This window comes from Raphanus sativus, chromosome 6 (assembly GCF_000801105.2).
Source record: "Raphanus sativus cultivar WK10039 chromosome 6, ASM80110v3, whole genome shotgun sequence".
NCBI lineage: Eukaryota > Viridiplantae > Streptophyta > Magnoliopsida > Brassicales > Brassicaceae > Raphanus > Raphanus sativus.
This window is the reverse complement of record NC_079516.1, coordinates 34,210,210-34,282,298: the sequence shown is the minus strand read 5'-3', so window position 1 is coordinate 34,282,298 and position 72,089 is coordinate 34,210,210. Positions and strand designations below refer to the sequence as shown.

The window sequence follows — 72,089 nt, the reverse complement described above, 5'->3', positions numbered from 1 at the left end:
TTCACGTCTTGCTCAACTACCGTGACCAGCCTCGGGTTCAAGCTTTTGACCATGTGGAGGAGCTCGTCGCGCTGGTTCACCGTCGTGACGCTCTCGTCAGGCATGTGGTGAAGCTGAAACGCGAAGTTGACGATCAAAGTCTCTCCCGGTTTGCAACCGAGTGTTGTGGATGGAGGAGAGACAATACAAGTCTTGGACGCTACTGCTTCGAACTCGAAGGAGACTCCATGATCTTTAGCGAGTTGCTCCAGTCTTAGGCCTATGATTCTCAGCCCTCCTACTGAGCGTTGGACTGATTCAGGGTCATCAATACCTGTTAACCTCAGGCGAGGGCCCTTACCGGGAAGCTCAGCAACGGTTCTGATCAGTGTCATGTATTGGTTCCCTTGGTTTATATCGAAATCTATTATGTGGACGTCGTCTTCGCCTCTGATTGCTTCCACTATTGCACCGTTAGCAGCTAAGAATCCGAATTTGAAACAAGGGCAGACCTCGAAGAGGACTTGCATGGCAGCCAGCCTCTCGTCAGAAGGAGGCTCTTTGCATTTCAATGCTTTGTAGAGGAACTTTCCTGAAGCAGCCATTCTCGCGGCTAGACCTTCAACCATGTAAGCTGCTATTCTCTGAGAAGGGTCTCCTTGGATTGAAACTATCTGTCTTACCTCGTTTAGTATTGACAATGCTTCCTCTGGTTTGCTTTCTGATAAGGCACGAGCACATGATATAAGCATTTGCTTCGGAGTTGCTTGTGATGACGACGACACCACTTCTTTGCTACTACTTGAATGAGAGTTGGAATCTGCAGATGAGGAGTTGTGATGCTGCTCGCTCTCGTTTTGGTAAGACCATTCGTTGTCAACCTCCATCAGCTGATCATCTTCATCGCTGAGAAGCGCTCTTTCAAGCTCTTGAATCTTTGATCTCATTTGTTCATCATCAAAACCATCCATGGAGCATCCAAGAACCGGTCTAGACTGATAAGGAAACGAGTCCAAAGATCCAAACGAGCTAGAGGTAACAGGATGTTGTTGTTGTACAAACTCATCTAGAAAGTACTTGTCATAACTTTGGCTTGGGTCAGTCAGACAAGTGTTCTTGGACCTGTCCGGAACAAAGACTTCAACAGAAGTATCACCACTGTTGTAAGCGTTCTCATTGAGGGAGTGAAGCTTCGGGTTCCTGTATGTTGCAGCGGATGGCTCAGCCGACCTCACTAATGACATGACTCTCGCAGTTTGTTTCACCATCCAAATTCAACTACAATTATCACACACACCAAGATATACATAATCATTCTTAAGGATTATGCTTAAAGCTACTAAGTACTAATCCATCATCATAGATAAACCAAACATGGAGAGCTTTATTCAATTCATGTAAAGTTTCTTCCTTTGATACGTTATACAATCCTCAATACCATGATTGATTAACCAAGCAATTAGAGTCACTAACCACTAGGATCTGTGTTTTAAACCACTTGCAGAACAAGTTTAGCGAGAATTTAAGGATATGTAAAGCAAAACCAAAAGGCAATTTACCTGGAGAGAGATTCAAGAGCAGAAAGGTATTCGATTCTTGAGATTTGAGAAAGATGAAAAAATCTGATACAAAAGCCCAAAGGGAGAAAGTAAAAGTCTCAAAGGTTTGACTTTTTTAGGGTCGTCTCTACACAGAAGAAGACAGAAATGATAACAAAGGAATCGCCTTGTTCTGCTTTTGTCTCTCTGTCTGTGCTCTTTGTTTTAAGATGTGTTTAAAGTTTGCAACGACTTTAAGTTAAAAGGAAATAGATATTTAAAAAATTTCATTGTTTTCTGATCAGTGATCAAGTTGATCACTAAACAGATTAAACGTCTTAAATATCTCACTGGAAAAGAATAAGATAATTAGCGGTTACGTGTCTGTTTTGGTTTGATTTATGCTGACCAAATTTACTGTCCCTCGGTTTGTTTGTTTTTGGTAATATTGGATTTTATGATCTTTTTGTTCTGTAAATGAGACCAAAAAATCTGACCCTTGGATATGGATGAAAACTATGACGAAGGTGCCTACCACTTTTCTTTTATGAAAAAATAAGTGGCCTACCAGAGTTTCCACTTCCCACTAATTGACATTTGATTAAAAAACTATTCACGATTTCATGCTGTTGTTAGTGCTGTTTTAGCGTGTTGATTTTGTTGAAACTATTCAAACGCTCTTTTTTCTTTGTCAAACTTTGATATAAGTACTTTTGTAACTTAGTGCTACCAGAAACTATATTGATTCAAATTCCAAAAGCTAGTAGAACATTGTGTATTTGTGTTATATGTATAATAATAGGTTTATGTTATTTGTGAAATCTCTTTTCTCTTTTCTTTTTGGAATAGAGACTATTGAGCCACTGCTCTGTTTCAGTTGTCAAACAACCCCTCTGTGGTTGGAAACTCTATGTTTTAAGTTGTTTATGTTTTAATGAAAAGGTTTGATCAAAAAAGAGACTATTGAGCCACTATTTACAGAAACAAATTTATACTAGTAGTCTACAAGTAGCCTAACTGTTTAACGCATACAAGTAATGATCGTTAATCGATGTGTAAAGAATCTAATCTCTGTTAATTCATTTTTTCACAACAGGAATAATTGTTTATTTCTAAATGTGGTGAAACAACAGGAATAAATCAATGTGTAAACGAATTTACTTCGCTAATTTCACACTCAAACGTGTATATTTCACCAAATGTCTCAATCACTTAACATTTTTGGCAAAGAGTCTTTATCAACCTTATCCTAGCAATACTCGCGCTGTTAAATTTGATTCGATTCATTATATGTTGCTATTCAATCCGAAAATTCCGAACATTCGTAAGCTTTCGAAACAAAGTAAATACTAAAATTTAATATCCGTTAAAATCGAAATAAATCACAAATATTAAAATTCTGGGAAACAAATATCTGATCCGATCCATCAATATATAAATACATGTATATTTTGATTATATTTAAAGTTTTAAATGTATAAAATTATATAATTATTATTCTAACATATTATTTGACAGATTCTATTCACATTATTACTTATATAAAAATATAACATAAAAGGAAAAGAAAACATTTATAACAATTCTAATTTTTTTCTTAAGTTTTGTGTTATTATAATTGTTTACTAAGTTTAAAAATTTACAACATATGTAGATTACCTACTTCTTTTAATTTTTATCTTTTATATTATGCAAAAAAATATTTTACAAAACAAATTTGTATCAAATTTTAAGATTATTTGTATTAATTAAAACAAATAAGATATCCGTAAGTATTCACAAGTATATTTATTTTCTGGATATCTATTTTTCCGATTATCCGTATTTTTTTGATGCAAAGCAAATCAGAAAATTAAATATTCATAATATTCGAAGTAAATCACAAATACCTTCAAAAATCCGGATATCCGATCTGTGTCCAGCCTATCCGTGCTACGAAGTCTTTCTCTCTTAAACCCACTCTTATCCACAATCCACTACGCAGCTTTTTATTTGATAACAAAACGGCTTACTTTCAAAAAAAAAAATATTGAACCTTGACTTTCAATTTTATTTAAAAAAGTATATACATGTGTTGATCATCTCAAGACGCTATTATACATTCACCAACTATATACAATTGAAATTCATATATGAAGTTATACATCCAATTGAGTAAAGGAGATTTCTTGTGCTAAATGTTACCATTAGAAATCAAATGGAAGTTTCTTTAAGCAAATGATGTTTACTAGCTAGTTGGCTGATGAACGAGTTTTTCTTTTGACAAAATATTCACTGTGGATGGAATAATTTTCCTCATTTATTAATGGTTTTAATTACACTCGTCATCCAAGTTTAAAGAGCTTGTTTTTTCTGGATTCAAAATCCTCAAGAAAGGGGAACCACCAAAGATCATTTGGAAAAGATGATCCCCATAAATGCTCTGGGGACAACGAAACCATGAGATAGTGACACTCTAGCTACAATGGAACCTGAGCTCTTAGGCTAATGACTCAGAAGGTGTTTGTATTATATCAACAATATTATTGTGTTTTTTCCTTCTTGTAAAGCATATTCAATAAGGCTAATGACAAGTTATTCTAAGACCTACATAAAAGTCTTGACATTTAAAAACTCATAAAGCTCTGATCTAGCAGGAGGGCTTGTTCATGCTTCTCCGACAAACCAGAGAACTAATTTCACTAGCAACATTCTGAGCATCTCTTGAACCACCAGCCAAGCCTTGTCTCGCATTCAGGCATCCCATTCTCGTCCTGATCGAGTCACAGCAGAGCCATTAAAAGAAGTGTTTTGATCTCTGTTTACTGGGGTTGGATAAGACATTTGTCTTACAAGAACATACGGTCTGTTGGATTAAGCGATAACTTGAGAAACAAAGAAAAGGCCTAATCCTACCGAGTTATGGTTTTGAAAGGATTAGGAAAATAGAGAAAAATGGAAATCTATATATATATAAAAAAATGTTCATTCTCTCCCATGAAAATACGTCATTGCCAGCCTGGAAAGTCGACTTCTACAGTGCCGACACGCGTCCAAACGCAGAAAATCTCGCGTTTCATTTAGTATATTACGTCTTGGGCTTACATTGTGTCATCAGTTTTGGGCTTACATTGTGTATTGTTAATATTAAGTCTTGGGCTTACATTGTGTTGTCTGGTACTTGGGATTACATAGTGTTGTAATGCAAAGAAAGAGTGACATCTGTCTTTTTTTTTTCCTTCTCGATGCTAAAATTTGTTTGTGACATTGGGCTTCTAATATTATTACCAAAACCTCCAACTATTAGCTTCATCTTCAAAGACCGTCGTTGTCGGCCGCCCAACCGTCAATGAACGTTCTATTGTGTTCCGAACATCGATTTTTTTCGATCAAATCTGCTGGGAGACGACTTCTCTGTAACCGCTTCAAGCTCTATTGACTGGCTATCGAAATTCAACACCGTTACGGATCTCGACTGCATTCAATCGTCGTCATTAACGCTCATTAACATCATCTAGCGATTCCTCACATGATTTTTTATTCAATACACCCCCTCAATTCATCTGTTCTGTGAATCTAAAGCTATAAATATGTGAGTTTCTTCATGTGAAATCACAAGTTTTATCCTCTCAATCATTCCCAAACTATTAGAGATTAGAATGTCAAACTTCTTCTAATGCTCTCTAGCTTGAAAGCCGTCGTTGTAGCGCCACCTTCGAGATTTCTCTCTCTCTCTCTCTCTCTCTCTCTCTCTCTCTCTCTCTCTCTCTCTCTCTCTCTCTCTCTCTCTCTCTCTCTCTCTCTCTCTCTCTCTCTCTCTCTCTCTGTAGTATGCGTTTTTTGGGTTTCTTCTTTCTCTCGCTTTAAAGTTTGAATTTTTGTTGTTGAGTTCAACATTGAACTTGCTGAGACGAAGAATCATGTGCTTTGAAAGAATATATTACTTTTTTTGACAGATATCAAAGATTATGTCACAGGATTTGAGGATCTTGAACAGATGAACTTGCACAAGTCAAATCTGTGTTAGAATCAGTACACAAGCTGTTTATGTATAAGTTTATTAAGTTACTACTTCTTCAATGACTTTTACAGCGTGGTCGCAGCATTAGGATCTATATTTGTGTTCTCTCTGGTGAGCCAAGTCTTGCAAAGACAACCTCTCAATGGAATTACTACAGCTGCTGGTTTTGATGTCTTCCAAATAATATTTTTCACAGCGAGTTATTATTCTTTACTTGCTTACCTGTAGGTACATATATCATATCGAAGGTTTCATTTGTGTTGGAACTAAGTTGTTTTGAGTGAGTCTTCAAAAGTTCATGTTTTAGTGACTTGATCACTTTCATATAATTAAGCACAACAAAGGACAAATATCTTTGAGTTATATCAACCATCACACACAATAAAATTGCCTTACTTTAGTGTGTCATGCTGCCATTGTATATAAAGTCGTTCAATAGAAATATTTGGGCTATGGTTCGTTTATTTCTATAGATTATTTAGGCCAATTTTTGCTGTATATTGTGTCTGTAAACGATAGTTTAAAAGAAGCAGAGAAATTTAATGGATTCATGCGAAAGCTTAATTTTTTTTGGGGTTGGGGGGGGGGGGGGGAGGGCGGCAAGTAAAAGCTCCATATTTAGCCCATAAGCCCAAATGATATTGCCTCGATCTGTCTCAAACGTTGAGACTCTTCCTCTTTTTTCTTCGTCTCCTCCTTCTTCGATCTCCTCTTAGTTTTGACGTTTCTTCTTCTTGAAACGATCATCGATCAATCAAGCATAACTCCATCTTCTACAATCAATCCTTCTAAGATCTCATTTATGGTTTCGTTTGGCCTTTCTCCATCTAAGTGTATTTATACCTTCTAAGAATATTTTGTAGACATATTTTCCTAAATCTTTATACAATTCATTTTTCACAAGTGATGATAAAGAAAACGTGTGTCGATTTGTAATGAAAGACACATCTATCTAAAACTCACTCATTTTACTATATATAATTCAATTATGCACGAAGTTTAGAGGTCTTACAAATGTTATCAAAGTATGTTTAATTTTATTAAATTTAGTTGAAATTATGTTCTTATAATTAAAAGTATAATTTATCAAATTTCTGTTTGATAAACTTATCATATCACAAAAATTGTAATTGAATTATAACGCAATTGTTGGTAGTTTAAATATACACGTAACACATACTAAAATATAAAATATATGATTACCTAAAATCAAGATAACATAAAACAATTCGATTTTTTTTCCAGAAAAGTCCTTAGTTATTCTATACACAATAAGAAATAAATTTTTATCTCAAATGACTAAATCAAATATAGATGAAAGAATAAGCCACTTTTACCCTGAAAATGAGAAATCCGTATAATGCACAAAAACACCACCGTTAAAAATATAAGATAGGTTTTCATTTCACTAGAGTCTATTTTTGTTTTAGAGAAACTAATCATACCAACCTATATACATATATACATACTTAAATAATTAATCAAATCTAATAAAAACAATCTCATGAAAACTCCAATTATAGTATAGAGTTTTATTCCAACAGAAAGTCACTATGATTATTTCAAGTGTTTTTACTCACTTATAAATGTATAGATACGATAAATACCAGTTACTTGATCTTAAAGATATTGCTATAATTTCTTTTTCTTTTGAAAAAGCTATAACAATATCTATCAAAACAAAGAAAGTTTTATCTTTTAAAAATCCCCAGTAATAGGTCTATGCAAAATAATTGTGAAAATTTAGAAGAGATAATCCGTGCGTAGCGCGGAAAAAGAATCTAGTTTCTCTTCAAATTCCAGAACACATAAGCACCGACGAAGGAAATCAATATAATTGCTTCAAATAGGTTAACCTCTCTGCGATGAGTAGAATATGGATGACTAGCATATCTGGAAGCTTCAAGAGCTTCTTTTTGGTTGAGCTGAGACACTGTTTCTCCGCTCTGTTTTTCTCCATGACATGAAAGAGACGAGGGATGTGATTTAGGGTTGTGTATTGATATCTGGAGATAAATGAATATTGCATATTTCTTTCTTTTCCATTTTATTTGATTTTTTTTATAAATTAATTAACAAAAACGAAAATGGGTTTAGATTAAGGGTTTAATGGGGTTATCACAAAAAAAATATACTATATTGACAACTTCTAGTTAAGTTTATGGTATAGGGACAATGTATTTATTTTTTTGTTCTATATTTACAATTTTCCCAAAAAAAATTCACATAATGTGTATATTAATAATTAAACAATAAGCTATACAATTTTTTGTATGTGAGTACTAAGGACAACCTTGTACAAGTTCATTGTCAATGAAAATTCTTTGATTTGTTTAGGAATATTTATGTAGAGAATATAGTTTTGAGAATCAATGTTTCTACATTTCGCATTTTCTTAATCTATTATAATCTGATATATGTCATTTGACTGTTTTTTTTTTGAGAAAATCATTTGACTGCTAAGAACCTTATAGTTCAAGACGTCGATTTTGCTTTTATCCTCGTTTTCATGACTTTTATTTTATCATTATATTGCTAAGAATTTGTATTGTCATTTGGTTTCACTTTCTTCCTCTAAATGTATTGTGAATGTGTTTTCAGTCAGCATGAAATCTTCCACGTTTAAGAAAAAGTTAAACATCATTTATTTGTTAATTCTGGAAAGTTCAAAGAAGCGACACACTATTATGTAGAATCTTATGTAACAGTTAAAAAGAAAAGTTTTTTTATTTTCTCTATGTGTCGAGCTATTTTTAGCCGACACTACTTTTGTCATTTCCAAAGGAATAAAAGATCTATCCATGTATTTTATTTATTCCTTTTCCATAATTTTTGTTATCCTTTTTGTTTAATTACATATTTGACTAAACTCAAATCAGGCTTGAAGTGACAGTGAATGTTGATGAAGTTAAAACACTAGCTCCTAAGCATGATAATAACCAAACTTAGACGTGAAGTTGCATTAGATTACTTATGGTTGATCTAGTTGAAGGAACTAGAGGAATTCAAGCTAAACTATTAGATCCATATGGTTATATATGGGCTCTTTCTCATACAAAGTCAAACAACAATTGTAAACTGGTAAGTATTAAATTATTTTGTATTTAAGTTTATAATTTTGATAAATCAACAAAATAATTCATTACAAGAATTGAACGTTTCAACTAAATTCGAAGAGGGTATAGTGTCAGTTTGAACTAACCTTGATTGATATTACTGATGCATTGTCAATATCTCTTTTTTTATCCTCATAAATACAAAAGGTTCATTAAAACATGTAATGACTATGTCGATAACTGAATTCAAGATTTCAAGACCGTTATGTTTCCATACCATGGTTTTACTTCTCTTATGCGGTATATGACTAATGTAAGTTTTTTTTGCTTGTGTATTTAAAGTGTGTACATGCTTGATTCTGTTTTAATTTCACTTAGGTTTTTGTGTTATTAGGTGTATCGTTACATGGTTGTAATCCGTTGGACTAGTTTGATAATTTGATGCCAGACGAAAGATATTGAAAGAGAGTTTGTTGATGCTTATGAGAGGTTGGATAAAGTCCTTTTAAAGGTTCATTCAAGACTTAAATGTATTAATCTTGATCTTGACAATAGTCCTCTTGACCATTGGAAACTCGGATTAGAAAGTGTTGTGAAATTGCTTCGGACAATCCTTGTCAAAATAGGATATAAGGAAGGGATGAACGATTCCATCAACACATAACTCGTTTATTGGATCGATTTATCAGGGTGACATTGCTTAGGTTAGTTAGCCGGTGGTTTGTTTGGGTTTTATGGTTTGATAATTGTATTTAATACATTAAATATTCACCTTCTTATGAGAACAATAGGTTTATTGTTTATCTATTATGATTTTAACTTGTTGATTTTTAGGTGTTCTGTTGGAGATCTAACTAATTTTGATTTAGATTCGGTATTACATTTGTGGGCCAGATTCAATTCAGTTTTTCGGATTAAAACTTTACATTTTGTTTCTAGTGGTTCCATGATATCCACCAGTATTTGTATCAAAAAAATTTGTTTCAACTTTCGATGAATACTATCCATTTGGGGAAAAAAACTATTCAAGATTTTTTTTGTTGTCAATTATACTTCTATAAACTACTAAAAACATCTATCTATATTAATAAAGTTGAATTTTTTATCTCCTTGGGGGAAAAAAATGTCATGTGGCATTCTCCTTTTAATAATTAAAATATTTTTTCAATTTTATTTAATGTATTTTGGTGTTAATTGTGATTGGGTATTAGTTTATTTTGTTATTGACAATTTATTACAATGATGTTTTAATTTTGGATTGGAAGTTTAATTTATTATGAATTTTATGTTTATTATGAATTTTATGTCTATACTAATAAAGTTGAGTTTTTTTATCTTCCTGGGAGAAAAATGCCACGTGGCATTCTCCTTTTAATAATTAAAATATTTTCTCAATTTTTATTTAATGTGTTTTGGTGTTAATTGTGATTAGGTGTTAGTTTATTTTTGTTATTGACAATTTATTACAATGATGTTTTAATTTTGGATTGGAAGTTTAATTTATTATGAATTTTATGTCTTGATTTTTTTAGATTTCATAACTCTTATATTACATATTTTTTTAAATACTTTCAACTATTTCTTAATATTTTGTATGTCAAATAAAAATATAAAAAAGGAAACTAAAGTTAAGTATTTTCAAAAAAAAATTCAACATAAAATAGATACATATCCAAACTATTACTTTATGTTTGAAAACATTTAAAATATTAATTTTAGTTTTTATATATTTATTTTCATAGCTAATATATTATTATATAATAAAATTAATTCATTTACTAAACTGCAATCGACGTAACCATCATATAATCAATCTAGAAATTCCACTCATCCCACTCTAATAATGTTTAGTAATTGATGGCGATTCAAGTCCAAAGACTAATATTTGGTCTATTGGTATTGACACATAAACTCTATGGTATCTTCCCATGTTACACTGTGCAAGGAAACCAATACTTCCCTGATGCATGCTATTCGTATTTATATTTTAAAAACCGTGAACATGATTAATATACTCTTAAAACTTAACTAATAAAAAGAATTATTACATCAAATCTAAGAGAAATTTAAAAACATTGCATGGTTGCTAAAGTTATTTAAAATTGATGTAAACCACACACCACTCTCATCATTAATCCTTTGCACCACACTAACCATTTATTGTCAAAACCATTACTAAATGCAATAAGTCTGCAAGTCCGAATGTCACAGATAGTTAGAAATTGTTTTTCTCATGATCGTTATAGATGCTAACATCTCATTTACTAATTAACAAATTGACTTTTACTAGGAAGATTTGGTGAAATTGTTTCATTCCGGTTAAAATAGAAGTTGGCAATTAAATAGAGGAGTTTAGGAACCATTTATAGTTTTTAGATAAAAAACATATTTAGATTCATATTAAGATTCGTTGATATGTCTAAATATAGGTGGACAAACAAGAATTTCGTTATAAACACACACATAATCTTCCATTATAACAAAACTAATATAGAAAATTATTTTATGTTTCTTATTTTAAGATACATCTTTTTGAAAGACCTTGAAAGTAAAGTAACACATACAACTCGCACCTCTATATTTTAAAAGTCAACATGATAATTTTCAAAATATATATTAGATACTCACCAATTATTTTACCAAAAATTGATACTTCACCCTTATTTTTTTAATAAATTTTATAAAATTTGAAACGTATTTCATCTTTCTATTATTTGAACTAAATATATTAGTAAAAGTTTTATAGTTCATATATAGTTATTTTTAATAATTAATAATATAAGTATGTTCTCTATATAAAACATCAACTTTGTTTTATGTTTAAATTTCAACTAAATTAATTTTGTTATGACTATCGGCTTTTTATTATACTTTTATTAAATCAATTAGTAACAACCACTTATGCTATTACACTTTAAACTAAACAACTTCAAATAAGGTACTGAACTACGGTCACTAACCAGAAAATATCATTTTTAATATATTTTTATTTTCATATTTAACATATTTTATTTGTTAAGACCATATAATAATTTATAAATTTATGTAAAAGTATAACATACGAACCCGGCGCGTAGCACCGGAAATCACTAGTTAAATAGATAATATTACAACCAATAATTCTATGTGATTTTTGAGGATTCACATCATCACCTTGAACCGTCCATTAAGATCTATTCATGCGGTATTCTTTCGGCCATGTTAAAATTTTCCTAGTAAGCATTTTCTTCGATAACTCTGCAACCATTCAAAATGTTTAGCACTAAAAAATCAATTGTCTTGTAAAGAAGAGTGTTCAGACGAGCATAATGGGCCTTTAATAAATATTGTACAAAAACTCGGCCTTTTAAGCGGCCGTGGTCCACGATCGCCACTGATTCTTACAGGCCTCAGTGAACGAAAGCTTTTAAGTGAGTTGTGACTTTACCAAAATAGCCCTAATACGACCTTCATTTCCCGAGGGTAAATATGTAACTATATAACGAAGACAGTGACGGAGAGAAGAAAACCTCAAAGTCTAGAGCTTGGCGCCATCAGGGAAATCGAAAAGAGTGAAAGGAGGCGCTGATCTAGAGTTCCCGAAAGCAATCTCCGGTGAAGATGACTGGGATAACAACATCGGCGATGGACATCGACGTAGAAGAGAATCATCCTCGTAAGCCGCCGAGTAACAACAAGGGCAAAGACATCGCCGTGGGCGATACGAGTAATTGAGCTTACCCATTCTCTCGAGTAATTAAGTCGACATTGGCTTAAAAATTGGGTCTTTTGAAATGGGTTTGCCTCTCATTATGCCTCAGGGGCTTTGTATTAGCAACTTACATTATTTTGCAGATCTCTGCATGGATGATCACAGATGGAAAACGAAAAAGCACGTGCGTATCTTCTGGGGTATCATATTTTTCCATGATTCCATCAAATAGCTTGTGTAAAATGTGGTGAGAAAAGTCCTGGTAATAAAAGCATTGGTGTCCTGGCAGAAAACAAAGGCAAATGATCAGAAAGAAAACCAATCAAGTGCACCATAAACTCATCAAACTAATCCAACTTTCTGAACATAGATATCTAGTACAAGAGACCAAAAGAAGCAATTACAAGTCAGACAGCCCTCACTGCCACTAAATGGTTAACTAGACTAGTAACATCCCTTTTTTCTGGAACAAATCACCATAATAAACCCAAGCCAATTCCACTAGAGCAACTTTTGCATATGTCTCATATGCAAAGGTAGATACTCTCATAAGTTAAGATATGCAGGATCCATTACGTGGTCACTGTAAAAGTCAATTCATGGCTTGCCATCACTTAAAAAAATCTTGAAAGAATAAGCTAGGATAATATTCAAAAATCCTTTTAAAATTGTTTGGTTGTGCAGGATGGAAATCAGCTTTAGCAGCAGCCAGTCTAACATTAGCTCCCGACCTCCCGTGCCATCGCTACAAATCTTAAGAGCAAGTAAGGACCTTAGATCATATGAGAAGTCAACAAGGACCAGGAATTTGCCAAAAGAACATACCTAATTTGATGCCATCAAATCCATGTGATCTTAGTGTTTTCTTCAAAACGTTTAACAAGTCATCGATTTTCCTTACGACTTCACCATGGCGAGCGAGGCAAGAAACTTTTCACAAGTGTTTTTAGCCCATATATCTGCGAAAGACAACATGTCAAAACTGAACATGCGTGATCATCGTAAGCCAATTTTGAGAACTTTCGTTGAACTTATCCCACATTAAAAATCTTAAAATCTCAAGGCTTATACTTCTTTGTCTAGCTAATAAACATTTTAACGATAATGTTATGCACATGCGGCGGCAGCACTATTCCTAAAAATTCTGCAATAAAGCATAAAACGCTGAACTTCTTGCTAAGTAATCATATAACCAGGACATGTTGAGCAGAAGCATTACCAGCGGCCTACTTGTTTCAGGTTGTAATTGCATGTTAAAGACTTAAACTTTCTAAGAACAAAAAGGAAAGTAAAAGTGTTTCTTTTTCCAGCACTTACCTTTACTAGACATTATTAGTGTACATTAAGCATGACATGTTTAACCAAGCACAAAATGAGTCTCGCCAAATAAGTCTAAGACATTTCATTTTTGAGATAGCATACCTCAATTCCCATAGGTATTTTGAACTTAAATCATTTTTTAAAAATTAACTGTGCATGTGTTAAGCATATCTAAAGTAATATCTAGAATAACAAATATTTTTAGTATATAATATTCAAATTCATTAACAAAATAAATTTAATATAATAAATATTTTAAAAATATATAAATTGTAAAAAAATATATATTATATGATGTAAACAAAAAAAAGTGAAGCGAATTTAATAGGAACTAGGTGTTTCCTGCACCATGTGCAGTAAAACAATTTTAAAATATTTTTTAAAAGATAAATATAAATTATATTTATTTTTTTATTAATATTATAAATTTCTTTTTTCTTATCAATATTTTAATATAAATTTGATTTAACTGAAAATTAAAATTAAGATAAAAACAATTTTGTTTATCTTGAATTATATTTAAGAATGTACATGTATATATTTAAAACTATAATCTTAGGTAAATTTTTCTATCTATTTATTTTAATTAAATATATTAAATAAATATGTAAAATTGCATAATTGTCAAAAATTAAAATTAAACAATATTTATAAAATCTGTAGATATATATAAGAAACTAATGATTTTATGATTTAATTTGATTTTATGATTTATTTTTGTAATTTTCTAAAAATATGTATATATTTTGAAATGTTTTTAATTTAAATGATATTTTGAAATTTGAAATACCATAATTGAATATATTTATTTTGATGATGATTTATGAGTTATTACCATATTTTTTAAAAGTCCAAAAATATAAATCGACAATAAATATAATATATGAGTTATTACCATATTTTAAAAAGTTTACCAAAAATATAAATTAACATTAAATATAATTTTTCATGTCATATTAATCTATAAGACATGTCATCAATTTTAGTAGTCATGTCACAATTATTAATTTAGGTGTTTTCCTGCACCATGTATTGTGATGAATTTTTTAAAAGTTAAATTTCATATTTTAAAATGTAATTTACTAATATTATATATTTTATTATTTTGACAAATAATTAATATAAATATCATTAATTAAGCATAAAATTAAGAGAATATTTTTTAAAATTATATTTAAGAATATATATGTATATATAAAGTTAAAATCTTAGATACAAAAAATTATTTATTTCATTTGGTTAAATATATTAAATCAACTTGTAAAAAATTACTAAAAATCATATAAAATTGTATAGTTATCAAAAATTAAAACTAAATAGTATTTATATAATTTGTAGATATCTAAAAGAAACTAATGATATTACGATTTAATTTTTAAAAAAAAAATCAGAAAATTTTAGATAATAAAATTTTTATAATTATAAAAGTAAAATTATATAATATTTCGAAATTCAAAATGTCATATTTGAATATATTAATTTTAGTGATGATTTATGAGTTATTACCATATTCTACAAAGTTTACCAAAAATATAAATCAATATTAAATATAACATATGAGTTATTGTCATATTCTAAAAAGATTTCCAAAAATATATAGTAGCATTAAAAGTAATTGTCCATGTCATATTTAACCATATGACATGTCATCAATCTTAATAGCCACGTCACAATTTTTTTTGTAAAAACAATTGTAGAGAAGACATGTGGCAAATCACTTCTCAAATATAGAGTGGGGATAGAGTCTGGGCTGGGTTGGGTCAGACCTCCATCACTAGAGGATCTAGACCGACCAAATTTTTATTAATATAATGATATTAAAAAACTGATAAAGATAATAAGCTAAATCCAAATAAACAACGGAAAAATCTGTTGTCTATCTATTAGCATTTTTCAAGTACTGAATATGAAAAAAGCAACGATAAATTATTTAGTAGAGGGTCTCGCTGTTGAAAGAACCAGGTTCAGGTGCTTGTATACTTCTGATAGCTATGAACTTCTTCAAAGCTTTAGAACATAGTAAGAACAATAAAACTTCACTTTTGGACAATTAAGATTGCCTCTTTTTTGGCTTTTTCATTCAATTAAATAGAGAAGATACAGAAACAAAGTGGAGTCATAACTCCTTTGAACATGGGAATTAAGAGAAAGTGGAGGAGATGGTTTCCTATCTAGAAGGAAGACCTATTCTCTTCTTATTATCAACCGAAACAAAATGCAGAAAAGAAACAATTGCGTAGTGTATTTCGGTTTGGAAATTTGGTTTGGTTTGAGACGTGTCCGTTCGGTTCTGTAACTCTATCAACTTCGAATGCTGAAATCAAGTTCCGGCCAGCCTTTCGAAGACAATCTGAGTTTCTCTACCATTGATTGTGGTTTTTGCTTTGATTTGGTCCTTGGAGACTACCTGACCCCAAAAGTTATAACCTTCCCATCCGGCAGCACCCTTGCGGCTGGACAATTCAAACCCCGTGGGTGTGCCGGCTTTCAATTTAATACGACCATACGTGGCTTCAGGTCTATTCTTGTTTCCATTCCAGTCTGTAGTCCATTTCCACGAGAAGGTGACTCGTGCCCCGTCGTACAATCCGCGCGGAATATCAAACCGGATCTCCTCGCCGTTCGGGGCATATCTGGAGTCAGTGAGCGTACCAATGAACACAGCCCCGTGAAAGTGGTGCAGACCCTTGGCTTTGCCTCCGAAGACTTCACTCTCGAACTTGCCTTGTGAGGACTCGGCGATGAGTACATGTCCGCTTCGTTTATCCAGGTTTTTGGTGATTTCGATCTCAGGCTTTTTGGGGTCGTGATGGTAGAGCTCAAGCATTTTGTCGGTGAACGACTCGGCCATGGTGTGTAAAAGGACGACTGGGATGGGTTCGGCGATCTCGCTTAAGAGAATGACATCGCGGGCGGAGCTTTCGAGAAAGTTGCCGACGGACTGCCAATATCGCTTCCAATCCTCCGTGGTATATGCGATAATGGCTCGCTTTAGAGAGTACACGGTGCCGACTAGTGGGATATATTCCACTATGGAGTACAAGACGTCTTCGAGTTCGGTGAACCACCCAGACATGGTGGCTTATATCTGTGTAAATGGATGATGTGTGAAAACTTCTACGTATGGGGATATCCTTTTAAAGACCAAGAAGGTGATGAGCTAGCTGGTGAAGGCTTTTGCAATATATTTTTCTATAACAAATATAAATAAAATAAAAGGAATAACGTTACATTTCTGATCCCATGTTCGAAAATGCTGTCAACGCCGCAGATTCCGCAGGCGTAGATGCGGTCGGCAGCTTCCGCGGCTTGTAAGCACGTTACATTTCCATGTTCGAAAAAACTCCGATCGTTTGGAAAATGAGATCATCTTTTCTTTCACTTTTATGTAATTTCACAAGTTATTCGATGAATTTATCGATAAAATTAGAAGAAAGTGATGAAAACAAATGAAAACAGAGTAAAAAGGTCATGATGCTCAGAAAAGTATTAGGTCAGAGAAGAGAGAAGAAGAAGACGACGATGGCGAAATATATATGTTCCAACGATCCTTCATTAAAGACAAAAAAAAATTAAAACTAAGAAAAATGTTGTGCCAGATTATGTAAAATAAAAATAATTATATTTTCTAAGATGAAAATAAATATTTGTAAATAATTTGAAATCATAAAATTTCTGCCCGCTTAGATATTTATAAATTTTGGTTCGGATTCAGTTTGGTCTTTGTGGATTCAGTTCAGATTCGGATAATCTGTTTAAATTATTTTAAAATTTTAAAATTTATATAAATTTTAAATTCTGAACATCTAAATATGAAATAACATATAAATTTGATTAACGTGTGTCAAAATACCTAATTTTAACATAAAATCGGTTTAACTTAAATATTTGAATAGGAAATCAATAGATATTTCAAATACTTATGGTATTTTGAGTTTTGTTTAGGTATTCTATACATTCAATTTTGGCTATTTGTATATATTTTTAGTTATTTTGGACAATTTCAAAATATCTTATATGCTTTGAATATTTTTTTTGTTTTGAATATTATACCTAAAAGTAATTAATATATTTAAAGAATAAGAATCTGATTCAGATATATTCGGATACCCAAAATATTTTAATTCAGGTAGCATTTGGTTCTGATACCAAAATTTTGAACCTGTTCGGAGGTCTAATCAATCTACTATATTAATTTAGGGTCCTAAAATTTATCTACCATTTAGAAGTTGTCATTTAAATTTGGACCTTCTCTAGAATAGTAGGTGTTTGGCTACTTAAATCTGTTTGGTACTTTGAATATATCAACATGACTAACAACTTAATTTAAGCCAACATAAATACACATTATAAATGGTTTAACTAATGGGCTTTGGAAAATTATTAAAATTGTGTTGCTTTACAAATAAATGGCCATACAATTATGTAAACCAATTTACATTAGGCCTTATAAATATTGAGTTTTAACCAACTAACATTGTATTTGAAACTTAAAAATAAAAGACTATATAATATATCCACAAACAATATTATAATAAAAATACATTATTTTTTGTGGAATTAAAGTTTATTTGATTTTTTTTTTCGTTTTCTCAGTAACAATTAAAAGCACTAAATATTTTACCTATAAATTTTGAATCTCACACATATTAACGTTTATATACAGTATAAACTCTTTGAATTAATACTCTATAAATTAATATACACTATTTTTTATAAATATTATAATTTTATAGTCCCAACATTGAATTTTCGGTTCAATTATCGATAAATTAATAGCTTCTATAAATTTTTTTTTTTATAGTTTCGGTGTAGTCCCAACATTATTAATTTATAGAGGATTCACTGTACAAATTTTAATTTTAAAAATGTGTATATTTTATAACCAAAAACAATATTATTCAAAAACTATATATATAAAAAAACTATTGTTTTTTATAATTTGTATATTTTAATCTCGGTAACAATTAGAAATGTTTGTTTAAATAATTTTCGCCCTTGAAAAGGACGGGTCAGTATCTAGTTTCAATTAAGATTCGATACTACATTTTTGGATTGAATTTAGCCCGATTTTTCAGATTCATGTTTTTGTCCAGCTTTACCATTAAGTGTGGACGGTTAAAGCGTTACATTTTGTTTCTAGAAATTCCATAATATCTACCTGCAGTTTTATCAAAACTTGTGTTCCATTTTTTTTTTTTGAATAAATACTATTAGTTTAGGTGAAAAGAAAACTATTCAAGGTTTTTTTGTCAATTATGGTATTACGAACTATAAAAAATATTTTATATACAAAATTATAATCGACAATTTTATATGTCTTATGAGAATTCACGTCTGACTATATCATTTTGTACCGCCGTGTGAGATTCATTCATGGAGTGATTTTTGTGCCATGTTAAAGAGTTCTTGTAATCACTTTCTTCGATATTGCTATTCAAAAGCTTTAGGATCAAGTAATCCATTGTCTTGTAAAGAAGACTGTTCGGACGAGCATATTAGACCTTTTATATTGTACAAACACTCGGCCGGTCTTTTAATCGGCCATGGTTCGCGATCGCCCCTGATCTTACAGGCCTTAGTGAACGTTGCGAGCTGAACATGCATTTATGTGAAAATAAAGGGGAAATAAAAAATAGACGGAAGCTTTTAAGAGTTTTTAACATAAATGATCACTTTCCTACTTTTTATTACACTCAAGATCAGATTATGCTACCAACACACTTTTCAGTGGTTAAATACTTATTTCTCCATGGAAAAGCAAAACAAAGGATGGGCATTTAAGTAAAATGATATTTGTTTCTAGTTAGGCTGGTTAGGTAAATTAAAGTAATATTTATTTCTGGTTAAGTTAATTGAAATAAAATATACTAAACTTCTTCTACCATCTTCAGTTTCTTCTCCACCATATATGCCGCGGTGACTACGCCGTCGTGGTCTCTTGTAGGTCACCTGGTCGGATTCTCTTTGCGGCGTCGTCACCTGAACACAAGCAACTCAGATTCAAGCTGCTCTTGCAACATCTCTTCCTTCTTTGCTGCAGCTCTTCCATGTCCACCTCGGTATGTGCTCTGCAATTTGTCACTGTCGTCCCCGCGACCTGAGCTCTCGCCGCCGAGACATCCCCTCTTCTCCCGAGAAAGTTTGACATTTGCTCTTTGTTTTTTTTAGATGAATGAGGATTTTAGGACTTCTCTGTCTCAGATATATCTTAGTTCTTTACAATAAAAATGTTGTTAATTCTCTGTCTCATATACTTACAAAGTGGCACATCATACATGTTGCTTGTATTGTGTACAATATTGTACTTGTGTACACATTAAAAATTCGTACACATGGATACAAACGGACTGTGTACATTTTATTCATGTTTCTTTTTGCAGTTATCAAGAGGGAAAACTGTTTTAAGAAGTGGAAATGAGAAGGAGAATAAGGAGTGAGTGGTGCACTTGTATATAAAAGGCATGAGCATGTAGTAGAAGGCCCTGAAACTTGCTTGTGAACAGTTGTTTAGTTGTTATATATTGTTTTGGGATGTTATCTGTGATGGTGTTGGTCGATGGGAGATTATAATTGTGGTGTTATTTTTAGGAGTAATTGCACTAACTCTAAGTTTGAAGTCAGACTTGTATGTATTCTCGAGTGTGTACATAAAGTCATTGTACACGTGTACATTAGACGTATACATACATGGAAGACCGGTTGGAAAAATAAAAGTGGGGTGCATGAACAATCAAGACTTAAAACCCGAGCTGAGAAGATAGCTGGAAGCGAAAGAGTTATGTACATGGAGAAGATAATAGCTTGGTTAAAACTAATGTGAAAACATACTTACAAAAATTACAACAAAATAGCATCCATGCGCAAAAGGTGTACAGATGGACAGTGTGAAGCGTCAGCGTACATGTGGGCTGAGAGTCTATAATTCTCCAAAACAAGAGCATTCGTGACCAAATAAAAATAACAAACATGCATCATATAATCTAATATATTAAAACTGAAGTACAAATTAAGAGTAACCCTTAAACTTGCACAATATTTACAGGTCTGTGCCACTGAATTAATTAATAAATCTAATATTAAGTATTTATTGTATTTTCCTTATTTAATTAAAATTAAAACTACTACTTCCTATAATCTAGGTAACCAATAAATTTACTATATTTTGATACTCTATACAATCAATTAAATATAAATTTTCCTTAACACAATCATTAACAAACAACCATTCACAAATAATATGACAATCCAAAGAAACTGTTTCGCATGATGAAAATCGAGAATTGAGATCCTAACGTCTTCGATTTGATTTTCCTTCGGCTAAGCTAGAAACAAAGTTAATGCTACTTGAATATAAATTTGTAAATATATGATTTTATTTATATTTCATATAAATAATATCCCAATGAAAATCGAATATGTTAAATGTTGAAGAATATAAATTAAGTATATAGCACCAAATTTTAAATAGTATATATAACATTTTATCATACATTTAAATTTTGGTCCATGAAAAAATATATAAAGTATATTTGTGCGATTGGGCATGTCATATTTTAAAAATCTTAATGAAATGGTTGACGATTCAAAACTAAAATAAAATTACTCAATATAAATTATAAAAATATTGTATTTAAAATTTTCATAATAAAAATATTTAATAAATTTAAATTAGAAAATATATACTAACATTTATATAAAATCAATATTTATTTATAAATATGTGAAAAAACACATGACGTTTAAACTAAAACGCCTCAATACCACTAAAATAGTAGTTTTACTCTTTTTAATTATTCAGGTAAATATAAAAATATACAGTTAGCAATATGGTTTTTTGGATACCCGTTCAAATATGAATCATTTTTCAGGTACTATATTTTTGTGTTTTGAAATTAGGCTTCGTTCGAGTATTATAAATTTTTTTGGTGACTTTTGAATTGGATCCTTCTGGTCCAAGTGAATTCAATTCTGATGTATTGGAACCTAAAAATATCCAAATAACTAATATATGTAAAGTTTCAAATATTTTTACCAAAAATAATTATATTACCTAATTCGATTCAGGTATTTTTTATTTAAACTAAAGTAACCTAAAAATTATTAAATGACCAAAAGTAATCATATTATCCGTTTTGGTTCGAATTCGATTATGATGTATAAAAACCTAAAATATTCAAATATCCAATATACATTCAGTTATATAATGACACATCTAAAATATATGATATTAATTATTAAAAACAAACATCAGTTTTTAAAAAATCGAAATTAAAACCCGCACGGGTGTGCGGGTGAAGCTCTAGTTACTGTTAAACTTGAAGTCTGGGGATCAGTTAGAGGGATGTATCTGCACATTAGAGAGTTTGGGACAAAATAAATTAACCTAAATACTCGAGGACCAAACTAGAAAATAGGGGAGATTTGACCATTGTTGCTTGAGCTTTCTCTCCGTGATTGTTGATGATGACGACGAGTGTAGCGGCTCAGGCAAAGAAGCTCGCCGTGGTTAGGGCCACCTGCATTCAAAATCGTGACTATCACATTCGCGACGGAGAGTTTTGCCGTTGTTGACGGCGGAGCCACGGAGGTGGAGATAACGAAGAAGATGTTCGACGGCGGAGTTAGAACGGTTAGCGTTAGAAGTTTACAGTGACTTAATAATCTCTGAATCTATCTTCGTCACTTTACAAGTTGATGGCAAGTTTAGTTAGGTGAATGTTTTACAAGTTGATGGCAAATTTAGTTAGGTGAATGTTTTAAATGACGTAACTAGATTAGTTAGAAAAGAAGTAACTAGATTAGTTAGAAAAAAAGGAAAAGGTAAGAGAAAGTTTCCTTGTAGTAAAAAGTGTCTTAGAGTGAAATTATAAAGATGAAATGTGATCCACAATGTAATTCTTTCAGCTTTTAAGTGAGTTGTAACTTTACAAAAATAGCCTTAACACTACCTTCACTTTCCGAGGGTAAAAATGTAATTACAAAACAAAGACCAGAAGTAGACAACGGCGGAGAGAAGAAAACCTCAAAAGTTTAGATCTTTGGCGCCAATCGGCGAAACCGAAAGGAGGCGCTGATCCGAGAGTTTCCGAAAGCAATCTCCGGCGAAGATGACTGAGATAACAACATTGGCGATGGACGTTGACGTAGACGTTGACGTTGATGGATTTCACTGATCTGTTAGTATTTAAAATTGGCCCATTACAATTTAGCCCATAAGCCCAAATGATATTGCCTCGATCTGTCTCAAACGTTGAGACTCTTCCTCTTTTTTCTTCGTCTCCTCTTTCTTCGATCTCCTCTTAGTTTTGACGTTTCTTCTTCTTGAAACGATCATCGATCAATCAAGCATAACTCCATCTTCTACAATCAATCCTTCTAAGATCTCATTTATGGTTTCGTTTGGCCTTTCTCCATCTAAATGTATTTATACCTTTTTTGTTTACCCCATATTCTTAATCGTCTTTTTTTCCTGCTCAAAATTATCTCAAACGATGAATTCCAGCAGCAATTCCAGAGATCTGATGTCCAAAAAACCAGATGGCAATAATGGTGCTTCCCTTGCCGTACCAATCAAACAGACCGGCCGTACCGGTGACTCTTCCGCCGAAGCTGTCTCCGGCTTGCCTGGCAAAGCCGGTGCTTCCTCTGCCGTAATCATCAAGCAGAGCGGCCGAGCCGGTGACTCTTTCGCCAAAACTGTCTCCGGCTTTCCATCGTTGACCAAAGCAAACGGCAAGGCCGTAGTGTGCTCCGACGTGCCCATCAGGCGTATGATAGAAGACTAATCAAGGTATGCCTTTAAACTATTCCGGTTATAGAATTGAGCTATCTATATTGTTTGTGCTTGAGATAACAGTTTTAAAATTATTATTCTACACTGTCACAGTTTCATACATTTTAGTTGAGTGCTGTTTTCTTATTGTTTGTTTGATATATCTTCAGAACCAATTTCGAAGAGGAAAAGAAGGGTAAGTTATCACGTCTCTGTTGCACAGTTTTATTCTTCTTTGGAATTTTATGCCAGCAATGGTTAAGTTTCCCACTCATTAAATCATCTACTTTTACTTTAGTCACTAAAGCTTTCTCTAGATTTGATTACCACTAAGAAATATGCTTACAATTGTGTCATTCCTTTCATAATATTTTGCTTTATTGTTGATCTTATAAGCTATGCAAGCTGCACACTCATCTCTGGATTGGCATCTTTATTGGGCATTGGTTTGAAATAATGGTCTAACCTAGCACAATTTTGCAGGAGCATTGGCTAATTGTATGTGAACTTCTTAAGGACATTCTATACGAATTCAACAAATTCAACAGAGAATCAGGTGGTGACGTTTATTACACAATGCCAATATTGCAGGTTAGTCCGATTCCTAATCTCTTTTGCACGTTTTGTACAGTCAATTACTATTCAGTGCCTTGAAGCACTTTTACATGGCCTTGGACTTATAAACTGTGATTTGAAGCCTCGGAACATATTGGTCAAAATCTACAGCAGATGTGAATTGGTTGCAGCTGTTTCGAGACAGATTACATATTCTCCTGTCCAGTTGAGGTCATATAGAGCACCAGAAGTAATTTTTGGGACTGGAACTCTTCGATGGCTTTGTTATCTCTCATCAATAACTATTTTTCTCATTTCCTTTCCTCAGTATATCAATGTTTTTGCTTTCATTTTTGACTTAAGCATGCATTTGTGGTGGTCGGGTACTCCTTTGGTGCGTTCATAATAATTTAGTCCTTTCCATCATATTTTAAGATATTTTTGATGTATCTTTTCAGGTACACAGTTTATAAGAGTTTTGAAGACGGGTTGGATGTTTGTGTGTCATGTTTATATGAGTATAAGCAAGGTATGCGTGTGATTCTGGTGATTTTCCAGTTTGTGTGAGCTTAGCATAGGAGTGAGCTTTGGAGAGGTGATGCTCTGCGACGGTAACACATGGCAGGAGAAGTTGACGAGGGTTTGTTCAAATGGCTCCTCCGAGTTGGGTCAGAGCAGTCGCACTAGAGACGTTTGGGGCTATGTCGGTCATCCACATCCTCTTCCCAACTCATATCTTCGTCCCTGATTGCACAAATCTATAATCTTTTTTGACATTGAAAACTGCGTCCCTTTGTTCATGGCCATAAAGTAAGCATATACACTCATACATGTACGTGTTATCTATTGTTTTTATATGTGAATTATTTGATGAAACATTTTTTATGCAAACCAAAGAACTGGTGAGTGGACCAATCATCATTACAAACAAAGGTCAATGTACTTTTTTTTCCCTCTATATACATACAAGTTTTATGTCTAAATTTAAAAGAATCTAAGAGATCGATCAAGAGTTGCACCTCTGCCATCAATGGGCACATAGTGCAGCCATATACTGAAATGGCTAATCAAATAGAGAAATAGACGGATGAAAAGAAGACTGTAAAAGTTCAAAAAGAAAAAAAAAAAAGAAGACTGTACAGCAGAAGTGTCTGAAGCTCCAAGGATCCAATTAACACATACAAAAACAATGCACATAAAGTGTCTTTCTCAATCACATGTGCCATTGAGAATAGTGTTGTCTTTTGCGTATATTTTGCAAATGTGTGTGGTGAACACCTAGCCTCTCCATGTCAACTTTTACTGATAAAACACTTGGCCATCTTCTGATTCTCTTTTTTTTCGGGTTGCAAATACAAACTGCAACAGCCTAAAAATAATATTTTCCCGGTAGAGATCCAAAGCTCTCTTATTTTCACATGTTTAAAAAAAACTGTAATCTACATTGATAATCAATCACTCAATAGAGGAAAGGAATAATAAACAGTGATATCGTAACACCAAACATTAAGTGAAACTTTACTAATAAACACTTCCATCGTATAATAAATATTCAACAATATGCAAGTATAACTAAACGAATGACAATTTTTTATATCAACAGAACTACATGGGGGGGAGTCTATATAATTTAGAACCTGAAGAGAATTTTTTTTCTTTTTGAGAAATGATTTTGGAAGATTTAAGAAATAGTCTGATCTAAGTTTAAACTAAAAACTTCACTAAAAAACACTTAACAATGACTGAAAACTGTTACAAATCACAACTTTAAAATATTTCAAAACGGTTAAATACTTTATAAAATAAAAATCCAATAATTGAATACGAAATCGTAGAACCTACAATTTTGAACATTGCTACCGTGGGGTAGATGATACAAATATACTAAAGATTCATAATGGTCTTACAATGTTCATAATCTGGTTACAGGACCAAGTTCAAAATATTTATCGAAATATACTAAAGAGTATGTGGTGTTTGAGGCTTTAACTCATTAGTAGATTCTGGTTTCTAACGAGAGGTAAAAACTTATTTAGTTATTTTTTGGTTTAAGCAAAAGAGGAGTTTCGTTGAGTTGTTTTTATTGTATGTTTCAAGCCAAAACAAATATTCCTAGATTATTCAAGAGATAGAGATTCAGTGTACGAATTATTTGGATGATCATTGTTTTAGTCACATCTATTATCATATGTATAAGTTTCATTTATGATTTTCTGTTTTATCATATTTGTTTTCTGTATAAAGTAAAAAAAATTGATTTTAATTAAAAATTTAATATTATTAAATATTATCAAAAAATTTAGAAGTGATAAAAAACAATGATGTATTACATTTTAAATATAAAACAAATAAAACAATGTTTTATTTCTACTTATATGAATAGTATGTATATAAATTAATGATTCATGAAAATAAAACTATATGTTTAAAAAATCATAAATGAAACACTGTATTATCAATACAATACTAAAAGGAGAATAATTTCAACTCTTAGCCTGTCCATGTCCTCAATTTAAATCATCCAATAGAAAAAGAGAGATTCGCCACGTCAGATTCGTCACTTAAGTTATTTGGGCTTCGAAATCACAGGCCCGGATCGTCCAAATTCGATAAGCCCCTGAAGCCCATTTCACGGCTGAGACCCCTTTCTCCTTTCCGCGAAGAACAGACCTTAATTTTGAAAAATCAATTGTCTGATTGGTTTCCTCTTCCTCTTCTTCGTTTCCTCCGTTTACCAATCTCTTCCCTCCTCACTCCTTTAGACCTGCATAAAGATTTAGTCTGTCTGAGGTCCTTTAGAAATCGTTTGGATTATAACCTTTCACTTTCTTACCCACGATGGAAAATCAAAAGCTTAACTTTTATTCATAAAACCCCACAAGAGTAAATCCCGTTTCAGTTGAAATTAGCAAACGAATTCACTAATCTCTTCAGATTCCCTCGAAGATTCCAAAAACCTGTGGGGTGAAGCAACCATATATCTCTTCTTCGTTTCTATGTTTCTGACCAGGGCGAGTTTAACTGAGAAATTGATTCTTACTTCCTCCTTCCCGAACTCTCTTATGCAAGGTAAATTGTCGGATTTCTTCTCTCTTTACAACACACTTTCAATCTCTGAAGGAAAAACAATTTACAAGCTTTAGTCAGTAATTTTCTCTTTTTAGCTTCCATTTAATCAGATATTGTAATCGAGAATCAGGAGAACACAATCAACGAAATCAAGCCTAAGAAGAGAAGAAACATGGTATTTCAAACAATACCCTTTATCTGGCATGCTATATTTTTGAATGCTTATCTTCATCCCTCGAAAGTGTTCATAAGTATTACTACTAGCTTATTCATGTGTTTTCTCTTCTTTTTTTTTTGTTTCCATGTCCTCCTGTCTTTTTACTTGATGTTTCCGCTGTTTTAATCAGGTTAGACTGGAGTGTGTCTGGCCAAACTGCACTAGCGGGAGAACAAGTTGAATTTCAACAGAAGTTACATGATCAGGATGAAATTCATCGCTTTCTCCTTTTCAAGCATTAGGAAACGGATTAGATGCAAAGCGAATCTTGGTCTGTGTAAGTCTCTGGTCAAAAAGCCATTTACTTACATAATTTTATTACTACTTGAATGGCTTTAATGTATTGTTGAAATCATGCAGAAGCATCTGTTCTTACCGAGTCCTTGATTTTTAATGAGGATTGTGGAAGCGTTTTGTAGTTGTTTAACCCTCTCCCTTACTCTTTCGTGCTGCTCTCTTCTTTGACCAGTAAGTGTTGTGGTTTTTGTTTCTGATCGTAAGCTTTCTTTCAAACTTGTCTTATGATCTCAAGCTGTGAAGCATGTTGGTAAAGTTTAAGACTATGCTTTTTAAGTTAGCTTTTGCCTGAAAAGTGACTCGAGTCTGTTGCTTGATAGCTGATTAGTTCAATGTTGGGTTTTACTTTTATGATTGAGATGCAGAAGTAAATTTCATAACCTTTTTTTGCTCTGATCAGTTGATTTTATTACAGCAGTTTCATGGATACCAAAATGGACTTCAAAGGCCATGCATGATGACGCTGAGCCTCCTTATAAGGAGAATATCAATGAGTTGATCGAGAATGCATGGCACTATCAAGGAAAGGTGAATTCTTTTCCCTTTCCTGTTTTTACTGGACTTTTTATAAACCACACTCTGATTTGTGGTTACATGTACAACATATGCTTTCTGAGTGACAGATGACGACAACGACGGGATACAGCGTGAAATACATAATGCTGAAGTTGCTCATTCCAAAGCTGTAGCCAAATGTTTTGAAAACCCATTGTTCTCTCATCGATCACAGCCAACTGAGTTTCTCAGTACTAGCAAGGTGATCAGGATTCAAACTGATAATGGATGGTGTTATATTTCATGCTAAAAATGTTCGAAGAAGCTATAGTGATGGGCATGTGATGATTCCAACGGTGTCGTCAGGTTACAAACATATTACCGAACTTCTTCTCAAATTACTTAGTTATTAAATTCACCAAAAGTGAAGTAGATGAGAGTAAACTTAATTTATTCTTTTCTTTCCAGGTTTCTACTAATCAAAGAGAGAGATTTGCAATGTTCGTGGAGAGGCTTGATCAGTCTAGCGGCAAAATCAGAGTAGAAGAACCATGATGGAGACGGAAGATCTTGGTGTCTCAGTTCTTCAAGATCTTGGTGTCTCAGTTCTTCAAGATCTGATAATGATCCCGCTGACAAATACCATCTCTTTCGATTGTATGACTTATTCTTTCGGGTAAGTGGAGGTGGATTGTCTTTATTACTTCTGATCATCTCTTAAGATGTTTCTAGAAGCTGTTGTATAGAAATTTTTTGTTGACGAGATTCAGTGTAGAATGTGTAACCTGGGACTGCGTCTTGATGCTTCTAATGCAATTAATTTAAGGGGGGTGTATTCAACCGAGAGTTTCAGGTGATTTGTATTAAAATGGCAAATCCACTGTTATTCAAACATGAATTTTAAAAACTCATTTAAAATCCACTGTTATTAAACTTGACATTTCGTAAAGTACTCTGAAATCCACTGTTATTGAAAATATTTTAAGTTGTGAGATTTTAAAGTTTTGAGGTGATTTTAGAGTGTTTGGGTGGAGTTTCTTAGTTAAAAAAAATAAAACTCAAATCCCATTGTTTTAGGTGATATTCTAGAGTAGTTTAACAAAAATCACCTAAATCTCTGCAACTTATTAAAATCATCTGAAACTCCATTAAAAATCAAATCACATCAAATGCTAAATTGAATACATCCCCCTAAAATCTTTGTTTTGTTGGAGCACCTTTTAATAGTATTAGAACTTATCAAGGCAAACTTATATGAGTTCCAAAAGTTTAATAGAGAATCAGGTGGAGAGGTTTATTTTACAATGCCAAGATTGCCGGTTAGCCAAAATTAATTACCACTCCCAAGGTTCACTTAAATAATGCTTTAGCAAGCCCTTTAGTTATAGAACTCAAATTTTGTGTTCTGGTGTCTATATTAATTACTAATATATTAAGCATATGACGATTTTGTTATCGTCGTCACCAATTGTTCAGTAAAATTGAATGAGAAGAAGTTGTTTGCACATGCCAACTATAACTTAACCCGATAAGTTGTATATGCTTCTACACAGTACAGTTATTCCCAAAGAAACAAGACCCATGTCAAAGTGAAACATTGAAATGCTGCATATCGGCAGTATACCAACTTTACAGCAATTCCAATAATATTAGGCAACTGCGATTGTGCCGTAGAGTTAAAAAGGAAAATCATGTACCACTTTCTAACTTCGACCCACCCTTACATGCAATAGCGTTGTGATTAAGGACCTGTGAAATACTTGCTCATATGCAGAGTTTGGTCTCACTCCTTCTGCTTTGATTGACGTATACGTAACAATACAATTTCTCACAGTAAGCCGTTGTTACTCCATAGCACCATTACTTTTCACTTCTATTTGCTATCAAAAGTACTAATAAAAATAAATTTATTGTTTAAATTTATGATTTGGGGTATAAAGTCTAGGTTTAGAGTGTAAGAGTCTGAATATAATATCTGGAGTTCAGCTTAATTTTTTTAAATATCAAAATAGAGAAAAACCAATAACAAATGCGGGGATGTCGTTATGAGGAAACTTACCACTATAATTAAACTATACTCTTTGAAAATGTATTTTTGAATATCGACATGATACATGATACATGATACATGATACATATAAAGGACAAGTCACTCAATCGACCGCTTAAGACATATGTTGATTTTTTTTGTTAGTATTAATATGTAAATATAATTATAATTATTTTTAATAATATATTTGTAAAGTTTTACTTTATTTTACAGAACTCTTACAAATAATATATTGAATAAGTATATTTTTAAATAATAATTATTTAAAATATGAATTTTTATTAATTAATAATGAAGTGTTTATGATAATAAATATTAATATTGATATATATATATATTAACTTGACTAAATTATGTTTACCAATCAGTAATGGACTGAATTAGTTTATAAAGTTTTTGTGTAATTTATATAATATATATGATATATGATATCAGATAAAATATAAAAATACATATTGTTGTATTAGATAAACCGGTTTCTGTTTTCAAATTGTCCGGTTTGGATGAACCGGGTTGTTGTTTGACATTTTTTTTTAATTTTATTTATTTTCGAGTATGAGCAACTTATTCAAACAACAGGGGATTTACATTATTAATCAATATATCTTATACATCAGTCAACATTTTTTCATCGACTTTTTACTTATGTTTTAAGTTCAATTATATTTACGGAACTAACAGTTATTTATTCTACTTTATTACATTAATCTATAAAAACTATTTATGCTATTCTTCTTTCACCTAAACAACTACAAAACAAAATAAAACACTACTATCATTAGCCATTGTCAAAACTACTATCATTAGTCATTGTCAAATGAATAAAAAAACATTTTGAATTTATTATAAAACAAAACATGTGAACCCGGATAAGTGTTGAAATTGTTAAGTTTAAATAATAGTATATATACTTTTATTGCTTATTTTGTTGAAGGAAGATGAATTCAAATTTATCAAATTCGATAAATATACCAACTTGTATTATGCAATGATAATCAACAAAAGCCAAGGTTAAAGTTTAAAAGAGGTTATCTTATATCTGCCTAAACCTATGTTCTCTCATGGTCAACTTTGTGTCGCTCTTTCACGTGTCACAAGCAAAGCAGGATTAACGATCATTAAAGACAAAGACTCACACCAGCTCAAGGTAAAAAACATTGTCTACAAAGAGATCTTCAAAGGTCTTCTCTCCCCCCTCCTCCCCCCACACACACATGTATTGTAATTTAAATTATAATGCCTCGATCCCAACAATTTTAAAATATCTTCTCATAAAAAAAGAAAACTCCAACAGATTTATAAAACACAATAGGGCATTCACTTGAAGACTTACAAATAGTTCTTATTCATCTATATCAAGCATGTATCTTTAACCTCTTATAACCATTGTTTCGTATCTACTTAAATAAATTTAACTAATTTACTTTTTATCCATTTCAGGCTACTTTTATTATAGACCATCACAGACTTTATTCTTCAGAATAATTAAACTCTTTCTTACATTATTTACGTTACTATAAGTAACCTTTTTACTCTTTTTTTATTGGTTACATACACTTAATAACTATCAGATTTCAAATAATTGTGTGAAATAGAATACTCCAATCCGAGACAAAATCCAAAACTTATGATCTTAAACTTAACAATTTCAACACTTATCCGCGCGTAGCGCGGAGATCGAATCTAGTTACACTAAAAAATCATAAATTTAGTAAAACCAAAGTTCAAAGTTTAAATCTGCCAAAAACGGAAAATAGCCGAAAATTAAAAATATGTTGGAGGGAGAGTTCGTACCCTGGCCCAGGCACCTGCATGACGGATACCCCTATGTCGAATGAGACATCAGGTAAAAAAATTAGAGATTTGAAAGTATCTTCGGCCACATGTATGTAAACATCTAACTATGTAAATAAGTGTGTTCTATTTAACAAATACAGATGATTCAGGTTTTGGAAGAACAAAATATTTAAATAATCATTATAAAAAACTGAGTAAACCACATATATTCGGAATATTCTGGATAGTGCGGTTTCTTAAAAATCACATCTATTCGGTATATTATTGATTACTAAATTAAAACCACTTTTTAATCTCGGCTAAGTTCAATTATAATTGGTTTGTTTTTACTGGATTGAGCACTCTTAAATAATTCACCGACTTTCTCATTGCTTTGAGAAATACAACACTCTCATTCCAAATACAAACATTGAAACATATGATCGGGAAATAAACTATCAACATACTTTTCCGCGCGTAGCGCGGAGAAAGAATCTAGTATATATAATGAGGGACTTTCCTCTCTTCTCAGTGTGTCCAACTCAGCATATTTTTAATGATTTGTGGGCCCCATATTTTTCTCGGTTTGGTTAGGACATTTGTTCTCCAGTTTGATTTCGGTTTTCCTCTTTGGTTCAGTCAATGATTTGTGGGCCCCATATTTTTCTCGGTTTGGTTAGGACATTTGTTCTCCCGTTTGATTTCGGTTTTCCTCTTTGGTTCAGTCATTTGGTACGTTCGGTTATGCATATGAGTTTGGTTAATGAACTGAACTCTGCGTTTTGTGATTGATACAGTATTAGGGTTTCAATGTTATCGTCTTTTGTCTCTTCAACTTCACATTCTCCTCAGATCTTAGACTGCAAAGACAATGAATTCTTCTATCATCTCTTAGCCTCTCCTAGGTTCAACGTATTTCTCTTAATCTCGCCAATAAATGTTATTATCATTAAGCTGGTGACCTCTCCGTTGCCTTCACGTCGAATCACTAAAATGGAGAGGGTTGAGAGTTGGGATAAACACCCACAACCACTCTCTGTTAATCTTCTTCATCAAGCGTTGCAAGATTCTTCGATAATGTCTTCTTCCGGTGCTGTGACTGTGACTCTTTTGCTCACCATGGAAGTCCAAACATGCTGTGTTATTACGAATACTTCATAACTCCCACTCGAGCCGTTTCGACCGGTGGTTACATTTACTTTATACATAACGACTTTCCAGCGATGAATTCCACCTATAACTCCTTCATCATCTATTGTTTTCTCCATTTCCTCTGTTCTTTCACTTTCGAAATAACTGAACTTATGGCAAAGATCTTATTGATATTCTCTCCTCTGTCAGGTAAATTTTTGGTAGTGACATTTCTTTTAAAATTATTGAGATTTGATGTCTTTTTATCCTCTTTAAAATGAAACGCTTCTGATTTATTGGAATTAAAGCTGTGATTTTGTAGGATCCATGATCCACCAAAGAGATATGCAAGGCTCTGCGAACGAACATGGTCTTGAAGGAAAAAAAGAAAAGCAAAGATAAACTGAAAGTTATCGTATAGGTCTCTCCCACCACTTCTCCAAACTATCTGATTGCTGTGAAGAATGCTTAATGTTCTCTCTTTGACTCATCGCTTGAAGAATACATTGCTTCTTCTGTGTCTTCTCCCTTCGCAAAGGTTTTTCTTCTCTTAGATCATAATCATGTCAAATACATATTACTATATTAGGGTCTCGCAATATCTATTAACTCAGAGAAACTTACAAGCTTAATAAGGTCTTAAGCTCCGCTTTCATTGACATTTATTTTCTTCCCTCGACATCGGGTTTGATGTTATATTTGGACATGCCGTTGATAAATATCCTGGAGACACTGATCTGAGACGCCACTTTGTGTTCTTCTTCGTACAGGTTGTAAGATATATGGTTGCATTGATTTCTGAGAAGAGACTTTGCAAAGGTACTAAAAATATTGAGCAGATTCAAATATCAAAAGGATCAAGAAAGACAATAAATTATAATCAAGTCGTCGAGGCAAAGATCTTAGACGCATCTTTAAGGTAAGGGAGATAGAAAAAAGGACCACCGCCGATCCAAAAATCTTCATTGTAATAAGACTTTATACCTTCCGTGGAAGGCAAGCAAAGAGACATCTTTGTAGGAAGCTTGTACATGGAGACAAGCTGCGAGGGAACAGATAAGTAAGTGGTTGTTAGCGAGACCAATGGATCCACCGAAATCCTTGGGGGTAGGTTTCAACGCAGTAGCATCGTCAGTGCACGTCAAAGTAACGTAGAGATCTTTTCGCCGTCCATGGAGTATATTCCATTAGGTGTGTATAGTAAGCCAATGATGTCTTGAAGGAGCCTGGTATTGACTGGTCGATCTTGTCTGATGGAGTGGTAAGAAGTGGATTTGGCGGCGGTGGAGCAGTTTAGTAATAGAGGCGTGGCTCTGTTGAGGTCAATAAGGAAGCTTTGGCTGCGGAGGTTCGGGCCGATGGTCAAAGGCATGCAAGGAGTAGAGATTTGTGGTCTTGTCTTTGTAAATAAGGGTGCAGAAAATTGAACCTTTGGTTTGTAGTAAGACTGAGATGTACTTGCTTCATGGATAATTAATGATGAGTGAAAGCACTGAGAAGATCACAGGATGAACAAATTCTTAATGGACATTACTTCGTGGATAATGATTATATTTATAAAATGACATAGACATTGACCTTCTTCATTTCTTTTTCCAATTTAGATTTAATATATCCGGTAGCTTTTGACATTTGAATATGAATATATCTGTGGAGAAACATCTTTACCAAGAAACAAGTTCAAAATGTAAAAGATAAATATTCATGAATCTCGACAGTCAGTAACTTGTGAAATCAGACTACCCACTGCTCCTCCTTTCTACTACACTGCCATCTATGCAGCAAACACCTATCAAGAGAGAACAGATCTCTGGGTGGAGCTTACTGATATTTGTGCTACCTTCTCTCTGGATTCCTCTCCTTGGATGATAGCTGGTGACTTCAATGAGATTATCCACCATAGGGAGCACTCTAATCTGGCTGTCGACTCTTTCACTTCGCCAATGACTGAGTTTGGACATTGCCTTCATCAACTAGGTGTCTTTGATCTCCGTTATAGTGGACCTCTTTATACCTGGACCAACTCTTGCCCATCCTCTCCTATAGCCAAAAAACTTGACCGTCTACTTGTAAATAGCCTTTTCATTGCCTCCTTCCCTAATGCATTTGCCTCTTTCCTCCCGCCGCTCCCATCCGACCATTCCCCCTGCTTATCAAACCTCGCTTTTCAGCTACCTACTGCAGGCACCCAACCTTTCCGTTTCCTAAACTACCTCACTAAACATCTGACCTTTCACCAAGTGGTATCACTAGCGTGGGCTGAAGCCGGAAGCACTGCTGCAAATCTCACAAACCTGTGTTGGAAGCTAAAAAGCATTAAAAAAGATTTGAGAGCACTAAATAAGCAAAATTATTCAAATATTCAGAAAAGAGTGTTAGAAACTAACAGTTTGTTACAACTTGCGCAGGTAGACTCATTGCAAAACCCTTCTCAGCAAACGTTTCAAACAGAAAGAGACCTCCACGCAAAATGGTCTTTCCTTCGAGTGATAGAAGAGTGCTACTTCAGACAGAAGTCAAGGATTAATTGGCTGGCAGAGGGAGACTTAAACACTACTTACTTCTTCAGGATCTGCCAAACAAGAGCGAGCTATAATGCGATACGATCATTCATTCTGATTTCGGGTATTGTCATTACTGATCCTCTGGAGATGAGTGCCCATGCTGTAAACCATTTCCAATCAATCCTAGGCCAGAGGGCGTCACCAGTAAACTATCTTCACTCCCCGGTGGAATGGTTCTGTTCATTAACGAGTTTCAGATGTCAATCAGCACTCTCACAGAAGATGACAAGTGTTCCTACAACAGAAGATGTCAGGAAACTATTCTTCAAACTAAATGCTAATAAAACCCCAGGGCCTGACGGACTTACTTCGGGGTTTTATAAAGCTTCTTGGGATATTGTGGGAGAAGAAGTATCAGCCTCCATTATCCACTTCTTCACAAACTGCTTCCTGCCTGCATCGACAAATTCAACTATCCTTGCCTTGGTCCCCAAGTTTCCTGGAGCTTCGAAGATTACTGATTTTAGACCCATCTCTCTGCTCAACACGCTATACAAAGTCATATCTCGCCTTCTGGTGGTGCGTTTGAAGCCAATCCTTGTAGACCTTATTGTGCCTAATCAAACTGCCTTCGTCAAAGATCGTTTGCTTGTCGAGAACACCACGCTAGCTGCAGAGTTAGTAAATGGTTATCACAGGAACAAAGGAGTAAAAAAGATCACTATCAAAGTAGACATCTCTAAGGCTTTTGACACTCTATCCTGGGACTTCCTCCTCAACTGCCTACAAGCAATAGAGCTCCCTCAACCACTACTAACTTGGCTCTGGACTTGCATCTGTACCCCCTCTTACATGGTTGGCTATAATGGTTGCGTCAGTGGGTACTTTAAAGGTAAACGGGGGCTGCGCCAGGGTGATCCCTTATCTCCCTATTTGTTTGTTATTGCTATGAACTTCCTGTCCCTAATGCTCAATAAAGAGGCGGCAGTCGGTTCTTTCAACTATCATCATCAGTGTGTAAAAACCAAACTGACGCACCTCTGCTTTGCGGATGATCTACTGATTTTCCTAGATGGTTCACTAACTTCTCTACAGAGAGTACTTCAAGTGCTAAAAGAGTTTGAGTTGCGTTCAGGCCTAGCGGTTAGTATGCAAAAATCTTGTTTCTTTTCTTCTGGCCTATCGGTTCAAGAGGTGGAGGCTATCCAAGTTTCTACAGGGATGCCAAGCGGAACTCTACCTATCCGCTATTTAGGGGTCCCTCTCTGTACTAAAAAGCTAACTCTGCAAAATTGTGAACCTCTAATACACCAGGTGAAAAGGCGGTTTACCTCTTGGAGCGCAAAGACTCTATCTTTCGCAGGACGGCTGATGTTGATTAAGACTGTTGTTGCGGGAATCACTACATTCTGGTCTGCAGCTTTTATTCTTCCAAAGGCCTGCATCTCTAGAATCAATTCTTTATGCGGGTGTTTTCTCTGGAAGGGTAACCTGGAAAGTCACCACTCAGCAAGGGTGGCCTGGTCTGAAGTAACAAAAACTAAAGAAGAAGGAGGGCTAGGAATACGAGACCTGAAACGTTGGAATAAAGCTTCTTGCATGAAGTTCATTTGGCTCTTGTTTTTCCGACATGGCTCTCTATGGGTTGCTTGGTTTAAAAGGGAGATATTGAAGGATGACATCAGTAACTTCTGGACGGTGAAGCCGAATCAATCTATGTCCTGGATGGCTAGGAAGCTGTTGAAGATGAGGAACACAATATTCCCGTGGATTACAGTCCGAGTAGGCAACGGCTTGAACACACGGTTTTGGTCTGATAACTGGACACCTTTTGGGGACCTTGCTAACTACTTATCAGCTACTAAAACGTCGCACCTCGGTATCCCTTGGAAAGCTTCATTGGCTTCTCGATATGTGGACGGCGCTTGGAATTTCCCCCCTGCAAGATCGGAAAATCAGGTCAATTTGGCTACTTACTTAACTACACTTGAACTGCAGGATCAAGAGGATGAATATGAATGGCGGGTTGGCAACAATTCATCAGGCAACTACTCTACAAGATTAGTGTATGAAGAACTAATGGGGTCTCTTCCAAAGAAGGACTGGTTTACAGCGGTATGGATTAAGAGAGGAATCCCTAGGCAGAGTTTTCTCACCTGGTTGTTTGTTCTCAACCGATGCCCAACGAGAGATCGCCTGATAAGTTGGGGACTTCAGACTCCGCCAAACTGTCTTCTCTGCAATTCTGGAATGGAATCGCGTGATCATTTGCTCTTTAACTGCTCTTACAGCTTCGCTGTGTGGAAGGAAGCTGCTGCCCGATGTTCCTACGCGGCAACTTCAGATTGGAACTTAACACTAAGCCACATGCAGAACCTCCCTCCTAGGCGCCACTCTACGCAGCTCCTTCTCTGGTCCTGGCAGGCTTCAATATACCATCTCTGGACTGAGAGAAATTCCAGGCTCCACCGTAATAGCTTTCGATCACAGGACTCGGTGATCAATCAAATTGATCTCCAGATCAGAAACAAAATCTCCTCACTAAGATCAGCTCAACCGATACTCTCCTCTACACTCCTTCAGCTTTGGTTCTCTACAGCTTAATTATTTCCAGCGTACTACGGGTTGTTCTGATCATCATCATCACTGCTTTGTTTTCTCCGAATTCAGAGTCGAGAGAAGTCGAATGGGTTCTTACTATATGGGTCTCTTTGGGTTAGATTAATTGGGCTGGGCCCTTTTGTAACTATAAGCTTCAAGCTGTAAACCTTTTATTTCCCCTTTTCTGCATTTATATAAGAAAGCCTTTCTTCAAAAAAAAAAAAATGTAAAAGATAACGTATTGATAACACTGTTGCTGATGTTTCTGATATGTTTCTGGTGACTACGAAACTTTCTCACAACTTTTCTTGGTTCCACAATCTGATTTTTGTTTTATAATCTTGGCTTTCGCTTCTGATTTGTTTCTTGTATCAAAACTTCACTTTAATATATCAATTAAAACCTCTTCAACTAAACCAAAAAATCACCCAAATCCACCACCTTTTACATTTTTTTTAAGTATTAGAAAACTTTTATTGTCAACTTGTTATATACATGTTACTAGGTGTTTTGCCCGCATATGCGGGCATAAATTTTTTATAAATACTTATTAGTTTATGTCTTACTAATCTAAAACCAGCATAATAAATTATTATTTATGTTTTTAACCAATTAAATCAAACATCAGAATATTTATATATGTCAAATATCTTTTATCAAAATATATATGTCAAATATTAGTGTGTTAAGTTTTTTTAAAACACTCATATCTTAGAGATAGTTTAGAAAATATATTTATATTTTTTTGGTTGACTAATATTTAATTATAAATTGTTTTGTATCTTAATTTTTTTAACTTTATAATAAAAATATTGTTTTCAGATAGGCACACAATATATATATATATATATATAAGAGTTATCTTATTTTATTTTTTTAAAAATTCTATAATATTATTTTGTAATCAATTATTTAATATAGCATATTATATATAAACTTTATATCATTAAAATAAAATTCGTTTTTATTTATATATAAATTCAGTAAGGGTATTATTTAAGTTAATAAAATAGTGAATAGTTAGAAACTAATAATAAACCAATAAACTATCTAAAAGTCTAAAACCTAATAAAAATATGACAAATAAGAAAAGCTAATATAACATATAAATTTATGACTAATAGAAATAAAATTCGTTTTTATTTATACAAGATTCATCAAAGCTATTTTTGAAATTAATAAATTAGTGACTCAGCTAAAAACAAATAATAAATCAATGATAATTTAGTTTAAATTTAATAAAACATGACAAATAAACAAAATTAGCTAAAATTATGGAGAACATGACAAGTAAGCAAAATCACTTCATAAATAATAGTATAGATAGATACTATACGTATACACTAATAATTCATACAACAAACAACCAAATACTGAAAACTAAAACCACCTACTTTGTGTTAAAACAAAAAAAAACACAACTGATCTATCCCCACTTATTGATCCATCGCAGCACACCAAATACAAAATCCCTCTAAAATGGGTATCAATATTTTTTTTTTCCAAAATGGGCATCACTATCCACACGGCATACATGTTTCATACTAAGTGTAATTTCACCTTTTTTTACTGCAAGCCAACATTGCATGCAAATCTTTGACTTTACATACAAGGAAGGATTCTCTCAACCTAGCTCAGCCTCTGATTGATTGGTAGGAATCACATGTATCATTGTCAATAACCCCGCGCTTGCGCGGGGCACCGCCCCTAGTATATTTAAAAGATCAAGCTTTGTTCTCAGAAATGACATACACATAGCCTAAATAATAACTGCCGACCATGATAATCAAACTTTATCATGATCTAAAGTATACTATCATATTTTCAGCTTCATCCTCCTCCATGGTTCCTCAATCGCTCAGCCACAACATTCTGACTTTTCCCACAACCCCAATCCTTTTTTTTTCATCCCCTTCTCCACAAGCTCTTCCTTCTGTAAGGTAATAGGCTTGATGATTATATTACTGTGACAATGTTACATATATATATTACATCAGAATGCTCAAGGCATTTAATCCAATATATTTGCAGTATCTACTTTCTATATCTACACGCCCCCGCAAGATGGAGGTAGTTGACGAACGCCAATCTTGGAACTGAGCTCCTGGAAGCGAGCCCGAGCAAGTGGTTTGGTAAGAGCGTCGGCGAGCTGATCCTTCATTGAAACATGAGAGACACGAAGAGCGCCGGATTGAACATTGTCACGAATAAAATGGTAATCCAAAGCAACATGTTTCATTCGACTGTGAAACACTGGATTAGCACACAAGTACGTAGCCCCGACATTGTCGCAGTAGATCACCGGTGTAGAGGTGAATGGAATGGCGAGTTCTGTCATGAGAGAGCATATCCATCTGAGTTCAGAAGCTGTGTTTGCAACTGCTCGATACTCAGCCTCGGTGGATGATCTCGCAACACCTGTTTGTTTCTTAGCCGACCATGAGATAGGTGTAGTACCCATGTAAACGATGTAGGCGTTAGTAGAGACGTAATCATCTGGATCACCTGCCTAATCTGCGTCAGAGTAAGCGTGGAGTGTGGGAGGAGAGTCACGACGGATCCAGATGCCATGTTTAGACGTGCCGGCAAGATATCGAAGAACCCGTTTAGCTGCTTGCCAATGATCTTCTGTAGGTTGATGCATAAACTGTGATAGCTTGTTCACAGCATAAGCAATATCGGGTCTTGTAAAGGCTAAATATTGGAGACTTCCCACAACTTGCCTGAAGTCCGTTGGGTTCGCAAGAGGCGTACCAGATTGCAGGGTCAGCTTCGGATGAGTAGCAAGAGGCATCGAAACCGGTTTCGCGTTCTGCATATTCATCTTGGCGAGTAAATCTTGTATATATTTGTTCTGCATTAGGTGAAGCCCCTGCTCTGTCCGTGTAGCTTCAATGCCCAGAAAATACGAAATGTGTCCGAGATCCTTGATTGACAAACGTGTGGCCAGCGTCTTGATAAACTGGTTCACCATAGACAGACTGCTCCTGTGATCACAATATCGTCCACATATACAAGAATATAGACGATATGAGTGCCGTCACAGTAGGTAAAGAGTAAAGTGTCTGCGACAGAATTGCGGAAGCCTGCAGCTAACAGAGTGCGCTTGAGTTCTTCATACCACGCCCTGGGTGCTTGTTTGAGCCCGTAGAGAGCTTTACGGAGACGACAGACATGATGAGGCCTGTCCTTATCAACGAAACCAGGTGGCTGGGAGACGTAGACTTCATCTTGAAGTGTACCCGGAAGGAAGGCATTGTTCACGTCAAGTTGCCGGATCGTCCAATCATTACGAACTGCATGCTCCAGTACCAAGCGAACGGTGGTAGACTTAATAACCAGACTAAACGTCTCTGCGAAGTCGATGCCGTACCTCTGATTAAAGCCACGAGCCACAATTCGGGATTTATACCTGTCAATTTCACCATTTGGAAGATACTTTAGAGTAAAAATCCACTTAGTATCAATAACATTTTGGTTTGGTGCGGGTGGCACCAGATCATAAGTGTGATTTCTGGTGATAGCATAGAACTCAAGAGACATAGAGTTGCGCCACTTTCGATGTCGCAAAGCTTGGTTAACTATGGTTGGGATAATGGGACGGGTTTGGACATTTAGTGAGTATTTGTTTATGGGTTTGGTTATATTGTTTTTGGAACGGGTTCTCATAGAGTGTTGGTTAGGAGGAGCTGGAGGAGGAATATTTTGGTGTTGGGTTTCTGTTTGGGGAATGGTAGCAGGTTGAGAGATGATATTTGGGCTCGGATTTGTGGTTGCTTGCTGCGGTGGTAAAGGGTTAGAAGACATACCTGTTGTTCTTTCCGAGTCCATCTGGTCTCCACGAGGTGAAGCAGAGCTCGGGATAGACGGACTCATATTGTCAGATGAGGCAGAGGAGTTCATCGGTGACAATAGCGGCTGCACATTCTGGTGAAGAACTGGGCTAGGTGGCGCGTTAGAACGAGTCTGACTGAGTGGTACCACAATAGTTTCAGATGGGGAGTAGGAAGGCTGTTCTGGTTCAGGAGTTGGCTTTGGGTGAGGTTGAGATATATCTGTTCGGAAAGGATATACATCTTCGAGAAACTGAACATGCCGAGAGGAGTAAAGCCGCTGTGTCTTGCGATCCAAGCAAAGGTAGGAGCTCTGCGTCAAGGAGTAACCAAGAAACACGCATGGAGTGGAGCGTGCATCGAGTTTGTTCTGAGCATACGGTCGTAACCAAGGAAAACAGAGAGAGCAGAAGACACGTAGCTTCGTATAGTTCGGCTGTTGACCGAATAGCTTGGCATACGAAGAGACATCTTGCGTGACAGGAGAGGGCATCCTATTGATAAGATACACAGCAGTAGCAAACGCAAAGGTCCAGTAGGATTTAGGAACTGCCGATTTGCCAAGAAGAGTCAATCCAGTTTCCACAATATGGCGATGCTTCCGCTCAGAGATGCCGTTGTGCTCAGGCGTATGTGGCGGTGAGGTCAGGTGCGAGATCCCATGTTCAGCAAGGAAGGACCGCAGACCGAGATATTCCCCGCCATTATCAGAGTAAAGCGTCATAATCTTGGTTTTGAATCGGTTTTCAACTAAGGCTTTGAAGGCAATGGAGGTTTCTCGGACTTGGGATTTTCGTTTAAGGGGATATAGCCAGGTGTATCGGGTAAAATGATCAACAAAAATCACGTAATATTTGTAATGATCAGTGGACAGAACTGGAGATGTCCAGACGTCACTATAAAGATATTGGAGTGGTTTATCAGATTGGATTGTGTTTGTAGAGAAGGGTAGTTTGTGGGATTTGTTGGTAAGGCAATCAACACAAGAAAATTGTTTTATTGAATCAGAAACTGGTAATGAAAATTGAGAGACAACGGTTTTTAAAATAGGTAAAGATGGATGCCCAAGTCTCGAGTGCCACGAAGAGAGAGATGTTTTCGGTGAGGGGGAGGCTAGGTAGGTAGTGATTTTGGTGGATGGAAGTGGCCACTCGTAGAGCTCGTTCTTAGTTTTGCCTTGGAGCAATCGCGCCCCCGTGCTGAGATCCTTCACCTGAAAATGAGCCGGAAAGAATTCAACGGATACTTGGTTAGTATTACATAACCGATAAACAGAAAATAGGTTTTTATGAAGGTTGGGAACATAAAGCACATCACGTAAAGGAAGAAAATGAGAAGGGGTAGGAAGTAAAGCAGAACCAGTGTGCGAAATCGAAAGTCCGGTGCCGTCAGCTATGGTGACTTCTTCTCCACCATTGTAGGGCTGGTGTAGAGACAGATTGTTGAGATCCGTAGTCAAGTGATGAGTCGCCCCACTGTCAAGAATCCAGCTGTTAGGATTGTACTGAGATGAAGCCGCAAGGTTTGCTCGTGGATTCCATGAGTTGGAATTGTAAGGCTGGCCAAGATTAGAGCCAAAACTCTGAAGCTGCGAGCACCTCTGCGCACTGTGACCAAACACGCCACACAGCTGACACTTGCCGTGGTAGCCACGGCTCTGGCGGTTGTCTGGTCGCGGAGAGAAGCTCTGCTGTTGTTGCCAGTTCATGTTGCGGTTGTTGTTGTACCTGTTGGAGCCTCCACGCATCGGGTTGCGAGTGGTGTTACTCTGCCGATTGTTGTTGTAGGTGACCGCATTCGCCGAGACCGGAGCCTGCGATGCCACAACAGCCGTCTGGAGTTTAACCTCATGGTTAAGGAGACGTTCATGGACTTCAGTGAGAGTAGGAGGCACATCGCGACCTTCAATCTGATCGACGATCACTTTGTATTCCTCCGGAAAACCTTCAATCACAAACTCAATTTGATCTTCAAGATCCAGAGGTTTACCAAGCAAAGCAATCTGATCAAAACGAGTAGTAAGTCCAAGGAGATAATCATCGATAGACTTAGCTTCTTTCTTCCAGTGTTTAAGTTGCTGGCGCAGCTGCTTGAAGTGGGCTCGGCTAGGCTTCGCGTAGGTAGAGACAGAGTAGTCCAGATATCATTCGCGGTTTGTGCAACAGAGAGGAGAGGCTGGAGAGATGTTGAGATCGCACCAAGGAGCGCCGAGTAAATGAGGCGATCCTGACGTTTCCAGAGGAGACTCCGGATTAGGAGAGAGCGTGCCTTCGTGGTCAACGGTAGGTGGAGTAATGACCATGGATCCGTCGAGATAACCCGCCAGATCGTACCCGTCGAACAGAGCATGAACCTGTTGACTCCACATGATGTAGTTTGTGGAGTTCAACTTGGTTACATTTGCCATATTGACATTAGTGATAGTTTTTGAGTCGGAGACATTGATAGTCTCACTCTGTGTGGCCGGAGAAGCAGACATGGTGATGATAGGGAGGAGAGGTGATCGGAGAAGAAGATGACTATGGCGGCCAAAAAAAAAAATTTAAAAGAAAAGGAATAGGGTTTTCCTTAGCTCTGATACCATGTAAGGTAATAGGCTTGATGATTATATTACTGTGACAATGTTACATATATATATTACATCAGAATGCTCAAGGCATTTAATCCAATATATTTGCAGTATCTACTTTCTATATCTACACCTTCAACCGTGGATGCCGTAACGCCATATATATATATACATGTCGTAAGAACATATTTAAGGGATCTTAAAATAAATAGTTAAAAGTGTTCAAATTGTAATACTGAGACATTTCTTATGTAAAAGAAGTGGTTTCCAATATGAACACTGCAGTCATTTAATGTGATAAAATCTATAATGATAGATTGAAGAGTTCTTATCTATCTGATCGCAATAATCATATTTGGAAATTTAGTTAACCCCAACAAAATTGAAGTTAAGTATTTTAATGGAACAAACTTAAATATATTTTATCAAATGTAATAAAAAAAATAAATATATATCCTAACATATTATTTATAAATATTAAACTGTAACAATTACTATCATATTTTAATGCTACATGTTTTTTTCTCCAAAAAATAATAAATTGGATTTTTCGAGTTTTTTTAAATTATAAAATTTAAGAATAAATGTATTAAAAAATTTATCAAATTAAATAAAAGAAAATATTGTGAACAAAGAAAAATAATTATGTTCTTATGAATTTTTTAGTAAAGTAAAAATATATATAATTTCTAAAATAGGAAATGGTAAATTTGTAGTAAAACAGTGAACATTATAATTAAAAATTTTATTAAAATTTAAGATATATTTATATTATTTCATTCATTTGCTTACCCGCCCGTAGGACGGGCCGACCCTAGTAGAAAATATGTTAAGGTTAGGAGTTATCTAGTCTTATATAAGGAGATGCAAGGTTGTTGCATAAGTTATGAGTTTTGTGATTGAGAGATTGAGAGTTTGAGGTTTTGAGTTATTTTTCTCAAGAGATTAATAAGAGAGTTATTCTTATTATTAAGATCTTATTCATTGAATTAATCAAATCGAAATTCTATACGGTCCTGAAGCCATTTTGAAACGTTGCTCTTGAAAGACAAAAGAGTCAACGTGATGTAGCATCGGATACATCTTTGACGCCAACATCGTCCGTTTGAATACTTCCTTAGCTTTGTCGATTTAGGTTTTATTTAACTTATTTTATTTTATTATTAAGTTCCTTTTTAGATAGAGTTTATAGAATCCTTATCCTATTAGGATATGTCTAAAGGAAGGATTATATAAACAAGGTTTCGGCTTTGTTGTTTGATACACTTGATAATTATAATATAGAGCTTTTGCTTTTAATACCTTGTTCGATTCGATTCAGTTCATCTAACAGGAGGTTGGTCTCAAAGAGCTATCGCAAGAAACCTTTGATCGATCCAAGAACAGGTCTCAAAGAACTCTAAAGTTCCTAGATCGACCGTTCACCCATTCGTACGCTGCGCCAGGTTGGTATCAGAGCTTTGCTACGCTCCGAAACTTTCTCAACCACTACGATGGTTCGTAAGACACGTTCTCAACACCACGCCGACGACGACGCACCCGCAACTCAACAATCCATCACCGAGCTTCAGGCACAAATATCGGACCTTGTTGCTGCTGTTGCCACATTAACAACTCAACAAGCCAACACTTCACAACGCACCCGTCGTAACGACCAAGTCTCTGTCCACAACGAATCCGACGAAGACACCAGCAATCCTTTTGCCGCACTCAGCCGGAACACACGCAACCGCCGGAACAACGACACCGACTCCGATTCTGATAACGACGACGATCAACCTAAGTGGAAATCATGTTTCAAAATTGAGATACCAGAATTTAAGGGTTCCACAGTTGCAGAGGAATTACTCGACTGGTTCGTAACTGTTGAAGAAATACTGGAATTCAAACAGGTTCCACTTGATCAATGTGCTTCCCTAGTAGCAATCAAGTTTCGTGATCGGGCTGCTGCTTGGTGGTAACAAAGCAAGACTACTCGAGCTCGTACCGGGAAAACAAAGATCACCTCTTGGGATAAATTAAAACGGGAGATGCAAAAGAACTTTTTGCCATATAATCACGAGCAGTTGATGTTCCAAAAACTTCAGAATTTACGACAGGGAAATCGTTCCGTAGAAGACTATGCTACTGAATTCTTCAAGATGATCAACCGTGTTGAAATCAAGGACTCTGAACAGCAATTAGTCATGAGATTTGTGGGCGGTCTTCGCCAGCAGATTCAAGGCACATTGAACTTGTTTCGTCCACAGACTATTTCAGAAGCACATTAGCAGGCTTTGACTGTGGAAACACAGACTCACAGCGGTTATGCTCCTTGGGGTACTAACCGACCAAACCGAACTTCATCACCAGCAACTGCGTCTTCATCAACTGACACCCCGACACCAAAAACAGAGCCAAGCGTGAGTCCCACGGAGCCACAGCGACAGAATCGTCCAGGAGGTCTACGGTATTTCTCTTGTGGCGAACTCGGCCATAGGCAGTCTGCTTGTCCCTCACGTAACCGTCGTGGATTACTCCTCGATGTCACAGGACGGGACGTTGAAGTAATCAAAGCAGACAGTCCTGACGAGCCCGTGGAGGAACTAGAAGCCGATGAGGGTACTCTTTTGGTGGTTCGTCGTACTTGCCTGACTCCAAAGATCAAAGATGACTTCCCACAGCGAAAAAAATTATTTTCTTCTCGCTGTACGATCAATGGAAAGGTGTGCACGTTTATTATAGATTCTGGAAGTACGGAGAATGTCATCGCTGAATCCATAGTTCCCAAGCTTGATTTAGTCATTGAGCCACACCCATCTCCCTATAAGCTTGGTTGGTTACACCAAGGTAACGAACTTACCGTTACTCATCGAACTTTGGTTCACTTTTCGGTGGGAGGAACTTACAAAGATCAAATATATTGTGATCTCGTACCAATGGATGCTTGTCATCTCTTGCTCGAAAGGCCTGGGAATTTGACCGACGAGTGATACATGATGGATACCTTAACACATATACTTTCAAATTCAACAACCGCACCTTCACTCTCAAGCCAGCGATTCAACCAGTTCGTGAAGAGCCACCGACACAGCCCCAAACTCCTATTCTTCTTCTACAACGTGCGCCGTTTGAAAACACGTTTCGTGAAGAAGGTCTTGTCTTAATCTTCATCACCAAACCCACATCGCCTGATCGTTTTGTAGCTGTTCCACCGGCCTTGACTGATCTTGTGCAAGAGTTTGCGGATGTTTTCCCAGAGGACCTTCCCAACGGTTTACCTCCCCTACGCGATATTCAGCATCGCATTGATTTCATTCCTGACTCGTCTTTACCAAACAGATCGCACTACAGGATGAGCCCAAGCGAGCATGAGGAGTTGCGTCGTCAGGTAGAAGACCTCGTCAGTAAGGGCTTCTTGCGTGAGAGCCTCAGCCCTTGCGCCGTCCCTGCATTACTTATCCCTAAGAAAGACGGTTCTTGGCGTATGTGTGTGGATAGCAGAGCTATAAATAAAATCATCGTTCGTTATCGTTTTCCTATTCCTCGATTGGATGACTTACTTGATCAGATAGGCACGGCAACAATTTTTTCCAAGCTCGATCTGAAAAGTGGTTATCATCAAATTCGTATCAATCCAGGAGATGAATGGAAGACGGCTTTCAAGACTAGAGAGGGTCTGTTCGAGTGGCTTGTCATGCCATTCGGTTTGTCCAATGCGCCCAGCACATTCATGAGAGTAATGAATCAAGCACTTCGTCCGTTCATAGGCAAGTTTGTGGTGGTTTATTTCGACGATATTCTTATTTTCAGTTCTTCTTTGGCGGATCATCTCCAGCACCTGCGGGAAGTTCTTCTTGTTTTACGTCGTGATCAGTTATATGCGACACTTAAAAAATGTGAGTTTGGTTCCTCGGAAGTGCAATTTTTGGGATATATCGTTTCAGATAAAGGTCTCTCCGTGGATCCCGCGAAAATCTCTGCCATTAAAACGTGGCCGACTCCAACCACAGTAACAGATGTCCGTAGCTTTCACGGCTTGGTGTCTTTCTACCGTCGCTTTGTGTCCCAATTCAGTGGCCTCATGGCGCCATTTACAGATACTGTGCGTGCGGGTCGTTTGCAGTGGACGTCGGAAGCAGCAGAAGCGTTCGCCACGATCAAAAACAAGCTTTGTTCCGCTCCTGTTCTCGCCCTTCCCGACTTTTCATTAGTTTTTGAGTTGCATTGCGACACTTCTAAAGCAGGAATTGGCGCAGTGCTCAGCCAAAAGGGTCGCCCTATCGCCTTTTTTAGTGAAAAATTATCTGGCGCCAGAGTTCGTTATAGCACGTATGATATTGAATTTTATGCTATAGTACAGGCAGTGAAGCGTTGGAGGCACTATCTTTTCCATAAAGACTTCGTTCTTTACACCGATCATGACGCTCTTAAACACCTTAGCACTCAAGGCAAGGTATCTTCTCGGCACGCTTCGTGGATCGCGTACCTCCAGCAATTCACGTTTGTCATCAAACATACATCAGGAACGTCTAACTGTGTTGCGGATGCTTTGAGCCGTCGCCATTCTATTCTCGCGGTCCTGCAGTCTACGGTTACAAGTCTCAGTTCCTTTATTGACCTCTATCCGACTGACCCTTTCTTCGGTCCTATTTTTGAGGCAGCATCTTGCGGTTCTTCTTCAGAGTATACCATCCATGACGGCTTTCTTTTTCTGGGAACTCGGCTGTGCATACCGGAGTGTAGTCTGCGTCTGTTATTACTCACGGAGCTCCATCAGGAAGGCCACATTGGTAGGGATCGCACTCTCCACTTGGTTTCTTCCTCCTACTTTTGGCCTACCTTGCGCAGAGATGTCGAACGGTTTGTTGAAAGATGCGTTGTCTGCCAGAAATCAAAGGGCCACGCAACCAATGCCGGGTTATATATGCCTTTACCAGTCCCTACACAACCATGGACAGATATCAGTATGGACTTTGTGGTTGGACTTCCTCGCACTCAACGTGGCTTCGACTCTATCTTCGTCGTTGTTGATCGTTTTTCTAAAATGGTACACTTTGTGCCTTGCAAGAAAACAACGGATGCAATGCAGGTTGCTACATTGTTTTTTCGCGATATTTATCGCCTTCATGGTCTTCCTCTTTCCATTGTTTCTGATCGGGATTCAAGGTTTCTTGGTCACTTTTGGCGTTCCCTTTGGAAACAACTCGGAACTTCTTTAGATATGAGTTCGGCTTATCATCCCCAGACAGATGGACAGACTGAAGTCACCAATAGATCTTTAGGAAATTTGCTACGCTGCCTCGTCGGAGATGCTATTCGGACGTGGGACTTCAAGTTGCCTCAGGCGAAATTTGCCCACAATCACTCTCTGAACCGAAGCCTTGGGTTTTGTCCCTTTCAAGTCGTCTATAGCTTCATTCCCTGTGGTCCCGTTGACTTGTCTACTCTTCCGGATCGTTCTCGTTTACATGGTGATGCGTCTACGTTTGTTGATGCCATTACGGATGTCCACGCTCAGGCAGTGTCAAATCTGGAGTCTTCTTCGTCCAAATATAAGAAAGCTGCAGATGTCCATCGTCGTCGTGTGGTTTTCGAAGTGGGTGACTTTGTGTGGGCTTATTTAACACGTGAGAGAATGCCTTCTCGAGATTATAATAAGTTGAAGTCTAAGAAGATTGGTCCTCTTGAGGTACTTGAGCGAATAAATGAAAATGCGTATCGCTTGAGGATGCCATCGGGGGTGAACACATCTGATGTCTTTAACGTCAAGTATCTGTCTCGTTACTTCTCTACTGAGGATGTTGCGCCTGCAACTGGTCAAGATTTGGGGTCGAATCCTTCTCAGCCGGGGAGACCTGATGTAGCATCGGATACATCTTTGCCGCCAACATCGTCCGTTTGAATACTTCCTTAGCTTTGTCGATTTAGGTTTTATTTAACTTATTTTCTTTTATTATTAAGTTCCTTTTTAGATAGAGTTTATAGAATCCTTATCCTATTAGGATATGTCTAAAGGAAGGATTATATAAACAAGGTTTCAGCTTTGTTGTTTGATACACTTGATAATTATAATATAGAGCTTTTGCTTTTAATACCTTGTTCGATTCGATTCAGTTCATCTAACAGGAGGTTGGTCTCAAAGAGCTATCGCAAGAAACCTTTGATCGATCCAAAAACAGGTCTCAAAGAACCCTAAAGTTCCTAGATCGACCGTTCACCCATTCGTACGCTGCGCCACAACGTTCTTGGTGTTTCCATCGACGAATACACACTAGCTTCCCTTCTATACGCTTAATCGATGTCACAACGTGAATCGTGCCGGACTTGATCTCACCGACGCACCCGACGTCTATTAGTAGGTGATGGGACCCTTATTGGCCTTGTAAGCCCATATCCCGAAGTATTCCCAAACCTCATCTTTTCGAGTAAAAGACACCAACTGTCAACTAATTTTTACCGGGAAAAACCTGAGCACCCACATTCCATCTGCCCTATCTCTCTCGTCAGCACATGCACCTATAGGCTATATATTCAGTTTATGACATTTCGTTGTTTATAATTCTTATTAAATTTATATTAACTGTTAATAAAACATGCACCTATATATTGTTATAAAACTTATAACCATTTTATTAATGTTCATATGTTAGAAACGTGTGGCGTATTCGTCAAGGTATCTGATGAACCTGCCTTGGAGACGAATGTAGGAGTTAACGTCAAACTTCATATGTTAGAAACTTGTAACTTATTTGACAGATTATGTTTTTTTCCTTCTTTCTCCATTTCCTTTTTGTCAATAATGTAGTTTGTTAACGCAATTGCAAAATGTAAGTCTGACAAAAACTGGACTGAAGTGTATATACATTTATATGCACCACCGAAAAAAATTTGGGTAATTAAATGACTGGAATTACATAAATTGCTAAAATATAAGTTTGACTACTCTAAGTAGTGAATCATACGATATGTTGGAAGATTCATAATATTTTTTTGCTAATTTGGCAAGTGAATTTGCTCCGTGGAACATATGTAGATCCATAATAACGTATGTTCTAAAAAAATCCATTAGAGGTCTTATTAGCTGCTAGTATCACTTACTCACTGTCAACAAGACAAGCTTATATTTTTATCAAAAAAAAAAATAAGACAAGCTTATTAAAAATAAAACAAGAATCATGTAATGACGAAAAGAATTTCTGTGTTCAAACCCCACCGGCCACACGGATATGAGTTATTGCTTTTGACTCATTTGAATGCCCAGGAGAGGATCTATCCGTGGGCTGTATCCACCCGAGGGTTAGGCTTGTGTCATTATCAGGAGCGGTCCCAGGAATAAATATATGTGGGTTCAAAAACATTAAAAGTGCGCTTTGGGCTTCGATCCCTAGTTTTTGTGGTGTTGAACACCATACATTACCAACTCTCCTACTCGATTTTTGACAATTCTCTTTAACAAAACAACATTTTAACATATTTTTGTTGTGTCAAGTGACTCCACTAGCTATAAGGTGGGTCCGCCCCTGGTCATTATTGACCCGGATTTAACTCTTTTTTTAGCAAAAAAAAAAGAAAAGAATTTCTGTCTGAAAGATCAATTAAATTTTGAAAAATAATAAAATAAAAGGTTCAAATTAAAATAAAAGTTCATTTTAATTTCGTTCTGGTAGTTTGCTTCTGAAAATTTTATAACATATGATTCTTATAACTTACATTTCATTATTTCAACAAACAGGTTCTATGGTGTAGTGGTTAGCACTCTGGACTTTGAATCCAGCGACCTGGGTTCGACTCCCGGTAGGACCTTTATTTTTCGTTGTCTAGCTCATTTTACAAACCATACATATTGAAGTCCTAGTTAACGACACATTCTATCTAGCATCCTCCTCAAAAGTTTTATACAATTCTAAGATAATTGCATTTGCAATTTTGCATCCATCTTACCAACCAAATAAATTTTACAGTCTGATGATCTTCAGTACTTTTAAAAGTAATTTTACCTTCAACACTAAATAGTGTCACAAAAAGTTCTTACAGTATATAGCAGTCACAACAAAAGAAACCTTTCATAGCAAGATGCCTATCTCCTAATGCTGAGTTTGAAAATGTAAACAGTCTACTATAAGAAGTCTATGTATATGATACACAGTGGTAGGTGTTAAAAAAAAAAAATGATACACAGTGGCAGAGCCAGGATGATTTTATAGTGGGGGGAATACAATTAAATCACTTAAATTGATGGGAGCATATTGACCAAATATAACCAATTTACTAGATATTAACTAAAGTTTCAATCAAATAAATTCAAATTTACAAATGAACTGGGGTCCTGTGAGACCCCCGCCCCCCTAGACACAGCCTAGCTCCGCCTCTGAATTGATGCATCATCATCAGCCAATAGCCATACATGAGAATGCGATCATCTTCACAACATAGATTTAGACATGAAAACCAGCAGGATAATCTTGAAGTTGTTTCTCTACTAATTCCTTTAAAGTAAGGAGGGGTTAGTAAGAGTAAAATTTAAGTAGAGTTGACTGATTATAAAAGTCAAGAGATTAGTTAAATTTGTAAAGATTTCTAATTTTTTTTAATATTTAAAAAGTTTAGGAAAATATTATAGTTCAAGGATTTTTTTAAAGAATCTATAAGAAATATGCAAGACTTTTAAAGTTTTATTTTATAAAAAAAATTGTTTAGAATTCAGTTCTCAATAAAGCTAGATTTGATGGAAATTTAGAATCATTAAAAGCCAAATATTTTGAATAACAAGAGATTTTGTAAGATGATGATTGTTTGGATAGTTTTTTAATTTTAGTTTTTGGTTTTTGACTTTTATTTTTGGATTTTAGATTTTGGTTTTTGATTTTACTGTAGATTTTAGTATTTCAAAAAACTTTAATGGTAACATTAGATTTTGTTTTTTTGTTTTGTTTTTCAAACTAGAATAAGTTATTAAAAATAATACATTTCTTTTAAAAACAATAAATACAAAATATTATATTATCACTATAAATATAAAATTAAAATAATATTTATTTAAAAATGTTATAAATGAAAATAATAGATATAATTTATATCTCCAGAAAATATATAATTTGATAGTTAAGATTTTAAAACGGAATAAATATCAATAACTGGATTTTAAAAGTATATTTAATTCTAAAAGTAATAATTGAGTTTTATAAAAAACAATTATATAATTATATTTTAAAATGGTAAAAATACTTAAATCCATGTAATTCAATATTTTAACACAAGAGCTAATAGCTATATTTTAATTGAAAAAATTATTACAATGTTATAAATCTATAATACTTATAACTAACAATAATTATAATATGATATTAATTAATAGTATATGATTTTTTTTTATAATCATAACTAAAAAATTAACTTAAATTCTATAGTATATGATATTAATTAAATAATCATAAAATTAATCTATCTAAACACAACTCCATAACTTAATTCATAGAGAAGATTATTAATTTGTTTTACTCATTTTTTCTATAATAAATATATATTTTCAACAAAAAAATAATAAAGTATTTTTATATAGTAGATGTATTTCTAAATTGTTTTTTCAAAATAAAAAGTCAGAAATAAAAGTATATTATAAATAATTAATTTATTTTATCAACAAGTTTTTGAAAAAGTTCTTAATATATATTATTTTCATATTATATATGTGAATAAAATGATTCTTACTTAACTTTAAACTTAAGTATATTTGAATGCATGAATATAGTAAAAATAGTTTTTAAATAAAAAGGAGAAAAGAAAAAGAAGGTTAGGATTCTTGGTATCCTCTGACCTCTCTCTAAGAACTCCGACAAGAATTGGTTTCCGGCCGACGGTTTAGCTCTTTGAGCCACCGCCGGTCCGGCTTCGTGTCTCTTTTAGCTTTTTCCTTTCGTATATATTTGTCTAGAAACGGTTCTATGGTTTTTTGGTCTCGATCTCTATGATCGATTTTGCTCCGGGATGGTGAGGCTTCCAAAGCTCAGTCGTCGCCGGCTTTAGACTTCGGGGGGGGGGGGGGGGGGCGGCTTTCTCAGCTGAGCCTCGTCGACTTTCGAAAAAGATATGTGGGTTTGATGACGATCGAGGATGGTCATCGTGTTTTGGTTTCTTGGGTTCGGTGCTCGTCTCTTTGGCGTATGGCTTTGTTTCTTCGGCGGATGAGGTCTTCATTTGAATCTCTCCGACGATGGAGCTTCGGGATTGAAGAAACGAGAGAAGAGAGTGGTTCAACGTCGCAAGTGGTTTATTAGGATCCGGATGAGATCTCGGGACAGGCTCGAAGAAGCTCTCCGGTGGAATAGTTTTGGCGGCGAAAAGGGCGCGGTGGTTTGCCGACGGTGAGTTCCGGCGTAAATCTCGGCCTTTGGATCACGAAGGATTGATAGCTGACGCGTGTCCCGTGTGTTCGGTGGATTGACGCACGTGGACGGTCTGGGGTAACTAGTGGACGCGTGGGGTTGGGAACGCAGCGTTTGTTTCGGGTTTGGGCTTTAAGGCCATTTTTTTCAGATGCCCTATGTCGGGCTAAAGGTTTCGCTTGTAATGGGCCTAGTTTGGTCTTTGTTAAGGTTTGGGCTTGGTCCGGTTTTTGGGCCTTGCACCTTTAATAAAATACTAGATCTTAACCCGCCCGACTAGGCGGGTCTTTTCTTATTCTTATGATATATATAAAATTATGAAAAACATAAGGTTAGGGGGTACAACTTCTACTACTTATAGTTTATAGTCGTAAATAATATTAGAGGTTGATCTGCGTATCTGTGTGGATATTGGGCGGGTCTTTTTTTATGATATATATAGATATATAAATATTTCAGAACTTTAAATTAATTGAACAAAATTGTATTGCTTTTGTTTATTTTTCTAAACTTTGTATTTCGTAACTGTATTATGTAATCACGTACTTCCTTGAAATATTGAGAGCAAAAGGAACAATATATTGAATGTGTCTGACAGCTTATTTATATAGAACTCATAATAGTTTTAAATTTTACCATGGGTATTAAATGTGTATTTATTTAGTTTCAAATATTTGAGAAATATAAAATTATAAGGAAATGAAAAAAATTGTAAATCATATTTGGTTACCGCGGTCTCTCCTAAAAAATATCAACTTGTATTGATGCGCAATTGGTTGATATTGTCCAAAAGCAGCCAAAACTTTTAAAGTATCGATAGTCTTCCACTCTCCAACTGGTAAACCACATTGCATATGATAAATCTGATTTCTTTGGCACACAATTGCAATCTTTACACCCTATAAAACAGAAAAGAAACAGATTTATAAAATAGTAGAATAGAAAAAAACTTATAAAACCTTAAATAAACGAAAAGTACAGATTAACTCGAGTTTTTCTATATTTTTGTTTTTATAGTTAATATATTATTATATAATAATGTTAATTCATTTATTAATCCGCGGTACACTCGCAATTGATCCACGATTTATCAGATGACTCGGTGATTTGGAAAGTCATTCAGTTCAATGTCCAGATCAGGTTTAAAAACATGAGAAATTGCCAAAAATACCACTTTCATGATACCACTTTTCAAATTTACACTAACCAACTATACCATCAGATTTTTAATGATCAAAATACCATTGTACCCCTTACTAATAAACTTATTCTCTATTCTCCTAGATATTTCTTCACTGTGTCCGCTCAAAATTTCCGGCGTGATTGGACTACTCCGGTGAGAACCGTCATCTTCTCAATCCATCAGCCAAGCTTACGTTCTTCCCAGATTACTGTGAGACGATTTTGAAGAAGGTTTGATCGATATTGTTTCGAGGTTATGTAAATGCAAGGAGATTCGTCTCCGTTGATCAAACCCATCAACTGAGCCGCCATTCACAGAATCTGCTCCGGACAAGTCAACCTCAAATGGTTTTCCGAATCAATCCGTTCATGAGCTATGCCGTTTCTAGACCTCTCCTAGGGTTTGCTCGAGCTCCAATCCGCACTTGAAGGATGCAACTCTAAATTGATTTCAGTCTTTGTGAAAAGCTTTGGGTTTTTGATTCGTATCAGTTACGAACAGAAAGGTGGGGATTGGAATTTTAATTTGACTGAGAATCATCCGTTTGTAAGGCTATGTGATACACATAACCGTTCCTGATCATAGCAAGATTAAGAAAAAAATATATTCATTGATTATTTAGTAATGGCCGACATTGTTGATTTTATTAACATTATTTTGATGCTTCTTCTCCTCGTTGTTGTTGCTTTGCAGATTCTTTCATGCAGAGTGGAGACGCAGCGGAGCTTCGTCCCCAAGTATCACCCTTTGTGATGCGTACTCGGCGATTGGGATGGTGGGACTATGTAAATTTCTAGAGCACTTCGTGAATTTTGTATTATTACGTATCCCATTTGCAGATTCATCCCCGTCTTTATTTATGAGGGAGTTAGTCTCATCAATGGCTTCCCTTTGTTGCTCATGCCTTCTTGAAGCACTGCCAGTATTCAGATTGCTTATGAATAGAAATTTCAGCTGCATTGTCAAGACACTAGTGGATGCTTACATTGTGGTTGCTAGAGACTTGGTTGGAACTAGATTGATATGTTGTGCTAATTGTGTCATGAATTCATTTTGATCTTTGTGCTCTTTTCTGACATGTATTCATTTATTTAACGCCGAGAGAAGATCATTTTTGAATCCTCATGTGTGTTGGCAAGAGACGTACTCATTGCTCCCTATTATTTCGCTGAGATGTGTCGTTTTATAAATGACATTAACTTGCATCTTAGTGCATTTTTGGACTGGAGCTTTCATCACTGTGAGCAAAGGGAAAATATTATTTCTCAGGAAATTGCTGCAAGTGTAACATCTGATCATAGGTATCACTCCTACCTGCTTGGGGTGGTCCCAACTGGCTGTTGCAGATGATTGTGAATGAAGCATACAATTAAGTGATGGGTGTTTCTAATTTATCTACAGCTTTTTCTTCTTTAGTGGGTGTCTACTGATATCTCCACCATCTTGAACTCTGTTTTTCTATTTGGCTCTGTTGCCTTTTGTTTTAGTCTTGAACACATGACCATTATGGTCGACACACTTGTGATTCTGGTTTCATATATGGAACAAATTCATCAGTGTTAAAAAAAAAGAAGATCAATTTTTTGGTAAGCACATGAAACTCAATAACTCATGCCTACAGCTTGCATTTGGGGGTTTTGAAGATGGATCAACCATCCATGTGTTTGATACTCCAATCGTTATAAAATGTATTAACTCTAATCGTTATAATATATTATCATACCTTTTTATAAGGTATTATAAAAGAAGCTGTAAAAGTATGATGTTCTTTAATATGCAAAGAAATGGTGGAAAGTTTGTTAATTTGGTGATTAATAAACTCTTATAAATAGATTTTTAAACCTTGTACATTAATTTATTAACACTTATAAATAGCTTATAAGTTCTTGTAAAATAGTTTTATAAGCCCTTTTAAATAGTTTTATAAACTTTGATAAATAGTTATATAAATATTTATATACGTTTTATGAACTTTATAGATGATTGATACAAGGTTTTACAAACTCTTATACAATTTATAAATGGTTCATAAATGGTTTTATAAACTCTTATAAAATGGTTCTTATAAACTCTTATAAGCTCTTATACAATTGCCTAGGTATCTGACAAACAAAATGGCTTGAAATTAATTAGTAACAGTATATGTATTTCGACCCTTAGCGCTCAGATCCGAAACTCTCAGCTACTTCTCTCCAATGCCGCTGCCTCCAGACGTCCTGTGATGGTTCTTGACTCTGAAACCATTATCCGCGACATGGCTGTCTTGCGTTACCAAGCTCAGCAGCTTCATTACGACAGCACCACCATGATCATGAGGCTCAAGGCTACTATTCAATCTTTTGAAGGGCATATGAATTCTGTTACTGAGAAGAGTGCTAAATATGCTCAGATTGCTTATGAGGAAGTGCCCAAGAGTCTTTACTGCCTTGGTGTTCATCTCACTACTGAGTGGTTTCAGAACTCTGAGTTACAAGAGAAGCTTATAAATATATTTATAGACCTTGTAAATTAGTTTATGAATACTTATAAATAAATGTATAAACTCTTATAAATAGCTTATAAGTTCTTGTAAATAGTTTTATAAAACCTTTTAAATAATTTTATAAACCTTTATAAATAGCTATATAAATATTAATATGTGTTTTATAAACTTTATAGATGGTTGATACAAGGTTTTATAAGCTCTATAAATGGTTCATGAATGGTTTTATAAACCTTTATAAATAGTTATATAAATATTTATACGGTTTTAGAAACCTTTATAATTTTTTTATAAACTCTTCAAAACCTATTAAAATCTTTTATAAATCCTTACAAATCTTATATAAACTTATGTAAACCCTTTATAAACTTTATAAACCCTTATAAATTCTGTATAAAATATTTATAAACACCTGTAAGTGATTTTTTAAACCCTTTATATATTCTTATAAACCATTATAAACATTTTAAACATTTTGTGATGACTTGAAAACAAAACTTATGGAAGCTACAAAGCAGTTTCAAGATATTCTTGTTGTGAGATCAGAGGTTAGATTTGTAGTATTTGACTTTCTGACATTAGAGAGTACCTAATTGAGAGTTCACATTTTTGTTATATTAATATTTTTATAAGTTTATAAGTTATTTTTATAAGGTTATATTAATATTTTAAAGACTTCTAAATCATGTATAAGAGTTCATAAATATTTATAAATCATTTATTAGAGTTTAGAATTCAGTTATAATCATTTATAAATCATTTTATAAAGGTTTATAAATTAGTTATAAACATTTAGAAAGTAAGGGTTCTTCTGGCTTTCCTTCGACTCTATATAAATATTAAGACAAGGGTTCTTAAGTAAGTGATGTTACAAAGCATGTACCCAAAGCAATCAAAAGGGGTTTGGTGTTAAACCAATTTACATTATATTATATGCCCTGAAAATGAAACAAACTCTCCTGGTTTAGCTCCAGCAGGTGGTGGCAATGGTTCCACCACTGAGTGGTCGTCATTTGAAGCACAAAGAACATGTAGCAAAGAAACCATTAACAAAAAATAAATGCAAGTGTGAAAAGCTTACAACATTTTGATCGTTGATTAACTGGATTGATGCAGATAGAAGAAAGTCTTACCATCCATATCCTGACATTACATCTCATAGCTTTTCAGGTTTGACATATGTGATGAGCGCAACAAGCAGGTTCTTCGTCATCATAACAAATCAACCAAGGAACAAAAGAAAAGTAAGCTTTTAAGTTTCAAGAACCTGACAATGGTATCTATTGATAAACCAAAACTATATGCATACAACCAAAGATTCTTTTATTTATTAGTAATTTAAGACATCACTATACCATAGTATTCTTACACAGCACCTACCGAAACATACAAGTAAAGCGACATATCCATAAGCACTTCAAATTTACAAAGCTTTAACAAAGAAGAGTATACACAAACATATACATACCAATACATATGACCTTGATTTATAGGGGGTTATAATTTCTAAAAATGCAGTGTCCACCATTGGAAAAATACTTTCTTTTAACCAGAACTATTCAAATGACAAGCCTATATCAATCTTCTTTGATTTTGGAGAACAAAGGGAATAAAATCCAAAAATTACTAGAAACCCAGATTTATAAGGGGTTATAATTTTTCAAAAACTCAATGTTCATTATAGAAACTCTTTCTCTTAGATCGATCTGTTCAAATACAAGTGTAAACCAACTTTCTTTGATTTTCTTATAACATAAAGACCAAAATAAAAAAAAATTACTTGAAATAAACAATAAAAATACACAATTAGAAATATACAGACTGGGAATCTTGTAGAAGAGCTGACATGTTTGAAGCTTTGAATCTCAATTCTCCCGAACAGACGTGATTGAGTTGCTGGCTACGTGAGAGAGACGATTTCATCGCCGGATGATTACGCGAGGAGCTAATTGTGAGAAATAAGACGCTCGATCTCGTCGCCGACGGATACTCATGAGAGAGAAGACGATGGTTAGAGAAAATAAGGTAAGGCTAATTTAGTCTTTTACCTATTAATGAATGTGGTATTTTTGAAAATGTCATCTGATTAGTGGTATAGTTGAATTGTGGTACCAAGAAAAGTGTATATGTGAAATTTCAAAAATCTTAGGACTTTATTTGAAATATACTCCTCAATCAAGGGTAGTTATTGTCAAAGATAATTATATAAACAAATGTGAAAAATATGTTAAAGATATCACATGTAGATATTTGAGTAGTTTAGATTATGGGGCAAATATATTGAAATAATATATAGGAATTGTAATAATTGAGAAAATATCTTGGTTAGGATTCTTGGTTCATGGAAGAAAAGTCAACATCGAAAATGAATTTTAGAATTTATGAATTTATCTTGGTGTATTAGTTGCTAATGATCATTACTTTCGACCTAAACTTTAAGACTCAAACTTTAATATATTCTACAAATTAATGGAAAGAATAATCGAAGATTCTTTATTTTCTGTCACCGCCTGTTACTTTAACGTATTAAGACAAAAGCCAAAACACAAAGAAGAAAAATTGCATCTAGCAAAAATAATAATAAAACAAAGACAAAGTCGCAGTTTGATGTATGGACGGCTAAGGTTGACGATGACCTGATACCCATCACACTAAAACTCCGATCGTCTTCTCTATCTAATACAATTTTTTTCAGATTCTTCTCCAAGAATTGTTTTCATCCTAGAGATCATCATTACAATCTCCACAGACAGGTAAAATCTCGCGATTAGATTAACTTTCTCCTGAAGGTTTCACTTGATCTGGTCTAATTACTAGTGAATTGTGATGTGAATATCACAGTGTTTGATCTTCTTGAACTGGCTTGTTCTGTCTTAACGAAGTTATGTAATGATGTTTATGCCTGTGTTTAGGATCTGATTTTGAAAGAGGGATCTCGCTCTCTGCAAAATGGCGAATAACGGGGCGGCTTGTGCTGAGAGGGCTACAAATGATATGCTGATTGGTCCTGATTGGGCTATCAACATTGAACTCTGTGACATTATCAACTTGGATCCCAGGTTTGATCTGTTCTTCTTACTCTGTGATATCTTCAACATCATCGCACTTTGAGTTACTACTTAACCTTGGATTTGTTTGTGTAGTCAAGCAAAAGAAGCAGTGAAGGTGCTCAAGAAACGGTTAGCAAGTAAAAACTCCAAAGTTCAGATTCTTGCTCTTTATGTAAGTCCCTCCTTTCTTCACTCACTGCCTTTGGTTTTGGTTTTGGTTCCGTTACTCATCTTCTAATTCGTGAATGGTTCAGGCATTGGAAACTCTTAGTAAGAACTGTGGAGAGAGCGTGTTCCAGCTTATCGTGGACCGTGGTATATTGCCTGATATGGTCAAAATAGTGAAGAAAAAGGTTTTTTACTTACTTTGCTTCACTTGCTTACCACATTTGAATTCTATTTTTATCAAAACTTGCTTTACCACTTACTTATGCAGCCAGACCTTAGTGTGAGGGAGAAGATACTTAGTTTATTAGATACATGGCAAGAAGCTTTTGGTGGAAGCGGTGGTAGATTCCCTCAGTACTACAATGCTTATAATGAACTCAGGGTATATACCTTTGACCCCTTTTTATCTGTATGCAATTCTATTTTCAAAAGTTTTGATTACATGTTTTGAAAAATTTAGTCTGCTGGAGTTGAGTTCCCACCTCGAACCGAGAGCAGTGTCCCCTTCTTTACTCCACCTCAGACTCAGCCCATTATTGCTCAAGCCGTTACTGCATCAGATGAAGATGCTGCTATTCAGGCCTCTTTGCAAAGTGATGACGCTTCTGCACTCAGGTACTCTCTCTCTTGTTTCCTAGACATTATTAACATCCATATCTTCTGCGTCTCTCAAGCATGTTTGTTTTTTTACTAGTGTGGAAGAGATTCAAAGTGCTCAGGGATCAGTTGATATATTGACAGACATGCTTGGGGCTCTTGATCCAAGCCATCCTGAGGTAGGAGGGTCTTTCCACTTGTTTAGCTTCTCTGTTTCTCTGTTGTTAAAACATTCACTGTTGTGACAGGGTTTAAAGGAAGAACTTATAGTTGATTTGGTTGAGCAATGCCGTACTTATCAAAGACGTGTGATGACTCTCGTCAACACTACATCGTAAGGCTTCCTTCGTTTTTCTTCCTCACCCCTACTGTTTCTTGTTGATGGTGAGACTCCTTTCATTTTTTGCAGAGATGAGGAGCTTCTGTGTCAAGGATTAGCATTAAACGACAACCTGCAGCGTGTTCTTCAGCAACATGATGATAAGGCGAAAGGAAACTCTGTTCCTCCTGCAACAGCTCCCGCTCCTATACCGCTTGTTAGCATCAACCATGACGATGATGATGATGAGTCAGATGATGATTTTGCTCAGCTATCTCACAGGTAAAAAAATGCCCCCATCATTTCATTTGAACCACTAAGACTCATCCGAGAGTTCGTTCATGTCTCTGCAGGTCGAAAAGAGAGAGTGCACGAGTGAGTTTCAACCCTGTTCTTCCTCCACCGCCACCTACAATGAGGCCAGTACATGTTGAATCTAATGCTATGGACTTCCTCAGTGGTGATGTCTACAAACCTCAAGGAACCTCAGAGAGTGTAAAGCCTTCTCATTCATCAGACCTCGACTCTTCTGCTCCTATTTTCGATGAGCCAATTCCTAGAAGCAAATCCCCTGAGCAACCTTTGTTCAGTAAACCAGTATATGACCAAACTGAGAAACTGCCTCGTGCTCCATGGGATACTGAAGGAACCAGGGTTGTTCCACCACCAATGTCTGTTAGAACCAAGCATAATAATAATGTTCCTCAAAACTCAAGCAGTGGCTCTGATTCCTCTTACGATGATCTCTTGGGGCAATCCAGGAATCTCTCTCTGAATCCAACCGCCTCTACTGCTACACCACCACCAAAGAAAGATGATAAACCAGAGGATATCCTTTTCAAAGACTTGGTTGACTTTGCAAAAAACAGGAAATCATCTTCTTCTTCTTCCTCCAAACCCATTTGAGGCAGAGCTTCCTGTTGTTGGCTTTAGTAATAAATACTCTTTTACCATTCTTTTCTCCTTCACTTCTTCATTTGTGTTCTTTTGATTGATGGACATATAAGGGTTGAACACTCTGTTTCTTTTTCTATCAAATAAAAAGTTATAAATCTTTTCCTGTATAGAAAGAAATCTTACATACAAGCTTCTCTTTGAAATCATAGATCACTACCTCAACCAAGCATGAAGGAAAACATTAATATCACAAGAATGTTCAAAACCTTTGGCCTCATAATTTGGAAGAAAAGAGGCGTTACTGTTATGTTATGTGGGTAAGTAGCCTGTGAGTTCTCTGAACCGACAAAACACTGAAGAGAAGATTCTCAAAGCTGTCTATAGCATGCTCTTCCGTCAATGCCCTTGACCTCACATCATCTTTGCCTCTCCTTTACCACAACCAAACCAATTATTACCATCAATGTAATAAAGAGCCGAAACTAACATAGAAGAGTAAATCAGAAACTAACATAGAAGAATAAATCATTACACTCACGGAACCATCCTTTAGACTCAGCGACCCCAATAACTCTGAGCTTTACTGCGAAGTCCAGCTTCTTCACTAGTCTCTCCTCCACTGAAGAAACTGGACCTAGGAGAAGGGAAGAGAATAAGAGAAGATTTTTAACAGTTTACTAGATTTTGATCCGCGCTTTGCGCTTAAGAAGCGCGGATATTTTTTTGGTTGATTGTTAAGCCAAAATCAGAATTTTGATCAGTATTCTATTATAACCATTTCAGTCTGGTAAAATGTTTTCATCGAGTTTTCATATCCAAATCATAAAGGTTTCATATTCGAATTAGAATGATTCGAATCGAGAGATCCAGTTAGTAAAAGAATGATCTAATGAAACGAAATTACTAACCAAATTCGAAAAAATATAATTTTGCTTTTTGCTATATAATTTTTTGATAAATAAATATATATGTCAACTGCATAAGATTTATTGTTTTGTACATTTAATTTGAAAAATAATACCATCATTTTTTAAAAATAAGAAAAAAAATTAATATTATTTGTAAGTATATTATAAAGTTAAACCTTTTAAAAATTTGTTTGTTGTACATAATTATTTTTTGCTTTTGTAAAAAATTAGTCTCATACAAATGTTATAAATCTTTTAAAAGGAGTCTGTTACAAATATTTTATTTTTAGGTATATATATTATTTTAATAATGTTCTATCTTATTGTATAAATTAGTAATTTAAATTGGATATAATGTTAATTGGGCATTTAAAATTCTAATCTAACAATTTTAAAAAGGAAATTTAAAGGCCCAAAGCCCAGATACGTAATTCTAATCTGGCTATCACAAATGTATAATAATATTTCATATCTGATTTCGAAATTGAAAATATTTACATATAATTTTATCCTTTTATCTATTATATAATCTTAATCAATCCTTTTAAAATAAAATTATTATATTGAGCTAAATATGATTAAATAAAATTAAATTGTTAAATATTTATATTTTATTTTTGTAAGTATTTATTTTCAAAATATAATATGTAGGTGACACATATTAACATTAGCAAACTATATAATAAATGTATATAAATTAACATGTATTTCATTAAAGCTAATAATACAAAATCTTTTAATCATCATATTTTCATTTTATATATATATATATATATATATATAATTCTTTTAACAATTCTATTGAAAATATTATAACAATATCTTAATTTTCAAAAAGTTTATGTAAATATTTCAACTAATTTCGTAATTAGCAATGAATTATTATTTTGCATCAATTTATATTCAGTTATCATTTATAAAATGAAAAAAAAAAAAAAAATTATCTTTTATCTATTTTATAATTATAATAACTCTTATTAAATGAAATTATTATATTGAACTAAATATGATAACATTATATTAAATTGATAAATTTGTAAAAACAATTTCATAGATATAAATATTTAACTAAAAATATAATACGATGACATAACAACTTAACATTCGCAAACTATATAATACATGTATAAAAATTGACAAATCTTATACTTTTGTATATATAATAATATATTATCTGAAATTAATAAACGTAAAAATATTACTAATAGGAAATTTGGTTTTGAAGGTCGGCGGGTCAAAACTGAATATAAATTTAATAGAAAATAATTTTTAATATGTTGTTTAATGCATATATTAATTTTTAATAAATATATGCAAATAAAAATATGATAAATATATAATAAGAAACGAAAAATACATATGACTGTTTTAAATAATTGATCAATTACAACATGTAAACTATAAAATTATTATATTTAAAATAGTTATATAAACACAAACACCTACGCGATTGTGTGGATCAAGATCTAGTTCTAATTTAAACAGAATGTCCAGCCACCATCACAAGGTTTTTCAAATGATCAAATATGTAAATATCATTATTAAGTCGTGTATAGTTTCATTATGCTTCCAAAGTATCATATGCTTTTTTTCCTATTTATGAAAATAAGATGAAAAAGGAAAAAATGTTGCACATGTATGTAGTCACAAATAATTGTGAAAAAAATAAGATTACTTGTTTTCATGGAAGTCTAATATATTTAATATAACATCTATCGGGTAAAATTTATATTATCAAAAAATAAAAATACAATGAATAAAATAAAAAATATTTCGGATATTGAGTATGATTTCGGATAAAATTTAACCGAACCGAATGTTACCGATTTTTTCGGGTTATATATGATTACTTTCATCAAAAATCCGAATCGACCCGGAACCGTCAGAACCGAACCGAAACCAAACCGTAAGTCTTCCAAGTACCTATTGGATATAATTTCTAAATAACCGAAATACCGGACCCGATCGGTTCCTACCCGGAACCGAACCGAATACCCAAAATCCCAGGCCTAATTAGCGTCTTCCACAGAATAAATATTATATACAAATAATCTTACATATTATCATTTATTTACATTTTTACATATTATAAAATTATATATATTGAATAATTGAATTCAGTAAGTATAATGAATATAATTAAACTGGCACTGAGTTATAAATTACAACAATTATTGTTCATTTTCTACAATTATTTATGGTAAAATAAATAAATAGAAATCACTTTTTCTGTCTTATGTGATATATAATTAAATTTAAATGATATTAACATATATATATATATATATATATATAATATAGTACTATATAACATAATGAATGATGTTTCATACTCATATAATTTTATAATTGTTTGTATTTTTTATAACAAAAATTTAACGATTGGTAAAAAATTCGTTTTTAAAATTCAGTGCAAATTTTGAAATTAAATACTCCCTCTGTTTTTATTTGTAAGTAGTTTTAGTTAAAAGTGTGAATATTAAGAAAACTTTTAATTTTGAATAAAATTGCATTTAATACATAAATTCAGCCAATAATAAATATGTATAAATTATTTGATTGGTCACACAACATGTAATAAATGTAAAAGGTGCTTTGAATTATGAAAACATCTTACATTGTGAAACAAACATTTTTTGCTAAAACTACTTACATATAAAAACAGAGGGAGTATTAGATTTTCAATATTTTAAATTGGAATTTTGAAATTTAAATATTTATGTATTTTTATGATACATAGTTTAATTTAAACGATATTAAAATAGATATTTAATTTAATATTAATATGAATACCTATTAAATTAGACTTTATACTCATATGGTTTTATGATAATGTTTATCTTGTTAAAAAAATTAATATCATTGATCACAAAAATTTTAATATGAGATTTTTACAGTTTTATTAATTTATAGTCCTTTAAAAAATTTAAAATATAATATATATAGAAAAATCTTATTTTATTATATGATTAACATGATTGTTTAAGTTATCAAATTTAAGAAAAAAATGAATATTTTTATCACTAATAATTAATTCTATGATTAGTTTAATAAAAATATAATATATGTTAAAATGAACCAATCTAATTTTCAAAGGATTTCTAATAATGACACGTGTCATAGTTCAAAAGTTTTAATGTTTTTCAAATAATGTATAAGGAATTGGACCGCAAATTTAAATCTATTTTTTTTTAATGTCATTAGCTTTTTTGTATGTTCGAGTACAAATTTTTGCACATAGCTAGTCTCAAATAATATACTACATTCTACTTTTTATATAAAGTTGATACTTGTTACAACCAAATATAAATTAAAAGCTCAATATGGAATGAATTTGAGGTTGATATAATAGTAATACGTAAACGAAACATATTTTTTCTAATGTATTGTATTATATTTCGGAATAGTTCTTAAAAAGTTTGACACCTCGACATACAAAGAAGTTCCATTCATATTTCAATCTACTACTGAGTACATTCTAATTTAAAAGGACAAAATCATTTTAATTAGTCCACATTATTAAATAAACAGTGTATAAAACTGATATGTACATGAAAATATATATACATGTATCTTATATAAAATTTATAACATTAACAAATATATTATCACTTCTGAATTCATTTTTACATCGATCTTAACCTGTTCAATCCAAACTGTTCCTGGAAAAAAAATGAAACACCATGCACGATGATCAATATATATACATATGATCTAAATAGATTGAAAACGCGAAACAAGACTTAAGTTGTGAATATATTAAGATAAATATATGCTGTAATTACCAGCACAATGGAAATCTCTTTGAGAATAGGTGTCAACAATGAGCTTAATGTATCAATGTCTTCTCTAAGGGTATCATAGCTGTCGTCTCTTCCACCGATCGCGTCCATAAACGTTCTCTTAGATATATATATATACTAGGTGATTTTCCCGTGCTCATGCACGGGTATAAATATTTATAAAATAAATATACTATAATAATTAATTGTTATTCACTTTTAATTTAAAATTAATTTATAATTTGTATGCATAAGTTATATTAATAATATTATTTTACTTTAATTAGACATATGATTTTAGATATGTTATATCTAATCGATTTTATTGTTTTTACAGTCGATTTAGTTATCATTTGGGTATATTAGATTGCATCTATTTTTCTGAATTAAATTATAATATTTTATATTGAATATATTAAAATTATGACTATTTTCTTATTTACATTTACGTTGATTGTTGTCTTGGATGTAAATATATTTGAGGAAGATTATGTATAACTTAAGATATATTGTTCTTATAATGAAATAAAAAAATAAACTAAAATGTCTTATTCCAAATTACACAATTAATATTTTAGAAATCATATTATATAAATAAGATATAATTTATAAAAAAAAACATTTTTGCTGTAGTTTAAAGATATTATAGTCAAATAAATATGTGAAAAATAAATAAAATTTCAATAATACTAATTAATTATAAACTATTTTGTGTCAAACACATATTAGTTTGGGTTACTTAAATTATTTTATGTAATCATCTAAGCAAATCGTTATGTATATAATAATTATATCTTTTACTCTAAAAATATATTTTTGTATTGTTTAAAATTATGTTTTAAAAGAAATAATATTTCTTTTTCTAATATCAAAATTATCTGTGTGAATTTTGTTTTATGAAATCACATTATATACATATATATATTTTTATTTAAGAAAATAGAGATATAAAGAAATATTTTATTACTTCAAAAATATATTTTATGTTATTGAAAAATATTTTTAAATGGAATATTTCTATTTTGTGAACTTTCCTCTTTTAATGAAATCATATTATATACACAAATATTTTCGTTTTTGAATTTTTTCTTTAATTTTATGTTTTTTTCCTTTTATTATATATATTATTTGGAAAATTTTAAAAAGAAACTAAATAAAAATTCAATAATAGTATTTAAATGTAATATTTTAAATTCATTAAGAGCATCTCCAACCCATTGCTATTTTCACCTCTATAATAGCATTTAGAGGTGAAATTGCTCCAACCCACCTCTATTTCTTCCTCTATAATAGAGATCTAGAGGAAGAAATAGCATTCCTCTATTTTTTTACTCTATATTTTAGAGATTGCTATTTTAGGGGAATACATTGGAGCATATCTCACCTCTATTATAGAGTTCCTCTATTTTAGAGGTGAAAATAGCAAAATACATTGGAGATGGTCTAAGGATATCAATGTAATCAACCATCGTGAGAATTAACGTGAGCGCGACACATAGGAAACTGACTTCTCAAATAATATTATAGAGATATATATATATATATATATATATTAATGAAAGATAGACTTATTTGGTTAATTACTAATATTTTCATATTTTAATTTTAAAAATACACTAACATAGATTTAGTGCAATATTTATTGTTATTTATGTATTATATTTATATATTATGTATTATTCTAATTTTTATTATTCAAATATAATTTATTTTATCCTGTTTTCTCATTATAAAATGTAATCAGACGGTAAAATTGTGACTTGATTCGATATTAAAATCCAGCATTTTAAATTAATTGTAATTTTAAAAATCATTAAAAAATCATATCTTTCTAATTTATGTCTAAATAATTTTTTTGTCATATTTTATATCATTTTTTCTATTTTCATATCATTTTAAATTTTAACAATGATATAAAATTGTATCAAAATAATTTATAGTTATACTTATATATAGGTATTTAGTTTAAAATTATATTAAAATTCAAAATTCGGTTGGTTCCGCTCGACCATTGATCCATCTATAATGAATGTAGTAAGCTGTTTGATCTGCACTTGATCCACTTGATCTGCATGATCTGCACTTGATCCGCATGATCTGCTTGATCTGCACTGCTTGAACTGGTTTTACCATTCGAAACCTATATCGCCTCTGAATTTAAATAAACAAGTTGGTTATATCTTTTGTAGTATAAAGGGACAAAATTAAAAAAAAAAACTTAAAGGCATCCTACTTTAAAATTTATATATATATATATATATATATACTTTAAAATTTATATATATATATATATATATATATATATATATATATATATATATATATATATATAGTCTCTACTATACTATAACTGTTTTGGGTCAGAAGCGGAGACAAGTAAACTTCATCAGCAATGACCAATCACGATCCATATAAAACTCATCATTTGTGTCGGGTATGGCATGAAAACAGCAATGACCAATCGCTTAGATTCCTTGGAACATAATGATTGTGACCCACTTTTGACCTCTACTTTTTGGTTTACGGCTCTAATCTATAGGATTATCTGAACCCATAATATTAATCAATGTTCTAAAAATTTGGTAGGCGGTGATTATGCGTTTTATAGATGATTATTATTTATGTGGGCGTCTAGGCCGATGTTTTGGACGCCTAGACCATTTTTAAATAAATCTCTTTGAAAAAAATCGTTTCGTTCATATCCGATTTGCCGAATAAGCGGGCGCCTAGGCGCCGCGTAGACAGATTTTTAGAACACTGATATTAATTGTAGTCATGTTGTCGAAAAAATTTAAATGTATTCGTGCACCCACGTATATGAATGTAATTCGCTATTTTAAATTTTAACTAACTCAAGCCGATCCAATAAGTTTGACTTCAGATGGGTAACTCATGAATGATTGAATTCTTACATGATTAGTTGTATTTCAACAAACAAACTGTATAATTATACAAAACGAATTTTTTTTGGCCAGTTAACCATTTTACAAATTTTATTGTCAACTATCAATTTACAAATTTACTTATGTAAAAATAAGAAGACTTTAGCTTGTTTAGAACTTATATTCTCAACAAAATAAATTTTCAAACGTAAAGGATATTAATCAGAAATAAAATAAATTAGTAAAATCACGTTTGTTATCTCAAAATTCTATGTAAATCATCACCTTTGTGTATTTAATATAATAACTCTTCATATAGGTGGTTTTACTTCATATATATATATATATATATAATATATATATATATATATATAATAACAATTTCACCATTTAGCAATTTTACCAGTGAATCAATTTTAATATTAAATTTTAAAATAGAAAAGCACTCTATACCAGAGCTTCAGAAAATAATAACGAAAGTAACCAACAATCTAGTCTATTAATTTAGGGTTCAATTTTTATCTACTATCAATAAGTCATAGTAAGACCATTTAAAAATTATGTAATATGACATATTTGATTATGAGGAACTTGCGAAATATGACTCAAAATTTGATTTTAAATACAAACGTATATTCAAACTTCAACCAAATGCAAAACTAACTTTAAAACGTTGTGAAATTACAGCAAGTCTCTTATGACCAACCAAAAAACCAGAATTCACTTTTACGAATATAGCCTAAAAAGTCTTCTGAGGTTCTGTAATTCTTCTAGAAGATTTCCAAGAAGTCTTCTCGTGTAGTAGATCTTAAAAATAATTTATAAATTTATGAAAAAAAAATTTCTAAGGGAAAAATTGAAATCATGTAATTATAAACATTTGTAAATGGTATAAATTAAGATATAGTAAAATTAAATTGTTTTCAACATAGATGAGTGAACGTAGTGAATCATAGTTTCCAATGGTTTAGGTTTGGTAACATATGTTGTAGTATTGTATG

The 72,089-nt window shown here is 33.8% G+C and overlaps 3 protein-coding genes, 4 long non-coding RNA genes and 1 other non-coding gene across 11 annotated transcripts in view; 5 read left to right on the top strand and 3 right to left on the bottom strand.

Annotated features, from left to right (window-relative positions):
* LOC108807428 (scarecrow-like protein 1) overlaps positions 1 to 1,766 on the bottom strand; it is a 2,185-nt gene extending 419 nt beyond the window's left edge. Inside the window, exons 1-2 of the mRNA XM_018579716.2 lie at positions 1,539 to 1,766; positions 1 to 1,257 (exon numbers count right to left, since the gene is read on the bottom strand). The exon at positions 1 to 1,257 is cut by the window's left edge and continues 419 nt beyond it. Coding sequence (XP_018435218.1) covers positions 1 to 1,247 — 1,247 coding nt within the window. The 5' untranslated portion in view covers positions 1,248 to 1,257; positions 1,539 to 1,766. The remainder of the gene's footprint in view (positions 1,258 to 1,538) is intronic.
* Positions 1,767 to 4,743: 2,977 nt separating this feature from the next.
* On the top strand, positions 4,744 to 5,970 carry LOC130495953 (uncharacterized). The gene is made up of 2 exons (XR_008934998.1): positions 4,744 to 5,088; positions 5,453 to 5,970. It is a non-coding gene; the product is annotated as an uncharacterized LOC130495953 (long non-coding RNA).
* A 9,934-nt stretch (positions 5,971 to 15,904) lies between these two features.
* LOC130495789 (iso-A82775C biosynthesis cluster protein B-like) lies at positions 15,905 to 16,660 on the bottom strand. The gene has a single exon (XM_056987302.1). It carries the CDS (start codon positions 16,658 to 16,660, stop codon positions 15,905 to 15,907), a length of 756 nt encoding a protein of 251 aa, XP_056843282.1.
* Positions 16,661 to 22,884: 6,224 nt separating this feature from the next.
* Positions 22,885 to 24,292, top strand: LOC130496448 (uncharacterized). The gene is made up of 3 exons (XR_008935593.1): positions 22,885 to 23,377; positions 23,530 to 23,555; positions 23,843 to 24,292. It is a non-coding gene; the product is annotated as an uncharacterized LOC130496448 (long non-coding RNA).
* A 2,296-nt stretch (positions 24,293 to 26,588) lies between these two features.
* Positions 26,589 to 28,817, top strand: LOC108810350 (uncharacterized). Of its 4 annotated transcripts, XR_001943049.2 has the most exons (7): positions 26,589 to 26,983; positions 27,079 to 27,158; positions 27,331 to 27,477; positions 27,561 to 27,668; positions 27,913 to 28,025; positions 28,121 to 28,358; positions 28,461 to 28,817. It is a non-coding gene; the product is annotated as an uncharacterized LOC108810350 (long non-coding RNA). The 4 variants fall into 4 exon arrangements; XR_008935688.1 differs by having other exon boundaries at positions 27,094 to 27,158; positions 28,121 to 28,817; XR_008935687.1 differs by having other exon boundaries at positions 26,590 to 26,983; positions 27,916 to 28,025; positions 28,121 to 28,817.
* A 5,719-nt stretch (positions 28,818 to 34,536) lies between these two features.
* LOC108835779 (uncharacterized) lies at positions 34,537 to 38,165 on the bottom strand. The gene is made up of 6 exons (XR_001947012.2): positions 37,610 to 38,165; positions 37,026 to 37,392; positions 36,785 to 36,944; positions 35,822 to 36,123; positions 35,337 to 35,748; positions 34,537 to 35,243 (listed from the first exon to the last, which is right to left on the bottom strand). It is a non-coding gene; the product is annotated as an uncharacterized LOC108835779 (long non-coding RNA).
* Positions 38,166 to 52,169: 14,004 nt separating this feature from the next.
* Positions 52,170 to 52,241, top strand: TRNAQ-UUG (transfer RNA glutamine (anticodon UUG)). The gene has a single exon. It is a non-coding gene; the product is annotated as a tRNA-Gln (tRNA).
* Positions 52,242 to 61,048: 8,807 nt separating this feature from the next.
* On the top strand, positions 61,049 to 63,672 carry LOC108813840 (TOM1-like protein 3). Its single transcript, XM_018586512.2, has 10 exons — positions 61,049 to 61,238; positions 61,398 to 61,544; positions 61,629 to 61,707; positions 61,790 to 61,888; positions 61,972 to 62,085; positions 62,164 to 62,318; positions 62,398 to 62,479; positions 62,549 to 62,634; positions 62,710 to 62,901; positions 62,973 to 63,672. Exons 2-10 carry the CDS (start codon positions 61,435 to 61,437, stop codon positions 63,523 to 63,525), a joined length of 1,470 nt encoding a protein of 489 aa, XP_018442014.1. The 5' UTR covers positions 61,049 to 61,238; positions 61,398 to 61,434; the 3' UTR covers positions 63,526 to 63,672.
* The last annotated feature ends 8,417 nt before the right edge of the window (positions 63,673 to 72,089 follow it).

What these genes read in the sequence shown, in the direction of transcription:
- LOC130495789 (XM_056987302.1), bottom strand. Translation starts at nt 16,660, where the DNA reads ATGTCTGGGTGGTTCACCGAACTCGAAGACGTCTTGTACTCCATAGTG.
- LOC108813840 (XM_018586512.2), top strand. Translation starts at nt 61,435, where the DNA reads ATGGCGAATAACGGGGCGGCTTGTGCTGAGAGGGCTACAAATGATATG. An exon ending in TTCAGATTCTTGCTCTTTAT is followed by an intron (nt 61,708 to 61,789) that starts GTAAGTCCCTCC and finishes TGAATGGTTCAG; the next exon opens with GCATTGGAAACTCTTAGTAA. An exon ending in TCAAAATAGTGAAGAAAAAG is followed by an intron (nt 61,889 to 61,971) that starts GTTTTTTACTTA and finishes TTACTTATGCAG; the next exon opens with CCAGACCTTAGTGTGAGGGA.